Source organism: Cannabis sativa, chromosome 2 (genome assembly GCF_029168945.1).
Source record: "Cannabis sativa cultivar Pink pepper isolate KNU-18-1 chromosome 2, ASM2916894v1, whole genome shotgun sequence".
In the NCBI taxonomy this organism is placed as follows: Eukaryota; Viridiplantae; Streptophyta; class Magnoliopsida; order Rosales; family Cannabaceae; genus Cannabis; species Cannabis sativa.
The window spans coordinates 90,173,178-90,245,266 of NC_083602.1; the positions used below are offsets into that span (position 1 = coordinate 90,173,178).

General features: G+C 27.9%; 5 protein-coding genes across 7 annotated transcripts in view; 1 reads left to right on the top strand and 4 right to left on the bottom strand.

The window, feature by feature from the left end:
* Positions 1-2,407, bottom strand: part of LOC115721392 (UDP-xylose transporter 1) — a 4,307-nt gene extending 1,900 nt beyond the window's left edge. Inside the window, exons 1-5 of the mRNA XM_030650678.2 lie at positions 2,168-2,407; positions 1,939-2,059; positions 1,588-1,772; positions 464-531; positions 238-370 (exon numbers count right to left, since the gene is read on the bottom strand). Of these exons, the coding sequence (XP_030506538.2) occupies positions 238-370; positions 464-531; positions 1,588-1,772; positions 1,939-2,059 (507 nt within the window). The 5' untranslated portion in view covers positions 2,168-2,407. The remainder of the gene's footprint in view (positions 1-237; positions 371-463; positions 532-1,587; positions 1,773-1,938; positions 2,060-2,167) is intronic.
* A 2,756-nt stretch (positions 2,408-5,163) lies between these two features.
* On the bottom strand, positions 5,164-11,705 carry LOC115719683 (uncharacterized). Of its 2 annotated transcripts, none has more exons than XM_030648815.2 (15): positions 11,557-11,705; positions 10,838-10,983; positions 10,619-10,730; positions 10,431-10,541; positions 9,037-9,141; positions 8,339-8,422; positions 8,102-8,217; positions 7,891-7,992; positions 7,652-7,765; positions 7,467-7,523; positions 7,041-7,107; positions 6,778-6,831; positions 6,249-6,323; positions 5,670-5,705; positions 5,164-5,576 (listed from the first exon to the last, which is right to left on the bottom strand). In XM_030648815.2, the coding sequence occupies exons 2-15, from the start codon at positions 10,855-10,857 to the stop codon at positions 5,484-5,486; spliced, it is 1,146 nt and encodes a 381-aa protein (XP_030504675.1). In that variant the 5' UTR covers positions 10,858-10,983; positions 11,557-11,705; the 3' UTR covers positions 5,164-5,483. The 2 variants fall into 2 exon arrangements, with proteins under 2 accessions (XP_030504675.1, XP_030504676.1); XM_030648816.2 differs by having other exon boundaries at positions 10,838-11,006; positions 11,557-11,701.
* A 6,698-nt stretch (positions 11,706-18,403) lies between these two features.
* Positions 18,404-25,232, bottom strand: LOC115718704 (uncharacterized). Of its 2 annotated transcripts, XM_030647529.2 has the most exons (4): positions 25,139-25,232; positions 23,241-24,354; positions 20,519-21,189; positions 18,404-19,732 (listed from the first exon to the last, which is right to left on the bottom strand). In XM_030647529.2, exons 2-4 carry the CDS (start codon positions 24,335-24,337, stop codon positions 18,711-18,713), a joined length of 2,790 nt encoding a protein of 929 aa, XP_030503389.2. In that variant the 5' UTR covers positions 24,338-24,354; positions 25,139-25,232; the 3' UTR covers positions 18,404-18,710. The 2 variants fall into 2 exon arrangements, with proteins under 2 accessions (XP_030503389.2, XP_030503388.2); XM_030647528.2 differs by lacking the exon at positions 25,139-25,232 and having other exon boundaries at positions 23,241-25,062.
* Positions 25,233-30,169: 4,937 nt separating this feature from the next.
* Positions 30,170-33,386, top strand: LOC115720527 (pollen receptor-like kinase 3). Its single transcript, XM_061110995.1, has 2 exons — positions 30,170-31,508; positions 32,582-33,386. Exons 1-2 carry the CDS (start codon positions 30,209-30,211, stop codon positions 33,163-33,165), a joined length of 1,884 nt encoding a protein of 627 aa, XP_060966978.1. The 5' UTR covers positions 30,170-30,208; the 3' UTR covers positions 33,166-33,386.
* Positions 33,387-40,891: 7,505 nt separating this feature from the next.
* LOC115718567 (cytokinin riboside 5'-monophosphate phosphoribohydrolase LOG1) lies at positions 40,892-46,162 on the bottom strand. Its single transcript, XM_030647368.2, is given in 8 exon segments — positions 40,892-41,122; positions 41,125-41,179; positions 41,279-41,422; positions 41,974-42,044; positions 44,094-44,193; positions 45,417-45,447; positions 45,590-45,687; positions 45,888-46,162. Coding segments are annotated over 8 exon segments (708 nt in total). The 5' UTR covers positions 46,008-46,162; the 3' UTR covers positions 40,892-41,033.
* Positions 46,163-72,089: the final 25,927 nt, after the last annotated feature.

The window sequence follows — 72,089 nt, forward strand, 5'->3', positions numbered from 1 at the left end:
TTTCTAATGAAATTAGATATGTATCCGAATCAAGTGATATTACGTAAGTGATCAGTACCTAAAAACAATAGTTTTTTACAAATTTTTTAATCACTCACGTGATGCCACCTAGATCAGACTGTCCAATTCTATTGGGAAAAACAACTAAGATATGCTATATTAAGATGTCACTTATAATATTTTGTGCATATTTTAAATATATATATATATATGTATGAATGAATGAAAGAAGGATACAATTTGGCCAACACAGGTTGTTGCAATGGCAAGAAGAGAGATAATTGTTCCAACAAGATTGAGTTGGAGGTCTGTCACTGAGGCAATCCCAACTCCAAACAGTAAAACTAACAGAGATAGCTTTATTTGTTGGCTGCAAATTAAGTTATATACATATAAATATTATTATCAATATATATGAAATCATTTAAAACAATTATAGTAAAGTAATTAATGTAATTATTACCTAAATTGTTTATTGAGAAATAATGTCTCTAACAACACAGTGAATGGTATAATGGCAAGCTTGGTCATCTGCAGGAATTTACCAATTAATAATTAATAACAAATTATCATTATACGTATGAAATGAGTATATAATATATGGTATTATTTCATAAATACATAAAAATAACAAAAAAATTATAAAAAATATGCTTTTGCGAAATTTTAAATATTTTTACGATTATTATTATGATTTGATTTATAAAAAATATGGTATTTTGATATTAATTTTTTGTTATGTAAATGTTATTTGACTGTTATTTTTTTGTTACTTTTATTTAGCTTGTTATATTTATAGAACATCGTAAATATATATATATATATAAAAAGAAATTTTTAAACGTAAAAATATAATTTTTTTTAAAAAAAATAGCTCATTGTATAGCTATCCCCAATTCTTAGTATAAGCAGGTGAATTCTATGCATAGAGCCCACCTAGTTCAGAAATTTAAAATAAAAATACTATTTTCTTATAAAAATATATATTTTTTTATTAATTTTAAAAAATATTAAATTTTTTTCATGACACATTAAATTTCAAAGGCAATGTGTGTGTATATATTGGATCTCTTATCTTCTTAGTGATCTTGGTGTACAACTATTTTCCACTCCTGTTATTTACTGTGACAACGTTGGTGCCACTCAGCTTTGTTCTAATCCCGTGTTCCATTCCAGAATGAAACATGTTGCTATTGACTTCCATTTCATTCGCGATCAAGTTCAACATGGCATCTTACGTGTGGCTCATGTCTCATCGCAAGATCAACTTGCCGATGCTCTCACCAAGCCACTTCCTCGTGCTCGTTTTCTTTTACTCAAATCCAAGATTGGACTCTTCTCTCGAGCTCCATCTTGAGGGGGCATGTTAAAAGAATATAGCCACGTGTATATTTTTGATTTAGTCAAGTACTCATATCATTCAAAATTTGATTTAGTCATTCAAAGTTAGATATCCTAAAGTTTAGGAGTTAGGTTCGCTTTTACGGTAGTGTATAACAGCTACCCTTTTATTTACAATGTTGTATATATATGATATCTAATTAATGAAGCAGAGATAGTTTTTCTCCATAAATCTATTATATATACCTGGTAGAAGCCAATAGAGTTGAAACCCAAACTCAAGTTGAGAAGACCAATAGAAACACCATTAAGAATACCAAAAAGCATAACAGTTTTCATGTCAATGGACTTATTCTCAAACAGTTTGAATCTTTGAGCAGCATGTAGTGTGCAATATGTCACCATCAGATGCCAACTAGTCAATGTTGTAGCTACAAATCACAAACCAACTCTATTTTTGTCATTTCCTTTACGGAACAATAATCAGTCTTCTCATAACATCTTTAGATTGAATTAATTCTGAGTAAGTAACTTTTGTAAAATAGAGATCGAAAATGATATTTATATACATATGTGATATAATAATATTAGTATTACCAAATGGGAAGCCAAGATTGCTCATCAAAGCTTTGTTGCAAATGACAATAGAAACAGAAGAAGCCACAGAAAGGAATAGGGCTCCAATAACACCCAATTGAAAGCTTTTCATCTCTCCCATCTTTATACAAATTAATCAAATTCATTATTAAAAATACAAACAAACAAATACATTGTTATTAATTCATTCAAACATTTTTGTAACAATTAATACATATTCAATAAGTACCTTAGTGATAAATAATGTAGAAGCTACCTAGCTAGGGAGATCTTAAAATGGCTCTCGCCGAAAAATTGACCGGCCCGATTCCGGCAACGGTGGTTGATGGAGGAAAGAACTCTCTCTAGTGATTGAGGTGTTTGGGAATTGAGAGAGAATTAAGGTTTTATTTTTAATTTTTTGGGTTTATTGGCTTGTATGAGAATTGTGTGCCATTTTATTTTTGAAGGTTTTAGGTTGTGGTTGGTGCCTAACACCAAACCCAACGGCCGTTACATTTATATATTTAATAAAAGAGAATATTAGTTACAATGGACTAAACGGCTAACGTAAGCAAAAACAATGCCCATAACATCACCGTTAGAGATTCTAGTTTCAAATGACCAAAACACCCCTTGTGTCATTTTTTTCTTTTTGGATTATTTCATAAATATACAAAAATGATAAAAATTTTACATTTTTACGAATCTATTGTTTTTTTTATATATATTTATAGTTTTCTTTATATAAAATTACGGAGTGTTTTTTTTTTATTGTTTTTGAAAGAATATTATTCGTTACTGCTACAGGAAAGTAACGTGATTTATTTTTACAATAGTTCAGAGTGTTTTTACTGTTATTTTAGAATAATGTTATTTTGAGGTTATCGTTACGAGAAAGTTACGTGAAAGTAATATTTTTCTTTGAGAAAAAAAATAAGTGAAAATTTATAAAAAAAAATAATAAAATGTAAAAAAATCTGTAAAATATAAAAGAATTATGTTTTTAAGTGTATCGTGTAAAATTTCCATTTTTTTTTTATAGATTTAAACACATTTCATTGTATTTTGTTTTAGTGTGTTTTTTCTCCTCTTATTTTTATAGTAAAACTCCACACAAATTTACACTTTTTCTAAACAAGTTCAAATTAAAACACACATAAGGTTATATTTGTAAATTATTAATTAAATATAGAAAGGTGCATGAGGGGAAAAAATAGAAAAGGTATGGTAATAGAAGCATTATTTTATTTTTCTCATGTTTTTTGAAGTCTAAGCAAAATCACCTTTCCAATCAATTACAAAGTCACATTCTAATTCTTTTGGGTCAATAATCAACAATAAAACTCAAGACAAAGAAAATGAGAGGAATTAGGAGAAGAAAGAATAACCTATTCCCAACCCCCTCCACAAAATATATATAAATATAATTAAATATAATTATAACGGTTTAATCTAACATTTTAACTTGAATTGAGTTTAATCTAGGTAATTAACTAATAATTAAATATAATTATAACGGTTTATTTTTATGTCCTTGTGAAAAGGAGCAATATAAGGGTGTTTTAGTCCATATATGAGTAAAAGAGTATAATATTTGTAGTTATATGATTTATTTTATGTGTAATATTAATAATATGATTGTTATATTTGTATTTTATTACATCTATTATAATAAATAAATCTTATGAGGCAAGGCAAGGAAGGTGAGATAAGGGTTTTCTATCTTCAATGTGAGAGAGATATCTACCAAATCAAGCAAAAAAAAGTTTGCCACCCTCAAACTCAATTAGAGTTTGGTGATGAAGAAAACTTCAATCTCACTCTAAAAAATGATTTTTTTTTTTGTTGTAATTATTATCATTAAAAAATATACTCATCATGTTGAGGCATATAGGTGATTTTCTTTGGTCTAACTTAATCATAACTAGTAGTAGTAGTAGCTGGTGAAAGTGGGGACATCATATGTCTTAAGAAGTACACATTTTTTTAATTTTTTTTTTTTTGACACATATTGGTTGAAAGGATCAAATATGATACAAAATAAATAAGCTTGTGAAAAGCTTTTCACTTATGGAAATGGGAAAGGAAAAAAAAAGGGGGTCTCCAAGTAGATGATAAAAAATGCTTGTGATGTAGAAATAAAGGGAAGTATGATTACTTAAAAAAGCTTTCAAGTTTTGGAAGATCCAAAGATAATATATGGAGAGTTAAATACATGATACAAATTGAGTTAAAAAAAAAATGATACAAATTAGATAGACAAGTGTACTACATTTGGAATAAGAAACCAAAGTGAAAAAAGCATACACTTGTTCCATTTACAAGTTCGTTCAATGAAGATAACATTTATAGTTGACAAAAGTACACAAATAATCTTAAAATGTTAAAATGTTACTTTTTATTTCATGTTTCATCCATATAAGATTTGATACATTTTTTTCCTTCAATAAATACTTCAATAGTTAACAACTCTAAAAGTTACCCACTATAATTCCACATCACATTAAATTAATATATATTTTTTTTAAATTCTCAACCAAAAAAATAAATAAATAAAGAAAGAAAATAACATATAATCATGGTTCATATTGAACAACACTTTATATAAAATTAATCTAAAAAATTAGACTATATTACATACGTGTCAACACCACTTCAATAGACAAACCCCTAATTGGAGATGCTCTTATTGGCTTTTTTGGTCTATATATTATTGAGCACAATAATCTAAATTTGTAATGGATTCACCATTGATATTTTTGATTTACTTTTTCTTTAATATAAAAAGTGCTAGCTAAACCTATGTGGATCTTATAAAATTAAATTAGAGTGGGTATGCATACTATTATATATATAACATTTGTAAATGTAAACCACTTGAGGCTAGCTCAAGTGGCTATAAGAGGGTGCGTGTGTGTTGGAAGTCCTGGGTTCGAGTCCCAAGTTATATATTGTGTAATATATAAACGCTGCTTGAATCAAAAAAAAAAAAAAACATTTGCAAATGTAGGCAAGTAATAAAGATTCCCCATTTAATCAATCTCATTAAATATATTCTCTCTCTAGCAAACAATGAAGTTTTACTTGTATTTTATATTTTAATGGAAGAACTTCATTGAAAATCAATGCAGTATGTCAGTAATTACATAACTTCATAATTCTCCTCACTTGGCGTTCTTGGTTCTTTTTATTACGTAATTTATTACTATTCTATGTTCAATATTGTTCATATTCATACTCAAATAATGAAAAAACACCACTTATTTCTGTCTGGTATTATAAGCCATCACCATACCAACACTTCATTGATTATTTGCCTTTATGCAAACTGGTTATGGGTGGTAAATGTAAGACTTTCTTCTACATGTAATAAATACAATAATGTCTGTAAAATACACCTATGTGAAAATCAAGCTTAAAACCTCGAGGCGAGGAAGAGCTAAAGAAAGAAATGAATAAATAAAGAAATGAATTGAATTGAATTGGGATCATAAAACACCCCTTGAGGTCAAAAGAAACCTGTACACAGGGGATAATAATTAGAGAGATGGAACTTCAAATTTTTACCCTTTCCCAACATGGGCAAAGTATTCTTCGTCAGCCTTGTTGAGACGAGATTGAAACTCGGTCCACTCGTTTCTGCACCTTGCTCTAACCTGCATACAAAGCAGCAAATAGCTGAATCAGAAGAAGAAAAGAAAAGTATTTTTCATTGCCATTTTGTTAGGAGAGATGTAAACTGTACATACCCCTTCCCATGGAGCTTTACCATCCTCAGAGTTACCCTGAAAATGACAGATGAAGAGGAAAAAAATTAAGTGATGAGTTGACGTGAAATGAAGCAAGGAAAATGAATCATCAATCAATGGCATTGACAAGATCTCAACCATGGTTATTATAAGAATAATGTGTCAACACCCCTACCTAACTTCTAGAAACCAAATTATTGTTTCTAAAAGATAATAGCTAAATATAATATGAAACATTTCCATCACTTCTATAAACAATTTTGTTGATTGTCTTTGTCATTCCAAGGGATTCAACCACTTGAAATATTTTTTCCTATGTTTTAACGGAAGATAACGCTGTGTTCGTCATTCATGTCAAGTCATTGGGGAATGTGCACGAGAGTTCTACTATGGCTGATAATTTTTCACTCAAGAAAACTATAACTGTACTATGTGAAATCTTCTGCTTACTCAACAAGTAAAAATAATCTCGGTATAAGGATGCAGCCAGAACGACTCACTAAGTTCTTTTTGTATGCACATGTGCATGCAGACATGTCATGAAAATAACAAAAGTAGCAAATATTGATGATGACTTGCCTGGTTCCCAAGAGAAGGTATTGTTTGATGAACAATCCACTGTGAATCAACCACGCCAATTTTTTCGTATGCAGGCTGGCAATGAAGAAAAAAGGAAAATCAGAATAGGGAAGAACCTTAATATAGTTTTGCTTCAACTTCAAGGATAAACCAAAGCATTCACATCAACAGTTGGTAGTCCAAGAGCTGATTAGTCAAAACAAACAAACAAATTTAGCCAGTAACAAGCTTATTTGCCCTCTTTCTTTTTGTCAAAAGCTTTTAAAACATTGTATAAATATTGTGATTCTTGAACTTTTGTGAAGAAAATAAACATTGTATATATTCTTTTGAAAGAAAATTACTGGGAGTGCAAAAGTTGGTGACAGTTGTGAACCTGAATGATCTGGGTAAGCTAAAGCTATTACAAAAGACCAACCTCTTGCTAAAATTTCAAGAGCATCTGAAGTCGTCAGTTGCCCTCATGACAAGCCACCGAGAACATTAATTAAAGTAAAATTGAAAGGAGAAGACGAAGAAAACTTCTAACCTCTACACATCTTCTGAGAGCAAAATCCAATCCCCATCCATGCACCAAATCATTCTGCAATCAAATTTAACGTGTGACAACGATAGGAAAGGTTTGTAAACACTCAAATGAATATTGTGTATCAAGAAAATCCAATCATAGTAATAAGAGAAGGGCACTCGTTTTTTTTGCCCTTCCTCTTTCCAATTTAAATTTCACAAGAACTCGAAGATTTCTTGTTGCATGGATTTTTAAGTTTGTTAGCCATAAAAAATACACCATACCTGAATCATGTGCCATACACACCGCCAAGCTTTCCGAGAAAAGACAGGAGCCATAATTTCCACAAACCTGAAGAATGTTCACAAGGTACTGTTAAACTTTACATCATACAAATCCATAAAACAGAAACATTTTCATACGAGCTTTAATTCATTTCACAAGTGAAAATCAAATATTAAAAATAATGTACAGACCAATATCTCATCTGACACGATTATAAATTTCCTCTGACTCTGTTAAAAAGCTGATAAACATTAATCCCTTTATCAGTTCAGAAAATCTCATGATTTTACTTAACTGATATTCCTCACAATTTCATTGCTAGTGCTGTGAGAAATCACAACAAATGAATAGTATTGAAATCATGTACACATGTGCAAGCCTAAACTGCGAAAGATAAAGGAGAAGAAAAGAGGAAGGAAAATTACGCTGCACAAGGAGGCTGACGAGGATTATCACACCAGCCTGGTCTCTCTACTGCATCCCTGACATGTAGAAAAATCAAGAATCACTTTTAAATACAAGGCACTGAAGAGAAGTACCAGATGATATGTAAAATTTTGAGTGTGACTTCATGAAAACTGATGTGGGAGGAAAGGGGAAGACTACTCACTTGTGAACTTCTTGTTCTCCTCTCCTCTTTGTCATCTCCCATGTCAATCCATTGTTGGGCTCAAGACCAGGTTGAGAAATCTCTAAACCATGTTTCTTAACCAGCTCAATGTACCTTGGAATTTATGAAGAATTATTTAATAAAGGGAACCAATGAAGAAAAATGAATGGTCAAACAGAAACTTATTATTTAATAAAGGGAACCAATGAAGAAAATTGAATGGTCAAACAGAAACTTACTTGTCTCCGTTAAAGTTCTCTACTCCCAGATCTTCATCCCATATAAAAATATATTCATAAGCTGCTACAATATCAGGATGCAAAAACCTTTTCGCATACCACCTGCAACACGTGTAGAAAGTGTCACATTTAAAAGGGAAAAATAACAGCAGACTGTAAGAACTAATTCAGGTGAGAAAATGAAGAGGAGAAAATAACAATATAATCTTACCATTTTGTTTGTTTTCTGACACTAACATGAATTGCATCCTTTGACCATTCAAATTCATCCCATTCAGTAACCCGGTCATCATAGTGAAAAAGCATAATCTGAAAATCCTCAGAGAGCTATGACAAGAATAAGAAGCAATATCAATATGTTGGTCTCAACGCATCATTAAAATTAGAGAAGCCCAGTTTTAGCTGGATAATATAAATAATACAAGGACTGGATGACCCAAGTTAAAACCTTTTTAGCTGCCGCATCAATATTGTTTTTCTGGTCAAGGCCGACCGTGAACGTCATCAAATACTTTGGCTTTTTCTTAAGATCCTGCATATTTCAATTTGCTCCCGTCAGGCTCACATTATAGTACAGAGAGCTAACTATAATGCATATTCTATAAATGCCTCAATTGTGGAGTGTCTTCCTATTTGTTACATTATCTATTCCGGGAATTTTTTTTAAGAGAGGTACTCTATTCTCATCACTCTGGATTTGCTCCTTCAACTTTCAAATTGACCTGATATATGAGCTCAGATGGGTTTGTTGCAGGAAAATTAAGTAAAGACCAATTTGATATAATACTATTTAGATAATCACTGCGTCTTGTATGAGACGAACTAGATAAAGTTGCTTCTAAACTTGTCAATCAAGCTGGATTTTTCCCCAAGCAAATAATTTCAAGTCAACACCACCAAAAAACAAATTTTATAGTTTATACAAGTATTTAACATATTAGAGTCATTCAGCTGTCTTTAGCCAAAAAGTTACCCGAGTTCAGACTAATAAGTTACTGACAAAGTAAAAAAGGGAAGCTTTGAGCAATTCAATGAATGAACTTTCGTTTCGGAATAAGGATAGAAAGGCTTCAGGCCAACCTAATTGACAGATCAGTAATAAAAAGAAATACCCCTACTACTTGCTACAAATAGCTTACACCGTACCTCACTAGGTTCGCCCCACAGTCTTCGAAGATAAAAATCTGATTCTGAGACAATAATCCCTGGAGGAAGTAATTCAGCACCACGAGGATTCGTTGGAACATATATCTGGGAGCAAACAAACAATATCACATACTGAGAAGCATAGAGCAAACAGCATGATCCAATCGTCATCTTACTGCTAGCAACTAATAATCATTATTAAAATGAAGAGTACGGTAGGTCCCACTACTGATTCCATTGCTCGTCACTGTCATTATTCATGCCGATACTTAGTAAAAAACCAAGTTAGTGTTACATAAAAAATTTTCCGTACTGTAACAAACCACAATTTAATTTACTGAGTGGGAATGCAGTTACAGAAACATTATCAAATAAGAAAACCCATAAATTATAAAGATATAGAGAACAAATTAATTCCATCAGTGCAGAAAACTACACTTTCTCACGAAAGTAAAATATACAATTTGAACTGGCCAATCATTCAATTTGAATTCATTTCTTAAACCATTGGGAAGCAATAATGATTACACACACATACATAAAGAAAATGACAACATCAAAATAGTGAACTTTTCTTTATCCCTTCTCCAAGTTTCCCACTCATTCTACTAGCTGAGGACATTAGGCCCAAAAGTCACTATACAAATGAACTTGCTTCTTTAAAAAATTTCATGTTCACACTAAGACTTTATAGTGACAGAATTTTTGACCAAGCAACTGGAGTTCTGTCCAGTAATAATTTTTGACCAAACAACCGATTAGTTACTACTCCCATCGCATTGTAAAATTGAAAGAGAATTTTCTTGAAATAAGACTACATTTATAGAAGGCTAAGGTATTCTCTATAAAAACAGACAAAAGACTAACAAAAAACCTAAAATGTGTTAATAAATCATCATTATCAACGCATTCATGCAACAAACAAAAACTCTGGAATATTGTTGTGTTTTAAATTCATAAATGGATTGTTGTTCAATACAAAAAAAATGACATCAGAGAAGAGAAACCTCGTCAAAATTCTGCCAGAAGGATATTTGTGAACAGAATAAAGGACCAGCCTAGTTCATTGCTAAGGTGAAAACAATAACAAACAGGGGATAGGATACAGCAAAAAACTCAAATAACAAACAAACAAGAATTCTAATGAAGTTTCTCGATTCCTGGTCATTACATTGCAAGCTAGATGGATCATAAATTTATACACAGCTATTAGATATGAAGAGCATGATGGAACAAACTATCACCTCCAATACCAATCAAATATACTATTACGGGTAAAAGATGTTGTGGGTAGTGGGTACTAGTCCGGCAGTCCTTATGGTTTCACATCTTTTGCAATATTAATAAGAAACGTCGCTAAAGCTTTTATATTTTAGAGATAGCATGATAATTACCCTAGGAACATTGCTTGGTCCATTGTCTTCAAAACTTCTGCTTATGCTGGATCCATGTATATCAGTGATGGCTACATCAAGAGATGATATAAGGCTCGAAGGTAAGTTAATCTGCGAAGTTTAAGACAAATCAAATAGATATAGTTTTTCGGTTTAATGTAAATGCAAATTGATGGAAGATGAATTACCTTATTTAGAGAAACAGATGGAAAGGACATGCCAATAAAAAATCCAAAGATAACTCCCATGATAGTACCAATAACAACTCTTGCACCATCACTTGATCTTTTAATCAATCCACTGATACAAAAGAGAGGAAAAATACAACAAAATATATATTAGCATACTATAATGGTGTCTGCTTATGACAGAACAAACCCAATAACTCGAATAAAACTGACTCATACCTGCGGTGCGAATTCGCCATATTTGTCTGGTCCTAGAGAATCAATCCAATAGATGAGACTAAAATATATTCTTTGAGAAAATTATTAAGTTAATATTGCATTCTTCATCTCCCTTTGTCCCTCAACTGAAAATTGGAATGAAAAACCTGAAACAAAACAACAAAAAAGCCTATTTCACTCTCAATCAATGTCCAATGTAGAAATCACAAATTATATACATTAAAATTCACACTACTAATCCACTCAATAAGCACAAAAAATGTGTTTTGGTTAGAACAGTCTGATCAATCACAGCCATCCAGACTCCATACCAAAAAAAAAACTCTAAATGTCATCATGCGAACAATATCCCCTGTTTATACATACGAATTTCTCATACCAGTCATACATATATGCTAAATTTTAGGACAACATTACAAGACAAATTAATCACATAACTGAACAAACAAACAAACAAACAATCAAAACCGTTATTGTGATCTGAAAAAGCGCAGGCAGTGACAAAAATAAGCTGAGACTAAAGATTCAAAAAAAATAATAATAATTAAGCATTACAAATTACAACATTACATTAATATAACAAATGATGATAATAAAAGAATCAACTGAAATCAGAAATGGAAAGAATTCCAAACAAAAGAATTAGAGATTTAAATTGCAAAAAAAAAAAAAAAAGAAAAAGAAAACGAATGAGAGAGAAGAAAGATAAGCATTCTTACAGAGATTGTTCAGGTAGGGTTTCGTACTCGGAAGAGTTTCCGAGCCCTTTTCTCCGATCAAATGTACGGAATGAAATGAATTCTCAGAGTTTTAAGAGAGAGAAAGGAGTGTTTGTTTGTGTTGTTAGAGAGAGAAAGAGAATGTTGGGTTTTTAACATGAAATCTTTCCTTTTTGTAAAAGACGAAAATGCCCCCTGTTTCTTGGTTTAGAAATTTGGCCACGTAATCAATTCTGCCACGTGTCAACAAGAGAGGTGCGCTTTCTCTTTTTTAACTTTTGTTTTCATTGTTGATGACGTGGCATCACGTGGTTGCCACGTGAGAAATGAAATCGACCATTTAACTCTATTTTTTTCGGTTATATAATATAAATTAAAAAGGTTATGTTCTAACTGTTTTGTAACTAAAAGGAAAAACGAAAAGTTATGTTCTAACTGTATGTCCAATCAGCTGATGCCACGTAGTTATCTAATGATGGAATGTTTACTCTTATTTAAAATTAAGAGCATTGCTATTGAGCACAGTGGTGTCTAGCACCTTCTCAACATGTCGCATTACGATTGGCTGGCGATATTCTCTAAAAGCTATTATATTAAATTATAAGGGACCTGATACTTAGTTCGATCAATAGCGATATTGACACATAGAAAAGTGCTAGGCATCACTAGTACTCTTTAGCATTTCTCTAAAATTAAATAGGAGTGTGTGGTGTAGTGTAGGGACAAAATCAATGTGAGGGGGTTAAAGTGTAAAAAAATAATTAATGGGGGCTATTTAATAAATTTTTTAAAAATTACAAAATATAATATAAAAGATTAAAAAAATATTTAGCGGGGTGGTGGTAGGGTGACATTTTACGAATAATTAATAATTATTTTAGACTTATTATTAGATTAAACTATGTGAGACACAATAATTAATTATATTATTAATGCATTTAGTAGACATAGTTGGCAAAGTGATGTTACAATTAAATTTGTGCCTAAAATAAATAGCGTCACGAATTTAAAAATTGTCACTCTACACATACAAATTTTAAAAATAAGTTTAAGGGTAAGTTTGGTTGGGATTTGAAAGAAATGGAAAGATAAAAATAAGAATGTGTAAGAAAAGTCAAAAAAAAAATTATTTGATTTTTTTTATCTTGTAGTAGAAAGAATAGTTACCATTCCACTAAAATGATAAAAAAAAATCATTTGATTAATCAAAATAATTTATAATACTTTAAAATGTAATTAAATAAATTGATTCTTTTGTATATTTTCAATTGAGCAACCACTGCTTATGATACTAATTTTGTTATTTTTAATTTTTATTTTTACTCTTTAAATTTTTTATTTACAAAAATATATTTTTAGTAAAATAATTAATAAATTATTTTTTTAGTTGTTTTACACTTTATGGATAGTTATATTATAGCTGATGTTATTTTTCTAATTATTTTTTATTATTTTATAGTTGATTTATAGTTATCTCGATGTTAATTTTTCATTGTTTTAAATTTTTTGTTGAACGAAGTATATTTTTATAATTTAAAAATTTTTTAAATGTATTTTTATAATTAAAAAATTTAGACTGTAAAATTACAAATAAAATATATAAAAAAAATTTAAAAAATTTCTTGGGGTAAGTTGAGAAATACCACTTTTATTAATCAATTAATCAAATTTACATCTAATTTTATATTTAATTGAAACATACCTCTTTTATATGCATTATACCTAACATATCCTGACATAAAAGAATCACATAGAGAGTATCTTGAAGTGATAAGAGCAAAATTAGTACAATGTTTAAAAAAAGAGGTAAAAATGATATACTTTAAAAAACAGGATAAAAATAAAAGAGAACAATATAAAAAGAGTATAGAGTATAATTTCCTCAAATTTTTTTTCTACAAATATAGAAATTTAAGATATCTACAAGATTTATTAGTGACAACAAATTAGGTATGTTTATCCAACTAAACTTTATGAACCCAACTTTATTAAAAATCATGGAGTCCATAATTGTTATTAAAAGGAGCAAATATCATTACTATTACATCTTTATGAAACATACTTTTAAAAGGTTTTTGTTGTGATCGAATCATTAGCAGCTCGAGAAGAATACAATAAAACATAGATTAAACTAGAGAAAATATGTGTAGAAATCAAAAAACAATAATACCAAGATTTTTTTATTTCTACAACAAAAATCTAAATCACCCAATAAATATATAGAGTCATTTACAAACTATTCTAAACCGTTTAATTAGTATAAATAAATTAATTTATATATTTTTTAATAAATTATATTTATTTGTTAAACTATTTTATATTTGAAATTTAGATTTTATTGTGTTTAACTTAAAATTTAGACTTTATAGTTAATAATTTTTATTATATTTATTAAAATTTAAAATCTACACTGTATTATTAATTTTTTTATTATTATTTTTTGATGAATATTTGTTTAATTATTTTATATTTACTTCATTATATTTATCTTATGTTAATCTTTTTAAGAACACTAATTTAAGCTATAATATTTTTTAACTTAAAACATAAATAATATATTTTTATTTTTTAAAAAATCTAATATTTGAATACTAAAAACTAACCGTAATGATTATATAAAAAAAAGTGAAGATTAGTTAAAACAAGTTAATCCAACCAAATTGACGAAATTATTGTCTAATTTTTAATTGGACAGGTTACAATTGAATATTTGTAACTCGATATTTATATTAAGCAGGTAAAAATATGCTATAACGACAAAATTGACCGACTTACACACCTAATCCCCTTCATTAATCAAACTAAGTTTCAAGGATTACAAAATCTTGAATGAACCAAGAACACAAGTGAGTTACGCGAAAACTTTCCTCGTATGAACACTCTCTAACTTACTCTCTCTCTCTATATATATATATCCGAATTGGATTACAATGAATTATGTTACATAATACACATAATAGAATGGTATTTATAGCTAAGCAAAGATCCAAGCCTCTAACAGAAATAACTAACCCCGACCCAAGCTAACTTATAGCTAACAACCACATTTCAAGTTAGTGTTAACTAACTTTGGCAGGTAACTTGTAACCATATCTTACAGTTTTAATTTTTGTGATGAGGTTCACTTTAAGCTTGAGGTTTGGAACTTAGGGTGTTAGGTATAAGTGTTTAGAGTTAAGATATTAGGTTAGTGTTTAGGGTAGGCTAGAGTTTAGAGACATGGTAGGTTGGCCTTAAGGTTTAGGATGAGTGTTAGGATTCTAGATGCGAAATTTGAAATAATACGCATTAAGGGGGGCCTAAATAAAAACAACAGAACACATATTTTTTGTGTTGTGTGCTCCAGTAGTCCAGCTTATATGTTTTCATTTTGTGTTAAGCTCAAGCCATATTTTTTCGTATCTGTTCGAGTCTCTTGGGTTTGTGTCGGTTTCATGTCGTGTCAAAAATGTCGAACAAGCCGAACTTGAATATTATACATGTAACGTCCCCGCTTCAAGCCTCCATTGGGCCCTTACACCCACGGAATGAATGGCTCTTATACACGAGTACGCCACTCTGGCTGCTTCCTGGATCGATGACTGGCCCTACAAACCAACACGAGTGTTTCCAGCGTGCTTTGTCCTCACTCGCACACTTCCTGGGAAAACTTCCCAGGAGGTCACCCATCCTTAAATTACTCCAGGCCAAGCACGCTTAACTGTGGAGTTCTTTCGTGATAGGCTACCGAAAAACAAGATGCACCTTGTTGACATAGGTAGTACCAATCAATCCATTTAAGCCCTCTTCAACTGTGTAGTCCCATACCTACACAGTCTCAGAATCATCCCACTTGACCTTCCCCAGGAGGTGTGGGATTGCACAGCTTACCCGGTATTTCCCCTTACGGATCACGGGACTACTGACTGTCACAATCACCCCCCCTTACGGGGTCCGACGTCCTCGTCGACCACACTTCCGGCTGGGTCAAGGCTCTGATACCATTTGTAACGTCCCCGCTTCAAGCCTCCATTGGGCCCTTACACCCACGGAATGAATGGCTCTTATACACGAGTACGCCACTCTGGCTGCTTCCTGGATCGATGACTGGCCCTACAAACCAACACGAGTGTTTCCAGCGTGCTTTGTCCTCACTCGCACACTTCCTGGGAAAACTTCCCAGGAGGTCACCCATCCTTAAATTACTCCAGGCCAAGCACGCTTAACTGTGGAGTTCTTTCGTGATAGGCTACCGAAAAACAAGATGCACCTTGTTGACATAGGTAGTACCAATCAATCCATTTAAGCCCTCTTCAACTGTGTAGTCCCATACCTACACAGTCTCAGAATCATCCCACTTGACCTTCCCCAGGCGGTGTGGGATTGCACAGCTTACCCGGTATTTCCCCTTACGGATCACGGGACTACTGACTGTCACAATACAACTATAGTAGTGTTAGGAATTCCTCCAAATATCCTAAAGGATTATATTTCAGTCCAATTCTTAGCTATACTAAAAACCTTTGTTGAATCTAATTTTCCATTAGTTGATATTCTACTTTATGGGATTAGGGAATGGGAACAAAATGGATTTGATTAACTTGTTTATTTTTCTAATTTTTTTAAGCAATGAGAATAAAATATATGGGTCCTGTAGCAATTTCGGATTGAAAAATAGGTGTGGTAATTTCACCAAACTCATAGGATTGCCACTCCCATTCTTTTTAAATTATGAATTGTCATATTTACTCTTATTTTTTTTATAAAAGTTCTATATTATAATATAAAAATTTATTAGGGTATTTTTGTAATTTAAAATAATATATTCTGATTCCAAAATAATGTAAACACATTAATGAGAATACGGTTTATTCTAATTTTTAATTTATGCAAATACTGCTTATTCAGACTATTTTGTATTTGGAATGTTAATTTAATGAAGTTGCAATTTCATATAAAAAATAATAATATTTTTTTTTATTCTAATTCATCAATCTGAGTAAGGGTGAATCCGAAGGATGGTTAATCTAGTTCTTAGTCATTCTGATTACGTGTAAGTAAATACATTAATGACATATTTACTAAACTATAACTGGAATCAGAATAATCAATGAAAGAAATAAATCGATTTAAAATAGAAAATAATATTGTATATGTTGTTTACTAAACTATCCCGAAAGAAAAATAAAATCATATTTTTTTTTTTACATATAACTAGGAAAAGTAATCATAATACTTTAATTTGATAAAATTGTCAGTGTTAGAACATGTAATTATTTTTTGTTTATAGATGTTTGAAGGGTATATTTATCTTTTTATTTTTAATTAAAATTAAAATAAAACAAGTTAGGAAATAAAAATGTATTTTTTATAAAAATAGAGGAAAATCTTTTCTTTTATTTTATCCCTAGTTTGTGCAGATCCTACTACTTTCTCTCTTTTATTTGGAATCAATACCATACCATTAATTTCCATTCCCTTTAAGTAAACATGCTCTAAAATCTTTTCTAGTACTAATCATTAAGATTACGTCCTGATACAAACTCAATTTCAGGCTTATGTGTATTCTAATCCAAGTTCATAGCTCATGGAAATCAAATAAAGAGAACCATTTCTAGGTCTTCCATAGAAGCTGAATACAGAATCACGACTAACACTACATGTAAACTTCTACGGTTATTTGCTTTATTAAAAGATTTTAGTATTTTTCGTTCCAAATCTACAATCTTATATTGTGACAACAATACAACTATACATATTTTAGAAAACTCGATCTTTCTTGTGAACGAAGAAACACATTGACATCAATTGTCACATAGCTCGAGAAAAACGAGTCCAAAGCGGCAACCTCAAGCTCATTCATGTTGCTTCTAGAGACAATTTAGGCAACATTATAACCAAAAGACTTGTTTTCTTCTCATTTTCATGAGTTATTGTCAAAGACGAGTCTTATACAAACATGTACACTTCTATTATAAATAAGTTAGTTAAGTAGAAACTATTTCTATTAGGAATACTTAATTAGCTTGGTTAATAATATGTCAGTCTACCTAACCTTATAACTCTTTTTAATATCAATAAAGAGAAAGCTTTATTGTCCTAATAATTAACAATAAAGGCTGGCCCTAACAATTATTGGGCCCTAAATGCCCTTTCAATGGCAATTTTTTTTTTTTTTAAAAAAAAATCATTTTTATGGTTTTTAAAATATAAGTTTACAAAAATATGATTTTTTTTTTCTCAAAAAAGTTATTTATGGAAATTTTTTAGAAATAAATACAAAAAAAATATATATGAAAAAAACAACATAAAGTCCCTGGTTACTCCCTTATTATGGTAACTGGTTACTTACTCCTCTAGTTACCATAAGGATATATGATTACCCTTACTTTATTTTATCATATTTTTTAATTTTCTGATAAAATAACTTTTTTAAAAGAAAAACTATATTTTCGCACAAAAAATATAAAAACTCACAAAATTCGTAATTGGTCGGAACTTTAGCAGCCCCGCGAACTGGCCCAAAGCCAAGCCTTTTAACAATTGGCTAAGTTGAAAAATGCCTCTTTTATTCATCAATTAATCAAATTTACCTCTAATTTTATATTTATTTGAAACATACCTCTTTTTATATGTATTGTACCCAAAATACCCTTACATAAGAGAATCACATGGAGAGTATCTTGAAGTGACAGGGGCAAAATTGGTACAATATTTTAAAAAAGAGGTAAAAATGATAGATTTTAAAAAAGAAGGTAAAAATAAAAGAATACAATATAAAAAGGGTATAGAGTGTAATTTCCTACAATCTTAATAATTCAAAATTAAACAACTTATCATCATGAGTTAAAAGAAGAGAGAGAGACAGAGCTATAAATTTCTTTTCATTAGAAAATTAAGAGAGCTTAAGCCATTTATGGCTGGCATCAAAACAATACACAACACCCTCTTGCCAATATTTATAATCCTTACATAGAAAACTAAAGAGAACAACAACAGTCAAGAACCATTATCACCAAATCTTGAACAAGATTCAACTCCAATCCTCTACCAAGAATAATCAACAAAATTAAAATAAAAATAATAAAAAAAATGTACCCTTTTTCCCCATTTTGTTTTTTTTAAAAAAGAAAAGAATTATAATCAATAACAAATCACATTATTTGATGATATAATCAGAATTTAGCACAAGTAGCTGGAAGACCAGTTTGGTGATTAACAACCACAATCTCACTCACATTGTTACATTTCAAAACATCTTGACCAAGTTTAGCACCAGCTGCCTTAAGTCCCTTAAGAGAAATTGGTTGATTAAATAAGTTCAAAGAAGGAAGTCTTGAAGCTGGAGGAAATTTCCCATTAGGCAAAAGATTTCTAAAATCTTCCTTCAACAAAGGCACCTCAAAATCGCTCTTGTCATGGCGAACAACATTGTCTTTCGCGCTAATATGAGCACCCGGCTCCATATGGTTGGTTGAAAAGCTAGCTTGATTTGGAAAATTTGGATACAAACTAACATACCCTCTTAAGTACATCATGTCAATAAGGAATTTTTTCCATGAAGCTTGCCAACCATTTGTTCTAGACTTTGGAATTTGAACCGGGTTCGATTTTGCATCCTCAGTAAACCTCATATTCATGTACACATAGAATTCTCTCCATTGTTTAGGGAAGAACACTGCACCCCAACTACATGGTAATTGGTGTAAATAAGGTGTGTTTGGATGAATTTTCTTGAAAAAATCAGTTGGATTCCATTTAGGTCTTTCCTTAACAACTTCAACAAGTTTTGGTGTGTAAAGTGAGATAGAAGAGAGTTCAGGGAAATGAATTTCAGGGTCATAATGATAAGCTAAAAGAGCATATTTAATCCATAGATAATAGTAAGGTGATACTTCAATATCATCTTCAAGTAATAGACCATAATCATCATCAGATGAAGGGTACCAACTTTCACTAACGGCTCTGATTAATCCACCTTGGATTATTCTTCTTCTTAGTGTTTTTGGACCATGTGGCCAATCAAATGTGCTCACAAGTTTTATTGTTGACTCATCTACTTGACTATCCATGTTGAAACTTATTGGTATTTCATCACCAACATAGTAAGCATTGCTTAGAGATTTTAGAAGCCTTGTTAGTGATTCAACTCTGTTTTGAGTGATTATGTTTACTGATACTCTCATGCGGTTCCAATCTGCACATGTCAATATATAAATAGATTTTAATTAATAATAAACTTATTATGTTGTTTGTGTCTTTGTATACATCTAAGGATTTGACTCACTAAAATTTGTGTGATCTACTATAAGTGTTTTATATTAGAGAATGGCTAAAGTAAAGCAATAAAAATATAAAAAAACTAAAAGGTACTAATAGTAACTAATACCTATCAATGTATTATATTTTTATCGGTAAAATTAAGTGTTGAATTTCATATAATTTAAAATAATAATTTATACGAAATATGGCTATCTAATACCTCTAAATAGTATTAAAAACTATTAATACTTTATAACAATATACGAAATATCGCTATCTAATACCTCTAAATAGTGTTAAAAACTATTAATACTTTATAACAATATACGAAATATCGCTATCTAATACCTCTAAATAGTGTTAAAAACTATTAATACTTTATAACAATATACGAAATATCGCTATCTAATACCTCTAAATAGTGTTAAAAACTATTAATACTTTATAACAATACTGTAATGCTATTGAAACTATTCAATATCAAAACTTTCCCCTCTTAGCCTAAAAGTTCTTAAAAAAATACCTAATTTAATTTTAAAAATCTAGTATATTCTAAACTTTAACTACTATATATTGCAACAAAATATATGATTTCTTTTTCTTTTAAATATCATATTTAAAATTTTTATGATTATATATTCAAATATAATTTTTTGGTCTAAAACACTCAATTGCACATATTTTAATTTAATAAATAATACGAAGAGGTAGTGTTTCTTACTTGGTAAAGCGGTTGATCGCAAATCCGCCATCCAAAGCACCTTCGAAACCGAGGCTTTAGGCAAAAGAACCAATGTTGTAGCATTGGCATTAGTCTCACTAGCCATTTTCAAAGCTTTCTTCACATGAGGATCAACATCAGCCACACTAATAACAACACTTGGGTTATGAATTTTGATCAAACCCTTAACACTAGCATAAATAGCTTGTACAACGGGCACCTCCGAATTCGATATCCCCGAAAGGGCACCCACATCCAAATCAAAAATCTTAAACCTTCTTTCTTTACAAACAGATTTAGGCCACTTGAGAGCACTTGCAGCATCTTCACAAGAGCAAAATTTGCCACCAGAAACAGCAATGTAAGCCTTTTTACCAACAGTTGACCTAAACTTTTCGAGTAAAGGTGAGAGTGCTTTGACTTCATTTAGGGAATGAGCATAGAAGAGTGCATCAATTTTTTGAGGGTGCATTGCAGCCCATTGTGTGATGTAACCAGTTGATAGAGCCTTCCACCATTGATCATCTCTAACTTGAACAATGTCCTTAAAAATAACTGTTGTTTCCGAAACATAGGCTAGTCTGTGTTCACTGTCTCCCCATGTTTCCTTGTCCTTTGGATCAACCGGTACTACAAACGATCCCGCGTTTCTGTACTTTTGAAGTTGGTAGCTGCAACGAAAGGATATGTTGTTAGTAATGATATGTGCACCTAAAATATGTACTAAAATATTACACACAACACCCCTAAGCTAAGGTAGACCGGCCTTGTGCGTAGGGCCTACCTAGCTCAGATATCTCCAATTTTTATTTTTTATTTTTGAAAAAAATATACATATTTTTCAAAATTACTATATTTCTATTAAACAAAGACTTAAAATGTTGGGAAATTTTTATTTTAGCAGTTTTTAAGGTATAAATTAGCAAAAATATAATTTTTTTTGTGAAAAAAATTATTTGATGAGAAAATTTTAGAAAGAAATAAAGAAATATAGAGAAAACAGTACTATAAGCTAATTGGTTACCTTCTTAGTTCTTAAGGTAACTGGTTACTCTTACTTGGTTTTTTTATATTTTTCAATTTTTTATTGAATTTTTCTAATATTTTTTTTTTGAATTTTTACAAAAAATAGTATAAAATCCTATATAAAAAAAAAAAAGCATGTCACTATCTAATGTTTTGGTGCATTTTTAGTGCAAATAGAACAAATTTTTTGTTTTGTTGAGTGGAGTTGGTAATGTGAAAGCAGCCAGGTTTGGATATGGTCAGCAACCTAAATCAATTTGACCTTCAAATTCTTATTTAACAAAATTAAATCTATAATAACAATATTCATCAATATGAGCACATTGTGTGATTCAAAAAAAAGGGCACTAAATTAAATTTCCAAGAAGATGTTATTTTAGCCAAAAATAAATAAAAATAAAAATCACATAATTAACAATAGTGGAATGCAGAGTAAGAATAGTGGAAACATGAAGAATATATAGTACTCCCTTTTGAATATATTATGAATCAATTTGCTATAAAATAACTAATCAAAATGTTTAGTTAATTACTAATCATAATGAATAAATGGGACCAATGCATTAATCTAAGTGTTAATGCTCCTTGACTCATATTTATATAATATATATTTCTACAAGATCTTGTTTGGATATAAGAGCCTAAATCTGCCATGATTTTTGTGAACACATTCAATGATTTTAAGTTAATTAATTATTAATCCCCATACATATTGTAAGCTAAATTAATAACTAAATAATTATATTATTAATGAGGTGACCAATTTAAATGCCTGAATATCAGCACTAGATTTCATTCATTTATAACATTGGAAACTGTAAAATAATAAACTATAAATTGAGTTTATTTAAGTATTAATGAAGAAATCTAACACTAAGTTGACTCTAACTAATTACATGTATTAATTAGTTTAAACCCCAAATTACACAGTCAAAGTAAAAATACTATAACTCATCATAAATTTGTCAAGATTTGGTCCCAAAAGAAATAGTAAAAATAATATATGTTAATTTCGTTTAAATATTCTTAAACAATTAGATAACAAAAAAAATATTTGGACCCTCTATCGTAAAAAGAACTATAATTCTAATTTATTATTATTTTTTTAATTTTATAGTGTCAAAAAAATATCATTTAAATACTTTAGTATTGTACCTAACTTTTTTAAGTGATTTTTATAAAAATATTGAATTTTGGACAAAAAATTTATAATTTTATTGTTACACGAAATTTTTTATAAAAATACTGTTATTTTATAAAACAGTCTAAAATAACAAAACAGAACAATTAAAAATAATAGTAGAACAACTAAAAAACAATCATATAACAATAGCGAAAATTTAATACAATATACACAGTATTTTTGCAAAAAAATTATACCCCTCGATAAAAATAAAAAAAAAATTAAAAATTTCAATATATAATGTAAAAACCCATTTTAAACTTATTTTCAACACACTAATTAAATTACAACAATATAAATAATTTGCACCATATGTGTATATAGTTAAATTTAATTTTTGCTTGCAATTAAATATTCTTTAGGTTATTAAATTTTTATTTTTTATTTAAAAATTAATTTAAATATACAAATAAAAAATGAGACACATAATAATTTGACATTTAACCTAAAAAAAAATTAAGTGTTCACGTAAATTACTTAAAAAATGGTAAAAAAGACAATGATTTAATTTACCTGAGATGAAGATCTTCACCAGTGGAAAAAGTGAAAGGAGTCTCAATAAAAAGAGTTCTAACGAGCTCAGCTGATAAAAACCAAGAACTAGAAAGAAAATCCACCTGTACAATCTTATCCACCGTAATATCATAAGCCGGGTCGGGTAAATACAACCCGGCTTCTTTTGACCGAAACTTTCTATAACTCGGGAAAGTAAAGTCCTTTTGCCTAAACGGCAATATTCTCCCTATACTTCCCAAAACGACATTCTTATACTTGTCGCTTCCTGCCACGTGCGACATTATCTCAAGCATTTTCTTCCCTGGAATCATGTCGTCATCTAAGATATAAACCAGATCCGAATCCGTTTGTAGAGCCATCTGGAATCTTCCGTAGTATTTGAAATCGTAGCTTGAGCTAATGAAGCTGATTCTACTGTCGTTGTAGCTTTCCACTATTCTCCTCAACGACAATTCGTTTGGACTCCCAAACGACAATACCCAAACGTTGTGAAACGGCACCGTTTGGTGGAGTAACGACTCTAGTTGGGCGCAGAGCGTTTTGCGTTTGAAATGGTTTAGTAAAACCGTTATTTTGGGTCGGGTATTATTCGGGCCCCATTTTGATTTCATTGCCATGAGTTGGGTTAAAGTTTCCGACCCGATATTTTTAGTCTGGTAATCCATAACCTCTTCGTAAAGCTCTCTTTTAAGTTTTATCATAACGGCGTCGTTTGACTTCTTCTGAGTGAAATCGATCTTCTCGCTCTCGCAAACCTCTCCGGGTTTAAACACGGGTTCTATTTCGGATCGGGTTTGGATCGAGGAAGATGATTCTTGGTACCGACCCAAAACGTGAGGTGGAATAACGAATTGTTTCCGCCAGTTATGAGCGAGCCGGGTCGCCCATGTGAAATCGGGTCGGGTTCTCAAGTCGATGGATGGGCTCATGTAGTAAAGGAGAAAAGTGGCGTAAACGGCGAAAGAGAATTGGAGAAAAGTGAGAAGCGTGACGAGCCGAGCCGAGCCGCTTTTTTGTGGCTTTAATTTGGCTTTGCCGCCATTAACATAATCACCAAGCATTCCTTCTATGCATTCTCCACTTGATGATCTCATATTTCCTGGGTGCCGTACTACACCCATAAGAAGAACAAAAACCCAATTATATATATATATACACTACTATATATGTATTTATGTATATGGAAGGTTTGAGCTCAAATGAGCTAAAAACTAGAGAGAAAAGGAAGAAGTTGTTATAGAAAGAAAAATAGTTTTGTGTATAGTAGTAATACTAATGGAGATCTCTTCTTATATATATATATAAATATTTATATATGAATATGGAGTTGAAAAAGGTAGCTTAAAAAAGTGATGATGAGGAATTATAAAAGAAGAGCCATGAGAAATATTGCATAGGAAATGGGGGGTGTCACATGGCCCAAACGCTTATTATTATCATTAGATTAATTAAATTAATAATCTTTTATATTAATAATTAATATATATTTATGTATGTGTAAATATAAAGATTTAAAAAATAAAAATAAAAAAATAGTAGAAGTAGAAGTAGAACGCGTTACCTTCATGACATAGATTTAAACATATACCAAATTATATAAAAAGCCGTTTTTGATGGCGCATATATGGGCTTACCCAGCGTTTTTGGCACCCTAGCTATAATTATTTTTACAATAACCCCCAAATTAATTTCCAATAATTAATGTATATTTTTATTTTAAAAAGCAAAAACCCAAAATATATCCTTGTGAATTGTATACATTACGAAAGTGTTTTTTTTAAAGTTATAGGTCTAAACTAGCTAAATAACAATAATAAAACAAGAGTATAATTATCATATGTACTTATGCATCAAAATATTAATTTGTAGAGAGATTAGGCCATAATTGATCATACCTTGGTGAGAAATTAAAGGAAGAGTAGTGGACCTAGTGGTCAATTCAAGCAAATTGAAATTATATATATAATAAACAGAGCCTTATATATATTATATGTATGTATATATATTAAAATCTCAGCCCCAAAGCTAGATTCGATTGATGGAGTAAAAAGAGTTGCAGAGAATAATGGAAGCATTAAATATATGTATATATATATTTGTATATGAATAGTACATGTGTGAAAGGAAATTAAATAAAGAAATTTAGAGTGTACGTAACAGAGATATAACTGAAAAATATGTATATATATATATACGAAAAAAATATTAAAGATGTATATAGATACGTATATTGATAAGGGGTTTGACTTTTTTGCATGAATTATAAGATATAAAGTTGATTTTATATACATCAAAGTGTGTTGTGGCCGAACTTGGTACATAATAAGTTGAATAAATATAATAACGTCAGATAATAAATTATCTTATATATATTGGGTTTGGTGAAAAATAAGATATAGAAAATAATTAAATAAATAAAATAGATAATTTACTAATACTATAGACTATAGTCTAAGTTGTCTGTATTTTGTGGGTGAGTTGCCATTAATATTAGAGATTTATATGAGAATTCAATGAGAAAGAGAAATGTATTTTGAGTTGTGTTATTATTAGCTTAGCTAGCTCTTGAAAAAGATATATATATATATATATATATATAAACTAGGTGAATATACGTGCTCGGCACGTATTGCTAGTTTCATTTAAGATTTTGAATATATTTTATTTTTAAAGATTACAAATTTTTTGTTTGAAAAAATTAAATATTTATATTTAAAATATTATTTAATAATGTATTAAAAATAATATTAGTGTAATTATAAAATTATAAATAAATTTATTATTGGAGTAGTAGATTATTCTATTTAGTTCTTTTTTAAACATAGCATTGTAATGTAAGTTTATATCTATAAATATTCTGTAAATAAGCGTGAGGTCTAGAAAGTTAGTTACGATTTAAATTTAACGATTTAAGCCAATAATATTCTGTAAATATTATTGGTGCTTATATCTAGATATAAAGTAATCGTAATTGTAATGTAAGTTATGTGTGGTTTTTATAAATTAATTGCATATAAAAATTATTAATATTCTCTATGATAGGCTTGTTAGAGAGATATGTGGCTAAAATGATTTTTTTAATTTAAAAAGAGATTATTAATATTTAAAAGATTGTTTAATTTTTTGGGTTTAATTATTAGATTTATTTGTTAATGGGAGATCAAGCTAATCGTTAAATTTAACAGAATATTCTTTTATTTTTAAGTATATTCTGTTAAACCAAGAAATGCAGTTAGATAGACACTTTTAAGATATACTAGATGAGAGTTACGTGGCTCGCCACGTAAATATTAGTTTTATATAAGTTTTAGTGGTTTTTGTTTAAGAATCCAGTAACTGAGCAACATCTCTTTGGGGAGTAGGTAAATCTATTTAAGTTTTTCATATTTGTAAAGATTATAAATCTAAACTTTTAATTTTCTTGATTTGAGATTTTGAATTGTTCTGATTTATTTGTTTATGAATTTATTGAAATACTTGAATATTTATTGGTTTTGATTTTGAATTGTTCTGATGTATTCATATTTGAATATTTATATTAATGAAATTAGTCTGTAGCTTTATGGATTTAGAAAAAAAAGATATTTTTTAATATAGAGTTTAAATTTTATGTTGATGATTATTAATGAAATTAGTCTGTAACTTTATGTTTCTAGAAAAAAAAAATATATTATTTTATATGGTTTGTTAGAGAGATATGTGGCTAAGATGATTTTTTTTTAATTTAAAAAAAGATTGTTTAATTTTTTGATTTTTTTTTTTAATTTATGTAACGTCCCCGCTTCAAGCCTCCATTGGGTCCTTACACCCACGGAATGAATGGCTCTTATACACGAGTACGTCACTTTGGCTGCTTCATGGACTGATGACTGACCCTACAGACCAACACGAGTGTTTCCAGCGTGCTTTGTCCTCACTCACACGCTTCCTGGGCAAACTTCCCAAGAGGTCACCCATCCTTGAAATTGCTCCAGGCCAAGCACGCTTAACTGTGGAGTTCTTTCGAGATGGGCTACCGAAAAACAAGATGCACCTTGTTGATATAGGTAGTACCAATCAATCCATTTAAGCTCTATTCAACTGTGTAGTCCCATACCTACACAGTCTTAGAATCATCCCACTTGACCTTCCCCAGGCGGTGTGAGATTGTACAGCTTACCCGGTATTTCCCCTTACGGATCACGGGACTACTGACTGTCACAATTTAAAAAAAGATTGTTTAATTTTTTGGTTTAATCATGATTTTTTTTTTAATTTAAAAAAAGATTGTTTAATTTTTTGATTTTTTTTAATTTAAAAAAAGATTGTTTAATTTTTTGGTTTAATTATTGGGTTTATTTGTTAACGGGACATCAAACCTATTAACATCGTTAAATTTAACAGAATATTTTTAAGGTATATTCTGTTAAACCAAGAAATACCGTTAAATAGACACTTTTAATATATAAAGATATCTTTATATATTAAAAGTGTCTATCTAACGGCATTTCTTGGTTTAACAGAATATACTTAAAAATAAAAGAATATTCTGTTAAATTTAACGATTAGGTTTGATCTCCCGTTAACAAATAAACCCAATAATTAAATCCAAAAAATTAAACAATCTTTTAAATATTAATAATCTCTTTTTAAATTAAAAAAATCATCTTAGCCACATATCTCTCTAACAAACCTATCTTGGGAGAATATTAATAATTTTTTTTATTTATTTTTTAAAAAAGAAAAATCTTTATATATTAAAGTTAACCTCACTTATCTAATATTTTCTCTAGATAAGCATAGGAAGCAGAAATACCACTTCTATCTTTGTGTGATTGCAGATATACCACTTCTGTCATTGACCCACTTTTTAGCTTTATAAATGGAGATGTTCATATAATATTAACACTTTACAGAATATTTATAGATATAAACTTACATTACAATACTATGTTAAAAAAAGAACTAAATAGAATAATCTACTACTCCAATAATAAATTTATTTATAATTTTATAATTACACTAATATTATTTTTAATACATTATTAAATAATATTTTAAATATAAATATTAAATTTTTTCAAACAAAAAATTTGTAATCTTTAAAAATAAAATACATTCAAAATAGAATATTAACACTTTACAGAATATTTATAGATATAAACTTACATTACAATGCTATGTTAAAAAAAGAACTAAATAGAATAATCTACTACTCCAATAATAAATTTATTTACAATTTTATAATTACACTAATATTATTTTTAATACATTATTAAATAATATTTTAAATATAAATATTTAATTTTTTCAAACAAAAAATTTGTAATATTTAAAAATAAAATACATTCAAAATCTTAAAAAGACCAAAATCTTAAATGAAACTAACAATACGTGGCTCGGCACGTACATTCACCTAGTATATATAAATGTATATAAAAATGGTTCAATTTAGAGTTCTTGGAATATATTGATCAGTTATAATCATCACTCACAAAATTCAATATCCAATATTTTTTATTTTTTATAATATGCAGGCATAAAAAATTAGATAACTTAGTTTTGAAAGATAATAACTTCAAATACATATAATTAAATGTAAGCTTATGCATATATCTCAAAAAGATTTTATTTAGTAATGAGTGAAATCGGACAAAATCATTATATGGTTAAATTGTTAGCAGACTAAAGAAAGAAGCAAATTATACCGTTTACAATAATAGAAAAAAAAAAAAAAACTCTAACATGCACATTAACACATTCTACTAAAGACTAAATAAGCATATTCTAGCTAGATATGAAGAATAAAAAAGTGCCAAAAATACTAAATTTCCAATCCAAACAAATATATAATAATTATATCTATGGATAACTATCACTACAAGAATATCAATTTTTGCCGGCGAGTTGGCAAAACAATGAGGATCTCGCCAGCACAGCTTTGCCGGTGACTTTTCTCATCAGCAAAGGATACCTGCAATGGCTCGTTGGCGTAGCAGTTTTTGCCAGCACCTTGTAAGTGCGCCAACAAAAGACTTTATTCCGGCGAATTGATTTGCAGGCATAAGTGCAACGCCAGTAGTAGGACTGTCGGCTGAGGTCCCAATGATAAGAATTTTTTGGCGAGTTAACACGCCGGCACAAATTGGCACCTACTCTTTGTCGGAGCATGAACTCCATCAAATAATAAATTTTTAAAATAATAATAATAAATATAATATCAAATATATTATAAAACTGAAATTTATATTATAATTATAAAATTATATTACACTTCACAAATTAAATAAAAATATTTTTAGTTCATAAACAATAATATTATGTACACTGCAGACTAAAGAAAACTACAAATCGACAACAACATCGTCATCGTCGTCATCACCGGGATGAGCAGTCTGTGAGGAGGACCGAACAACATGACAAGGGGGCTGAAATGGTAGAATCAGAGGCATCTCAGGCATGGTAAATCCTGGAACAATGTTGGCCAATTGGATCATTTGTTGTTGGAACTATTGTTTTGGTTTGTATTTAGTGTTTGTGTTCTAAAACTAATAACTATTTTTTTGGGCAAGCTTTCACTTCATAGTAGATGGCATGTTGAATCATATAGAAGACAACCCTTTTCTTCTATGATTGTAAATACTAAATACTGAAGCATCTAAGACAATGCCTTGAGTCTTGGCTTGACCCTTTTCTTCAAGTCTTGCATATTTATTTTTTCATTGGTTCTTTTTAAGGATCTTAATTATAGTTTGGACACCAAAAGAAGAAGCTTTGATGAAATGAGTTGTGGAAATGAAGGAGATTGAAACACATCGTTAATAAGAGGAAAGGTTTGTAATGAGGCTGAATTGGTCAACAAGAGTTGTCAACCCAAGAATCTAATATCTTTCTCTTTCCAAAACTATTATTAGAATAGTGCATGAAATTGAGGGTCCCTTCTCTCAAAGCCAAAACTCCTCAATCCCATTCCTCTTTCACAAAAAATGACACACATTCCAATTACCCAACAAAAACAATCTAACCAAAAATCACCAAAACATACTCATCTCCTCTTCCTCATTCCTCTTCTCTATTTCATTCCTTTCTCTCATTCACTTTCCGAAACAGATTCCCTTCTCAAACTCAAAAACTCATTTACACAAACCAATGCTCTCGCTTCATGGCTTCCTAACTCTTCCCCCTGCTCGTCTCGGTGGGCAGGGGTAATGTGTTTCGACGGAATCATTACCGGTCTCCATCTCACCAACATGGGTTTATCTGGGAAGATTGATATTGATGCTTTGAATCAAATTTCGGGTCTTAGAACAATTAGTTTCATGAATAATAACTTCTCCGGTTCAATACCGGAGTTTAACAAGCTTGGAGTTTTGAAATCTTTGTTACTTAGTGGGAATGCTTTTTCCGGTGATATTCCTTCTGATTTCTTCTCCCATTTGAATTCTCTTAAGAAAGTTTGGCTTAATGAGAATCAATTCACCGGAAATGTGCCGGAATCTCTTGGCCAATTAACTCATCTCATAGAACTTCATTTGGAGAACAATCAATTCACAGGCTCAATTCCTGTCTTTAAACAGAGTATTAATTCACTTGACTTATCTAATAACAAGCTCGAGGGTGAAATTCCGGTCATCTTTTCCTCTTACAATGCTAGTGCTTTCGCCGGAAATGATGGTCTTTGCGGTAAGCCATTGGACAGAGTTTGCTCCACTGTACAAACCCAATCGCCGGCTCTGCCAGCTGCCACCGAAAATTACACAAATGACAACAGATTAGTCGTCGGCGGAGTCGTGGCTGCCATGATCATTGTCTTAATATATGCTCTGCTTAGCTCAAAGAACAATATTGAAGACGATTTTAGTCAGTTGGGGAGGGAAACCACAGACGGCGTGGTTGAAGTTCACGTGCCTAGCTCTAACCGGAGGAATTTGGATTCATCCACCCAGAAGGGCAGCGATGGTGGTGGTGGAGATTTGATAATGGTGAACGATGAAAAGGGTAGTTTTGGGTTGTCTGACTTGATGAAAGCGGCGGCGGAGGTTCTTGGTAATGGCGGGTTAGGTTCGGCCTATAAGGCTGTGATGTCGTTTGGGTTGTCTGTGGCGGTGAAGCGGATGAGGGAGATGAATAGATTAGGAAGAGATGGGTTTGATGCCGAGATGAGGCGGTTCGGTAGACTCCGCCACCGGAATATATTGACTCCGTTGGCTTACCATTACCGGAGAGAGGAGAAATTGTTAGTCTCTGAGTATATTCCTAAAGGCAGCCTCTTATACGTTATGCATGGTAAGAGATAATATCTTCACATATTCATTACTCCAAATATTTTCAAGCAATGAAATATATAATAAGGCTAATTAGGATATTTGCCCCTGAACTTTGACATGTACCAAATCATGTCCCTTGAATTTTTAAAGTCATTGAAAATGCCCCGTACTATTGAGATTGTTGGATTAAAGGACTTTTTTCTAATTTTAGTAAAAAAGTTTAACATGGATGAAAGTTCAGGGAACATAATTTAGTACATGTCAAAGTTCGAATGACATGATTTGGTAGATATCAAAGTCTGGGGAACATGGTTTAGTACTTAAACAATCATTGAAATAGTAAAATTGAATAAAATTAGACAAAAGTCCTTAAATCCAAATCTCAATAGTTCAGGAAGTATTTTCAATGGCCTTAAAAGTTCAGGGGGCATAATTTGGTACATGTCAAAGTTCAGAGGGTAAAAATCCTAATTAGCCATACAATAATGTCCAACAACATCATTGTTAATTAATGTTGCAAGTTTTTATTTTTGAACAATAAAAATCTTTGTTAATTAAGTTATTTCAATAATAAGGACGATAAATTAGCAGGAATAGAAATCCCACTAAAAGTACAATCAGTTTTAGAATAAGAGTCCCTTGTAAAGAAATAAGCCATATTATACGCAGATTATTAATTTAACAAAAATAATAAAAATATTAATAAGAGCAGAAAGCAGTGTTATGGAGTCGTTAATAATGCTTCCATATGGAGAGAACATATGGACTTTGCTGTTGATTGCATGAACGACATTAAGACAATCCGATTCCACTTGTACATTTTGCTAATTATTTGCTTTTATCCAACTCAGCGCCTCTTTTATTAATGTTGCAAGTTTGTTATTCAAATTTCAAAAACATTCCCTTAGAAAAAAGAGACACTAGAGATTCAATTTCATTATTATTAAACTAAAATATATAAATTTGATGTTGAAATAACTAGTAATAATATCGAAATTAGATTAAAACATAGGCAATATCAAAGTGGTATTGGTGTGTTGTGTGAAAGTTAATTAGAGTAATCATAATTCACTAACAATTTATAAAATTTAGGAGACCGGGGAACCAGCCATGCAGAGCTCAACTGGCCAACTCGTCTAAAGATAATCCAAGGAATCGCGAGAGGATTAGGATTCCTATATACAGAGTTCTCAAACTACGACCTTCCCCATGGAAATCTCAAGTCCAGCAATGTCCTTTTGAACCACGACCACGAACCAGTCCTAAGCGACTATGCATTTCACCCCTTGATGAGTCCCACCAACGCAGCTCAATCCATGTTCGCCTACAAAACCCCAGACTACGTCAAGTACCAGAGAGTCTCACAAAAGACCGATGTATACTGTCTCGGCATTCTCATTCTCGAAATCCTTACTGGGAAATTCCCTTCTCAGTATCTCAACAAAGGCAAAGGTGGAATCGACATTGTTCAGTGGGTTTCTTCGGCAGACAAGATTGTGGAGAGGGAGACAGAGTTGCTTGACCCAGAAATTGCTTCTGGGAATGCTGCTAATTCCAATGCGATTAACCAAATGATTGAACTCCTTCGTGTTGGAGCTGATTGTGTAGAGAGTAATCCACAAGAACGGATTGATATGAAAGAAGCCATTAGAAGGATAGAAGAAGTGCAAGTTTGATCTTCAATGATTTTCGATTGGAGATGTATAGTTAATTTCTGTGGGTTGGGATTTTGTGCACCTTTCTTCAAAATTGTAAAGTTTGGATTTTTATTCTCTTTTTGAAATTAATTTTACACTAGAGAATTAAACCGCGCATCGCGCGGACTTTGTAAATTAGTTTGTAAATATTGCGAAACTTTTATAATTTTTTTTTCAGATAATATAATATTATCCGTATATAATTAACCAAGTTTAAATAAATAAATTAGAATTCATTAATTAAAATCATACTAGTTTTTTTCAATAAATAATTCTTAATTAAGTAAAAACATTTGTACTCATTAAAAATAATTATTATTTGCATAACTTTAAAAAATTTCTAAATTATAAACTTGATACAAATTAGGACTGAATATTTGTGTGAATTAAATTAGCTGCTACACACCATTTTTCAAGGATCGACATTCACCCTTGTGGATCACAAATCAGGTTCGATTTTTCGATATTCCCGTAACTCGCTACTCTAACACAAAAAATAACTCAAATTTCTTTCTCTCCCTCCCTTGACTCAAATTTCGATATTCCTGTCTGTGAAACAACAACATTAGCTTCGTCCACTATCGCAGCCAGAACCAAGAGGAGCAAGCTAGGGTGCTTCCCTTTTCCATCTGGTTCGTAATTCTTTTATTATTATTATTATTATTATTATTATTATGCATTTTGAATTAATTTGGAAATGAGATCTTGTATATGTAAAGTCAAAATTGGGGTGAATTTTTAATACAAGCTAATAAAATCACATGTTTAATTAATGTTTTTTTTTTTTTTTTTTGACAAATTTAAACAAGAGTAATGTGTTTACATTCATAAAATTACGCATTCAATAAGCTTAGTTGCAAAATGTTTGAATATTTAGGTAAGTATATTGTATGTTATCAATGATGACTCAAATGTATTTCTTTGAATCAATTGTTGAATATACTTCACATTTGTACACACTGAAAAAATATATTCCAAACTTAGTTATCTTTTGTCGGAATGTAATAATTAGAATATTAGAAGCAATTATTGTTTAATTAGGAAAAACTTACATTGATGATGAGCTTAATTATAAGCTAATAATTATTAAAGTAATTATATTTATTATATATTTTGACATTTCTTCTTAACAAAAAAATTTATTGGATAATTCCACCCCTAAAAGGGAACTACCATGATGTACTCCCAAACTGTTTCGGCATTTAAAAAAAAAAATTAATCTAATTTTTTTATAATCGTTTACGTTGTAATTATTTAAGACATTCTACAAAATTTTGAGAGATTAAAAAAAATTCAACACGCCGAATATAAGGTTCAAACAATCTGTTGCATGCAAGACTCTTTTATTTTACACGCGTGTAAAATAAACTATTTGAACTCTATTTTCGACGTATTAAATTTTTCTGAATTTCTTAAAATTTTATAAGATTTTCTAAATAATTACAACGTAGGCAACCATTCAAAAAATTAGACTAAAACACTCTATCAAATATATATTGTCGTGCCCGTTAGGGTTGAAGGGAGTAAAGTACTTAAAGATTGTTTAAATTAAAGGGCGTTTGGTACGAGAAGTTTAAAAAAGAGAAAATTATACTATATACCTCTTTTAAATTGATCTTTTTAATTCTTACCTCCTCTTTCAAAATCTATTAATTTTGCCTCTTTTTTTTAATCATTCTACCAATTTTACTCCTATAACTTCATGATAGTCTCCAATCTTCTCTAATTAAAATTTTATCCTAATTAACTTTTCTATACAGACCTACACATCCACCTCCAAAGAACACAAATCTATTATATTTAAAATTATTTCTTAGTTATGTGAGAGTGTGAGAATAATTTGGTAATAATACTTATAAAAAAAAATGTATATTTAAATTAAATTTTATTTGAAGATAAATTTGGTTAATGTATAAAAAAAGGGTATTCTTCAACTTCTCCCTTTAAAAAAAAGGGATTTTTTACAAAAAAATTGAATTTTGAGTAATTTTACTGTCACACGAATTTTTTTACAAAAATACTATTTTTAATAAAACAACCGTAAAACAACAAAACAAAACAATTAAAATAACAGTGGAACAATTAAAAAACAACGTCCGTAGAATAATAGTGAAAACTCAACACAGTTTACAGTATAAAACTTACACAGTATTTTTGAAAAAAAATTCCGCTCATAGTAAAAGAGTAAAAAAATTAGAAATTTCAGTATGTACGTAAAAATCCCTTTAAAAAATTTGATTAACTGGAAGTTATAAGCGGAGCGAAGGGCCGTCTTAAATTAATATTTTTGAGGCCCTATTTTAATTATAAAAATTAGGCCCTTACAAAAAAGAAAAGTGCAATTTATATATAAATAATATTTTTAAATATTTTATCTTATGGTTATATATCTTACAAAATACCGAAAAATTCAAACTATTTTATTAAATTATTATTGATTTTAATACAACCTAAAAAGAAAATGAAAGAAAAAAAGAAAATGAAAGGTTTGAAAAAAAAGTAATAATAAATAGCAGTAATAGATATATTTTTTATTTTTTGCATGGGAGTTACTAACGACAAGTTGTTAACCCTTTAGAAAGTTGGGTTCATACAAAAAAAACCTAAAAAGCATTAAAGAAAAAATATATTAGACCCTTTATTTTTAGGACCTGTGCAGTAACCCATCTTGTACACTTATAGAGCCGGCCCTATAAGTAGATAATATGATTATTTTATCTAGAAACTTATATTGATTGTGCATAAGAATATTTAGGCTTAAAACAAAAAATATTACTATAATTCCCACGAAGATCGACATTTCACCGTACCAAACAACCCTAAAAGAAAAAGAAACTCAAGTGTTAAGAATTTATACGATTAGCTATCAAATAAAACTAAAAAGTGGAACCTACACTTGAAAACAAAATGTTAGGTTATATTTTATTAAGTGATCATCAAATCGAGTTTCTCATGTTATGGCAAAGAGACATTCTTAATTTTTTCGAGCATAGTATTTTTGAGCATGATATTTAGACTAATTCTTTCGTACTCTTAATGCTAATATTTTAATAAAGTTTGCTAATTTATTTATTTGTTTTTTTTTAAAAAAAAAATCCAAAGCTATTAAAATTTAATTTACAAAATACGGGTTATATTTAACATTCGCATTCCCACTAAATCTAACCCCATGTCAAAATTTAAGATTTATCAAAGAATGGCTAAAGTTCAAATCTATGACTTTTTTTTTCTCTTTTTTCATAAGTATAGGCCAATTAAAATATTGAATACATCTATAAATTAGAAGATAATTTGACATTCATTCCAATTGCTTTGCTATGTTTGGGAAAAGGAAAAGATTTTTATATATTGACATAACAAGTACCAAAAATAAAAATACTTATATAGTTAGATACGTATGATGGAAGGATAGGGCTTTGACTTTGTATAGATGATTACTAAAGATACAAATACAACCATACAAAAATAAATAAATAAAAAAGATACAAAAATATAATTAATAAAGCAATCTTTCTTAATTAATAACCAATAAAGTTACAACTCGTTGGCTATAAATTAATTAAACTTTGGAAACATTGAAGAATTAGAAGTCAACTAATTTTGGCTTAAAAATACAAACAACAAATATATAATAATTGGGTATATTTTTATATATGTATATATAAAGAGAAACTAATTAATTAATGCATATATATATATGGCTAAAACTAATAATGATATGAATTATTAACTCTTTACTTATAGATGTTATACATATACAACAAAAAATCATAACTTTTAATTATTAGATTCTTATATATATATACAACAAAAACTATATAAAAACGTATATTCATGTGGTTCATTTCACGTGCCTTAAGCATGCATGCATTTCTTGCATGTACTTACGTACTACGTACGTGATGCATGCGCACTTCCACATTCTCATCATGATATATAAATCATGTTATATATACATATATTTATATATATATATAGTCGAATCTATGTATATATGCTCAGATTTAAATGGTTATATATATCATACCAGCCATGTTATGCTAGTAATTAGTAAACAATATTATTAATTTAGGTTTCAAACATAATTAAATTCATAAGAGATCTATTAATAATTATATATTAAAATTATATCTAGCTAGCTATATATTGTTATTAAAAATTTAGATTATAATTTCTGGATCGACATGTACAAAAGTAGAGATATTTTTACCGGTGATGAGACCAAAAAGTATGTTTGTATATATACCAAACATATTTTTTCAAAAATCATATTATATATATATATATTAATTATATATAGGTCGGATTATTATAATGGAGAAACACTTTTATAAATGAGACGCAGCTAGATGAGTTTGACTAATTTGATATCTAATAAGCCATATGTATATGTATATATTTATATATATATATATATATATGGGAATTTGGCTGGCAAAAGTTGCAGCATTTGACCCATTTTCATGAGCAAAAAAGAAAGTAGATCTATTGGAAACCAAGTCAGCAAATACATAATCATGCATTAATTTCTTTTTTATAAAAAAAAAAAATAGAAAATTAAACAAGAAAAAGAGAAGGAAAAACTTTAAAAGAGGTCATGTGAGGGTCTCCATGTGAGGTTATATTAATTAAACTTTAAAAGAGAAGGAAAATTAACCTAGGTTATTAGAACCCTGATCAGGGTCTCCATGTGAGGTTATATTAGCTCTTTAATTTATTAATTATATAGTTTTAAATTAATATATATAAGAAAGTCAACATGGAGATATGTATTAAAGTTTTTGGTCATATTAATAGTGTGTTTATTATTATTTTTTTCAATCAATATATACAGTATTTATAATTTAGTAGTGGAGTGAAACTGATTTTTATTGATGGAGGCATTTCACATGGATTTAAAGACACTTATTTTAAAATTAAACTAAATTATTTTTTAATATATTAAAATTGAAAATATTTTAAGTCAAACTATATTTATAAAGTATGCTAAATTTATATATATGAATGAGTACTAATTATTGATATATATATATATATATATATATATAGTAGATATCTTTCTATAATCATGATTTAATGTTAAATATTAATTTTAACTTACTATTATTTTTAAATATTTTAAATGATTTGAACCAATCAAAAGGTACCATGCAATCAATTAGTTGGCATATTTAATGAGAAATTAATGTGAGATACCTCATTTGCAATAAAATTATAAAATTGAATATTCATTAAAATGCACCTCATCGTGATCAAACCGAGTCTAGACTTAACTAAAGATTTAAGCGGTGTTTGGTTAGGAGAAATAAAAATAAGAATGGTAAATAAAAATAGAAATAGAATAGAACAAAATTTAAATTGCATAAAAAATTGATAAAAAAAATTATTAAATTTTTTATCATGTTACGTTAGAATGGACTTTCCTTCCATTTTAAAATAGAATAGTCATTCTACTAGAATGCTAGAAAGAACATTCTATTGGAATGACTGACATTCTAATACTTTCAAACGTAGCCAAATAAAAATGAATGGAATGAAAATTATTTTCTTTCTATTCTATTTTATTTTATTACCTCCAACCAAACGCGCTATCTTAATTTCAAGCTATTAAAAAACTCTCTCAACCGACTATAATAAAATGTTATAATAAATACCTCAGATCAAGCTCATCAAGTATTCATATCAAAGCTAGTGAGAGAAGCTCCAATTATAAATAAGAGAGAGAGAAGAAAACAAAGAGAGTTATTATAGTGAATCACCTGTCAAAGATTATGACAAGGAATCTCCACCATTGTTGTACTGATCGAGATTTCAACATAGTGAAGAAGAGCCAAGCTTCCTAAGGCTATATTCACAAGGATGTAGTCAGGGTATGCCCTAAACTTTAGTGAGTTTTAGAAAACAAATTCTTTTTTTTGGCTCTTATTTAAAAATTATGTTTATTTTTAAGAAGAAAAATATTTTTTAGCTCCTTCAACTAAGTGGACTCTAAGCGCAAGCCTAACCCGTCTTAATTTAGAGCCGGCCCTAGATGTAGCCCAAAAATTAAGGTAAACCTTGCCAAAATTAATATGTTTGATTGATCTCTTTACGTCAAGAATAATTCTTTAATTGAATTCAAACTTAGCGATTCGAATGTGATTCCTGATTAAATTTATAATTTAAAATTAAATTAGCAAGATAATAATTAAAGTGACAAGTGTGTCTGCAAGTTTAAAGATGGAAATCTAACAAAAATATTGATGAAATGTATTTTTACTATCAAAAAATTTACTTAGGTATTTGTGGAGGTTGATCCTCTAAACCATGAACTAACTCACCTACATCAACTAACTTAATTAACTTTCTGTTATGTTAGTTAGTTGGTATCGGTTTTACACCTATTCCCTAATGTGAGTTATACCTATATATAGACTACTCTTTTCACTTTTGTAAGATAGAGCAAGAGAGAGATTGCTTAGTGTTCTAAGCCGTAAAACAATGTTCTTGAAGGGATCAAGAACAGAGGGTGTACTCGGGTAGGATTAGAGAAACTATGACTGTTTCTCAGGGGCGTTTCTCGAGTGGTGCAAAGCTGTGATTGATCTTGGATTAATTGGTGCTTGTATTGTTATTACTCTCTTATTCTACATAAGAATGAAGGACTGGTGATGTTTTCTCAACTGGAGTATGGCAAGGGATCGAATTGATTTCTAAGACCGAAACCAGGATAAATCGTGTTGTTATTCTTCTTGTTTAATTTCTGGTTTGATTCATTGTGTTGCTAATTGTTTTGTGTGTGTTATTGTTGTTCAAGTTGTGAGATTAATGCAGATTTAAGATTGAATTCTTAGTGTTTTGTTGCTGAAATTACAACAATATTAATTTATAACTAAGAGATAAACTTATATTTATGCTACAAATAAATCAAAGGTGTCATATTACATATATGATCACTAGTTCTCCTTTAACACTACCCCTAAATAATCTTTTTGTGTTGGTCAACCCCCAAAATTGATGCAAATGGTTATTTTTAAAATTTTACGTCTGTTCTAAAATACTTTTAATTACTTTTTAGTTACCAATTGGCTCCCACTTGAAATGTGACATTAGATTCATTTTTGTTTCTTTTAGGTCATGGAAAACTCTAATGTGACTTGCTGTAATGCTGTGTTAGTTACTTCTTGGTAACATATTATTTTAGTTACTTTTTTGTAACGTATTCTTTTGTTAACTATATTAACTTATGAAAATAAGATTACTAGTATGAAAAATATTAACATATTTTTTTTTTTTATCAATTTAGTTTTGGTAACTTATTATTATTATTATTAGTCCATAATTCTTAAAGACACTTAAGCCTAAAAATACAAATCTCACTACACAATCTATACATTATGAACAATTTAGCAAAATTCTATCAAATTGTAAGAAACTCATACGATCTTAAGTTTAAGGAGTAACTACTAAACCACATAGAATTATAACATTTTCATTAGTTATTTATTTATTTTGTGGCTATATTGCACTTTGTATATTGCTACATTAATATTAAATAAGTAACTTGATGGACAAATTGATAATAGAACAAAATATCAAAATTAATCTACAAAAATGGTAACATTAATCAAAAAGAAAAAATGCTTGTTTTTTTCTAATTAACTTCTTAGAAAATTACCAAAAATAGAACATTAACCAACTATATATGCAAAAAAAAAAAAAAAGGTGGAATCAAAGCTACATAGTTACTTTAAGGGGTCAATTAAGCTTTTAAAGTTTACACTAAATTAAAGAAGTGAACAACATAATAATAAGAAGAAGAAAAAGAAACAAATTGCCACTTGAACAATGTGTGTACTCATCTAAAATTAGTCCATTTCCATCATCATCATCATCATCATCATATATTTTGTTCTCTTATTCATCTTGAGATATCCAATTTTGGAGAGTATCCTAATTGTTCCATTTCCCAGCTTAGCTTAGAAGCAACAATTTCGTGGCGCGGAAAATACTCCTAAAAAAAATTAAAAAAAAAAATTAGAAAAAATAATTTGAAGCAAAATGAATTAGGGAATTTGTTAATTTTGGATTAATTAATTAATTAATTAATTACCTCCATTTTCTTGACTAATTCTTTGGCTGAAGGAGAAGAGACAATTATATGGCGTGCAGTTGGGCTAATGAAGCCTTCTTCAACAGCTTTATCAATGAATGACAACAATGAGTTGTAGTATCCATCCACATTCAACAATCCCACCTAATTACAACACCATCACATCCTTAGTTTTACTTATTTACTATCGAACTAGGGCCGACTCTGAAATTTCGTGGGCCATAGAAAAAAAAAATTTTGAACGTTTAAAAAAAATTATGGTATTTTTGAAAACTACTAAAAAATATGTGTATTTTTCAAAAGAGTTTTTTAAGCCCTTTGGCTGGCCCAAGGTAGGCCCTATATCAAACTAATTGCAAAAATAAGAAATTTGTAAACATTTTTGTGACATGTTTACAACAAATATTTACAAAAATAATTATTTTTACAATCTAATCGCTCTTTTGATTTTGATAGAGAGTCCCTTGATGAGTCTTACCTTTCTTTCCGAGGTATATATTTTTTTTATTATAATACTTTACTTGGACTGTATTGTACTATGTATCATTTGATAACCCAATAAATCCTCTACTTTATTTTCAGGGCAAATTGAATTTTAAATGGCAGAATTTTAAGGATATTTAGAACTAAATAGATCTTAAACAAAAATATTTGTAAATGTAATTATTTTTCCCATAAGTGGAGAGTTTTATTACCGGTTTGTCATGGATTCCAAGTTGAGCCCAAGTTATCACTTCTAGAAGCTCTTCAAGAGTTCCATAGCCACCTTCATAAAAATAAATAAATAAATAAAATAAAATGCACATAAAGTAAATATTTTATAATTTTACATTATGTCTTTTTTTACATAATTATGGTAATTTATAAGATACAAGAAAATAACAAAAAAAACAACGTAAAAGATAATATACAAATAAAAAAATTAACAACAAAATAATAAGAATACAATATAATAATACCGTATTTTATATAAATAAAATCTTAAAAATTATAAAAATGTGTAAATTCCGTATTTTTATAATTTTTTTTTGTTGCCTTTGTATTTTTTGAAATAATCCCTATTTACATTCTACAAATCATAGTCCAACAGCCTAACTTTATTTCAGAAAAATGGGCCATTGCGACCCAATTCTGATCGCTTTTGGGCTATGTTCAGTTTATCTTAGCCCAATAACTAAACAATATACTGGGCCCAATTCTAATACTTTTTGGGCCTTTTTTTTGGAGGAAATAAATAAATGAGTGAAACTTAAGACAATCTTTGTGTGCTTTTCAATAATACAAACAGACAAGAGATATATAATAAATAAATTTTTATTTTATTTTTTCTTATTAAAACAAAAAATAAAAGGATTGGGAGGGTACAGTGAGACCACAAGGCTCAGAGAATAAAATAATTAATGACAGAAAAGAGAAAAATAATAATAACCACAGAAGAGGGTGAGCCAGGGCAGGGCAGGGCAGGGCACCCCATGATCCTAATTGTCAATGTCAGAAACTTGAGCTATATGGGCTTTTTTTTGGCCTCATATGGGGCCCATTTTTCAGACCACTTAATCAGAAAAAAAAACATGTTCTTTCTTGTCACTCACAAGTTCAAATTCTAAATGTAAACTTAATAGTTATATCACATGTCACTTATTTACAAATGTCAATATTATTAGGAGGACCGGTCTTAAAATTTAGTGGGTCATAAGAAAAAAAAATATTTTTACGACCTTATTTAGAAAATTTATAGTAATTTTTAAAATTAGTGAAAAAATGTGTATTTTTAAAAAGAGTAAAAAAATTGGGGTAAGTTGAGAAATACCTTTTCTATTAATCAATTAATCAAATTTACCTCTAATTTTAAATTTAATTGAAACATACCTCTTTTTATATGTATTGTACCTAAAATACCCTAACATAAGAGAGTCATATGGAGAGTATTTTGAAGTGATAGGGGCAAAATTGGTACAATATTTAAAAAAAGAGGTAAAAATGATAGACTTTTAAAAAAAGGTAAAAATAAAAGAAGATAATATAAAAAGGGTATAGAGTATAATTTTCTCAAAAAATTGAGCCTCTAGACTTGGTGGGCCTTAGGCATAAGTCGCTAATTCTAGGCTCAGACCTAAGCTTTTAAAAACTACTTTTAGGCTTTGGATTTTGAACTTTTAAAGATACAAAAACATTTCTGATGATGGTTTGGATGGGTAACTAGTAAATTTTAGCTTTTATTTTTGAAAAATTATTTTAATACAAGCTAATTTTAATAGTTTTCTCATAGACAAAAAGATTCTTTACTTAGTTCTTTTATTCTACTTTTAAGCACCAAATTCATACTTAGACCAATTTGTTTGGAATTTAAAGAATTTGCTTTATGAAAAGGTTAGACAAAGAAAGTAAAATAGACATTTAGATAAAAAAGGGGGTTAGGGCAAAGGGGAACAACTTTCACATGGATCTTGACATTTAACAGAATATTCTCTATTTTTTTAAAAAAAAAAATTATTTTTAAGTGCAGAACATAGAACATGACATATCAACATAGTTGACTTTTGAAAACAAGTACATGTTTAAACCTTAAACTTGTTAGTTGTTACTCCTAAAGAAAGAAAGAAAAGAATAATAAAAAAGAAGAATGAAAGGAATATTTATTGAGAGGTGTAAAAGAAATCTTTAATGGATAAAGAGAATTAAGCAACCTATACACCATACAAGTAAATGAGTAGTTTTTTTTTATAATAATTATTAAATTAAAATATGTGAAACTCGATATTTTCAAATATCTTTTAATATAATTTGTGAGAAGAAAGTGTTAAGCTTTACTAACCAGGTAAAGCAATGAAAGCATCGGATTGTTTAGCCATCTCTGCTTTTCTTTGGTGCATATCTGCTACTGCCTTTACTTCTCCAACTGTTTCTCCTGTTATCTAAATATTCATCAAAACCCTAAGTTAATAATCCAAACAACAAATTCTAAATGTGCTTATTTTTGTCTAATTAGATGTATTAGAAATAAATTTTATCTTTTTTTATACATAAATGAAAGAAAAAATGAAATGCATTCTCTTATGTACTATAAGTTTTGTTTTATGTATTTTGATTAAAATAGAATACACTTTAAACTCTTTGATTGATTGAGACTACAAAATGTATACTTTCATAGAATAAAATTGAATCCCTATATATGTATATTAAGAAATTTAAAAAAAATTGTACGATGCACTCTTATCTATTTCGATATCCACTATAATCTTTTAGTCTATTTTTTTTTTATAATTTTATATGTTATAGTTATTTAAAATATTCTGTTAAATTTTGAATTTAATACGTTAAAAATAATATTCAAACAATCTATTGCATGCGTAACTATTTTATTTTATATGTATAACTATATTTTAAATTATTTTAAAATTTTATAGAATATTTTAAATAACTATAACGTACACGTTTATAAAAAAAATCAAAATAAAAAAATTTCTTGAATACCGAAACAAATAAGAGATATATCGTGTATCTGTTTTAGAAGGTTCATGGTAGAAACACCAATATATATATATGAAAGAGAAAGTGAGTGAGAAGGAAGGATGAATGAGAGAGAAAATAAATGGTGAGTGGCAAAAGAAGTGGTGGGCTCAATTAGAAAATGTCAAATAAATCGGCCAATATTGTTTTGTAGAGCAAAAAACACTTAAGAGAGCATAAAGAACAGGGGAGAAAAGGAACACTTAATGGGATTGTCTAAGAAGAACAAACTCAAGGGATTACATTATACATTAAAAAAAAAAGGTGATATTTTTAGTTTGTTTCAAAATTTAAGATATCCAATTCAAACAAGTGGGGTGTATAAACTTAAAGAAGGACAAAATGGTCAAAACCCCATATACACAATTGGGTTAAAGAAAAAAAAAATAGAAAATTTCAGAACCAACCAAATAGAGTTATAAAAAAGTGAGAAGAAAAAGAAGAATTATGAAGAAATAAAAACCATGAGTTTTAAAGATAACAAAAGGTGAGGTATACACAATTTCATGTTTATATATAATAGTAGATGAAGATTTTTTTATTATTATTATAAGTTGTTTAGTCATTTTCAAATTATAATAAAAATATTAAAGAAGAAGTAATATAACAGTAGTAGTGAGAAGCTTACCTCTCTAGGCATGAGTGTCTTGGGAATTACTCTATAGACAATAACATGACAAAAATTAGTTTAAAGAAGAAAAAAAGCCCAAATTGTATATATCAAAAAAGAAAAGTTACTAACTTGAAAATTTTCCAGAAAAATTAAGTAAAGAGAAAGAAAAAAGGTGAAAACTTTCTCACCCAAGAACATGACGACCACCATCATAAACAGCTTGTGAAATTAAACCCATTAAACCAACACTTCCTCCTCCATAAACTAAATCAATGTTCCTTGCAACCTTTAGAAATATCACAAGAAAAAAGGGGTTTTTTTCTTTAGAGAAAATATAGAAAAAAGCATAAAAATAGAATCTTTTGTTGGAAAAACTAAGAGAGAAGAGAAACCCAGAAATTATAACACAATAAAAATAGTAAAAATCCCATTTTTAGTGTAATAAGAAAAACAGAGTGATTTTTAGAGAAGAGACATTATTATTACCAATTCTTCAGCAAGTTCAATAGCAGCCTCTTTATAACTAGTCTTTTTTCCAGGACTACTTCCACAAAAAACACATATTTTTTTGAATTTTGATAGCCTTATTTCATTCTCAATATCCATGACTATTTCAATGGAAAAAGCTCAAGAAAAAGATGATGAAGAAGAAGAAGAAGAAGAGAAATATGAAATATTTGCTATGTGGGGTTGGTTAGTTTTCCCACAATTTTGATAAAGTTTAGAGCTTTTTGTGTTATGGGGTTTGTTTGTGGTGTGGTGTATACTAGTAGTTGTATATATAAAGGTCACTACCAGGCGTACGTTAGCACTGGCAGTACCAAAAATAGTCCATGCCCCTTTTCACGGGTCATAAATGCAAAAATTTGATTTTTACTAAAATATCAATCACCCCCCTTAACTAAAGTTTCTACCTTTGCAATTAATATGATTATGCTTTTTTTTTTTTTTAGAAAAAAAAAATAAACTTTTATTAACAATTATTATGCTTTAAAGTGACCAATGAGAATCAAATGTAACCACCAACAACAAGTGGTCTAATGGTAAAGTGACATGTGTTAGACTTAGAGGTCAAGAATTCAAATCGTAAATTACTTTTTCGGGAGTGTCTAGCTCCCTTTTGCCCTAGTTGGATTAGGCTCAGGTGATACACCACCCCATCGTAAGTGGCGGCGACTTGTCGAGTAGGATCGTAGCGAACATTTCTTAGGCAAGATTAGAGGTCTTACGGAGACATTTAGAAAAGGAAATTAACCGTACAATTAGCCTCCCCAAAGAGTTAAGAATAGAGTAATGTTAGATTGTAACGTCCCCGCTTCAAGCCTCCATTGGGTCCTTACACCCACGGAATGAATGGCTCTTATACACGAGTACGTCACTCTGGCTGCTTCATGGACTGATGACTGGCCCTACAGACCAACACGAGTGTTTCCAGCGTGCTTTGTCCTCACTCGCACGCTTCCTGAGAAAACTTCCCAGGAGGTCACCCATCCTGAAATTGCTCCCAAGTCAAGCACGCTTAACTGTGGAGTTCTTTCGTGATGGGCTACCGAAAAACAAGATGCACCTTGTTGACATAGGTAGTACCAATCAATCCATTTAAGCCCTCTTCAACTGTGTAGTCCCATACCTACACAGTCTCGGAATCATCCCACTCGACCTTCCCAGGGCGGTGTGGGATTGCACAGCCTTACCCGCATTTCCTTACGGATCACGGGACTACTGACTGTCACAATCACCCCCCCTTACGGGATCCGACGTCCTCGTCGACCACACTTCCGGCTGGGTCAAGGCTCTGATACCATTTGTAACGTCCCCGCTTCAAGCCTCCATTGGGTCCTTACACCCACGGAATGAATGGCCCTTATACACGAGTACGTCACTCTGGCTGCTTCATGGACTGATGACTGGCCCTACAGACCAACACGAGTGTTTCCAGCGTGCTTTGTCCTCACTCGCACGCTTCCTGAGAAAACTTCCCAGGAGGTCACCCATCCTGAAATTGCTCCCAAGTCAAGCACGCTTAACTGTGGAGTTCTTTCGTGATGGGCTACCGAAAAACAAGATGCACCTTGTTGACATAGGTAGTACCAATCAATCCATTTAAGCCCTCTTCAACTGTGTAGTCCCATACCTACACAGTCTCAGAATCATCCCACTTGACCTTCCCCAGGCGGTGTGGGATTGCACAGCTTACCCGGTATTTCCCCTTACGGATCACGGGACTACTGACTGTCACATAGATACACACTCGAATTAATAATTAATAATTTAAGTAGGAAACACATCACTTTTAATTGTGTAATTGAAGTTAATTATACCTCATTATGTATAAAAAAATTAATGTATAATTTAAGTGTGTTCGAACCTTTATTTTTAAGTATAAAACTTGGACAGACTACTATTCTTCCTCTTTTATTCTTATCTTAAAAAAAGAGTATTGTTATTAATAATTAAGCACCGATCAGCCTACTCTACCTAATGTTAAAATAAATTTTATTAAACGATCAGCTAATCGAGTTGCTCATGCTATTGCTAGGCATTCTCGATTTTCCTCTGGTTGTAGCATTTTCGAACAAACTGTTTGGGCCGATCTACAGGCTCTTTTGTATTCAGAATACTTTTAATTCAATGAAGTTGATATTTCATTTTAAAAAAAAAAAGCACCGATCAGTAGTATCTAACACCAGAATAGTTAGTAATTTTACATATTAATAATTAAATTAGATCAATAATATAGTGACATATAACACTTTAATTGGTAGCTATAGGAATGTATATTAAAAGGAAAGGTCAAAGTAAAAATATATTAAAAAATAAATTATAGGTAAATTAGTTAAGTTTGTTTATTACTAAACTCAAAAGTAATTATATGTTAAAGACTTACATACATATTTACCCTGTTACCTAAAATATTTACCTACCACTTAATGATATGACTAAGTTAATAATGAGGGTGGGAAATGCAAATCACACATATATATAACAAATTAAAAAAATAATTATATAATCGAAGATTGAATAATTATAGAAGAAACTAAAGAAATAAAAGAGTTAAAACTTCTATTTTCAATAGAAACAGATTGATATTTTCCATGTATATATAAATTATATGACATATTAATTATCTTAAAGAATTAGGGGGGCCTCCCAATATGATCGATCAGTAAGTCAGTAAGGTTCAATGGATATATATAGAAAACTACTTGTTTCAATATATATACTGCTCATCTTGAAATTAATTAATTCATATATAATTTCATTAATTTATTACATGCTAATTTATAAGAAAAATATTGTTTATATTTATATAGTGATTTTGCAGTTTCACCAAGTAATTAATTATAAGTTAATAATCACCACTACAACTATGTAATTAGTTTTACTTTAATTTGTTTTTTGATAGAGCTATATATAGCTTATTATTAATTACTTTAATGATATATATATAATATATATAATTAAAAGAAAAAAAATATTAGTGATTGTAATAATTTCTTAAGTATGTAAGTGGGCATGTGTATATGGCAACTTATTATTTTTGGTGGGTGATATATAATTACATGTTTAATTTTCATAAGCTTCTCCTTAATTAATTCCATTATTACACATAAATATATATAGTACAATATAGTTAACTATATTATATATGGTGTGATATCAATGATATCTTAATCATTGAAATGGGATTCAATATGGACAATTAAATTTCTTTTCTTATTAAATATATATTTATTAGTAAAATATTTTTTTTTTTAATTTTTACAAAAGTACATAAAAAAAAAGACTCATATAGAAACTAACGGAATAACCTAAATCGTAACTAAAATTTATACAGTAATGGAGTTTCAGATGGAATCACATACACTTTAACTATACACACTACAAAAAATATTTTTAGTCACAACAAAACTTGTGATTAAAAGTAAAAAGGTTGTGACTAATTGTAAATTATCATTTTTATATATATTGTGATTAAAAAGTCCGCTGTTAAAGGTATTAGTCACAAAAATTACAATTTGTTGTGACTAAATATATTTTTATTCATAATACTTGTTGTGATTAAAACTAAATTAGCGACAACTTGTATCTAAATACTATAGTTTAGTTACAAGAAATATTTTGTAGTGACTAAAAGTCACATTTAGTCACAAAAAAAATTATGTTGTCACTAAATATAGCAGTTTTTTGTAGTGACACCTCCACATTTTATTTTATAAATAATTTTGTATATTTAACACATTAGTTTGTACATGTGGTATAATGAGTATATTATGTAATATACTTATTATAGTATTTATTGCAGAATTTTCAAAAAAAAAATAATAATTATTGTAGATTTTTTATAATAACTATTATTATTATTAGTTATTATTATTATTATTATTATTATTATTATAAAAATTGTCAATTCAAATTAAATGAATTCAAATAAGTGTTACTGGTTAGATCGAAATTAGTTATTACTTATGCCATTGCCCTATAAAGCTATAACAACAAAACAATATTTAGGTGATTTGGACTATATATATATATAATAATCCAATTAACACATTAATAATACCAACTTAATTCAAATTTAGTCACGGGTTATGCCCTTAACTTGAGGGCATCATAAAATCATATAATGGATGCCCATACATTTAAATACAATCATATATATATAGGGATATGATTTTGTTCCGTTATTGTACTTTCACAGATTGTAATTCGTGATGTTCGACAGAAGGAGTTATTTGATCTGACGGCTGAGATTGATCTAGAGGTAATTAGGGTTAAAAGGTAGAAACATACCCTGACACTCCTTTAATGTACACTGAGACCCATCTAATGTACCACAGAATACATTCCGTGAAAATACATCACGGGACAAAATCATCTCCCTAATTTCTTGATATAGCTATATATAATATACTAGTTGGTTAACACGTGCTTTGCACGTGTGTTAAACCTTTTATAATTTTATTAAGTTTGTAATGTACAATTAAAATTAAAAGAGAATTAAAATTAAAGGAGAAATTAAAGAAGAATTAATTTGATTAACATAAAAATTTATTTGGAAATTAAAATTAAGATTAAAGGAGATTAATTTAGTTCAAATTCTTATTTTGCGAAATTTGAATGAAGTCTAATCGTGAAAAAAATTTCAAAAATTGGTGATATACGATTTGTTAGAGAGATAAGTGGGTAAGATGATTTTTTTTAATTTTAAAAAAGATTGTTTAATTTTTTGGGTTTAATTATTGGGTTTATTTATTTGTTAACGTTTAACGTTAACAGTCTGTTAAGTTAATCGTGTAAGGCTAAATAAAAAAAGAATCGTTAAAAAAATCGTTAAACCAACAATTGTCGTTAGATAGGCACTTTTTATATATAAAGATATATATTGTCAAGACCGGCTTTTATATCAAGTTGAGTTAAATAATGTAGATAGGGCTTAAAAAAATAAAAGGTCTAAATGTCTTTCAGTGTTTTTTTAATGAATCCAATTTTTTTAAGAGACTAACTACTTGTCATTAGTCACTTCCATCTGTATTCTTAAAACCCATTTTTAAGTCTATTTAAAAACAAATTAAAAAAATCTAATACTGTTATTAATTATTTTTTTCAAACTTTTCATATTCATTTTTTTTGTTGTATAGAAATTAATAAAAATTTTAATAAAATAATTAGAATTTTTTTAATATTTTGTAAAATATATATAATTCTATAATAATATTTAAAAAATATTATTTATAAATTGTACATATTTTTTTTTTAGGGAGCTAATATTAAAAATTAAAATAGAGCTTCTAAAATATTTAAGACGTCTGTGTTGTGTATAGACATAAGTAAATAATTGTAGTGCGTTGTGTATAAAGCATTATTTGATCACAAGCTCTGTAGACCACCACCATATAGATATATATGATCTACCCATGGACTACACTATTATTAATTATTTTAATTAATTACTCTCTCATTTTATTTCTTATATGTCCATATAGAATATATATTTATATATATATGTGCATACTGGCCACTCTATATTTTTATAATTTGATTATAATTATTATTATTATTATTATTTGCAAAATTTCTTACCTTCTTCTTTAAGTAAAATTTTAAATATAAGGTTATAATAATAAGAAAGTAAAGTAGCAAATGTTATACACAATTAGATCGATTTATATATATGCACTATAAATATATTAATTTGTTTCGAACCTATATTCCAATATTATATCAATTTATATATGTGCAATAATAATTTACATATAATATAAACATTATTAATTATAATAAGAATGATAATTAAAAAATACTAATTGATTAAATATTATGATAATGAGTAATTAATACTACTATTTGACTCTTAAATATTTATTTGTTTAAGGGACATTTGATAATATTTTTGTTTTTTTAATTTTTTAATCATAAAAATGAAAGTAAATTTGTATTTTTAAAATATTATTTTAAAAAATAAAAATGTACTTATAACCACTAGTTTTTCTTTAAAAAAAAATAGAAAAGAAAAATATATTCTATGACTTTCATTTTCATTTTCATTTTTTGATTTTATTTAAGTCGGGGCTGTAGTTTGAGTCCGGGAGTACTAGTGCCAGAGTGCGGGTCCTAAGATCCAAGTTGAGTACCTCTCGAAGTCTAAAATATTGATTAAGAAAAAAAAGACGGTTAGAAAAAAATTATATTTTTGTTTTCAAAATTTTTAAAATTTTAATTCTCAATTAAAAAATTAAAAAGTTAAAACAGCTTTATATATAAAACAAAGCTTTGGAAAATATTTTTATTTTTCTAATTAAAAAAATATAGAATTAATTGTAAAAATATTACCAAACGCAACCTTAAATTTCTAAGGTGGCGTTTGGTAATATTTTTTTAATCATTTTTCTGTTTTTAAAAGTGGAAAAGTGAAAATATTTTTTAAAAACATGTTCTATAAAACTGTTTTTACTTTTCAATTTTATAATTAGAAATCAAAATTTTAAAAACAAAAAAAAAAATCACTTTCAATATTTTTTTAAACAGTTTTTTTTTAATTAATCTTTTGGATTACAACTACACCCGGACCCAAATTCCCTCCTCACGGCCTTGGCGCTGAACTCGGCTTTTGACCCGAACCCGAATCCAACCCCAGATCTTGACCCAACTTAAATAAAATCAAAAAATGAAAATGAAAATGAACTTTACAGATAGCACTTTTGTTTTCTGTTTTTAAAATTGAAAAACAAAAGTGGTTAGAGAACGCATTTTTGTTTTTTAAAAATAAATTTTTTAAAAATAAAAATTTTACTTTCATTTTGTGATTAAAAAATTAAAAAACAAAAGTGTTACCAAACGGCACCTAAATTAATGATTTATATGTTTATAATATGGGTTTGGAGAGGAAAGGAGAGCATATAATATATATTATAAGATGTATAATAATCGATCTATTTAATTAATTTCACATCTATTATATTATAAGATGTTAAATGATTAATATATAATATAATTAATGGGTAGTGTGTATCAAAAGCAAGTCTTAAAATATTTGCACTAAATAATACGTCTATGCATGCATGCAAAGCTACGTACGTACATAATACATGCATATACATATAATAATAGATTTTTTCATGACATGGGATTGATGTACTTAATTAATTAATCATGATTAATGTTGTAGGGTAGTATTAATTGCATTGTTTCCTATAAAATATTATGAGATTTTTTTATGAAAAAAAAATGAAAATTGAGATATACATATAATAAATGGATAATATTATACATATAATTATTCAGTACTATTTATATATATGAATGAGACCATGTTAATTTGCAACCTCAACCACACCTTGTGTGAGTAGACAAACTTTGTTGTGTGCAAAGGAAACATTCAATAATTTAATCATAAAACAAAGGGAACAATACAACACATCTCTTCATATTTCCATACACAATTGCTCCTCCATGTACTCTACTTATATATACTGCTGTTTATAGTGACGGACCTAAAAATTTTACTGTGCGGGAACTAATGAAGTCTTACAAAAATATTTATAATTAATTTAAACAAAATTTGTAATCAGTTTTAGAAAATTTATATAGGTTTATTATTATTATTATTATTAAATAAAAATAAAATATTTTAATATTTTAATGTAATTATTTTATTTATTATTATTATTTTGGATAAGGGGATGCAACCCCATACCCATATAATACTATATAAATTAATAGTTGTGGACCTCATCAAAAATTTTGTTAGCAGTTTGGGGTAAAGTTAAAATAAAAATATTAAATATATAAAAGATTTGCATTAAAAAAATTGATAAATACAAAAAATTATACTAGGAGCACAAATGCAAAAATTACACAAATATGCAAGTGATAATATAATATATGTGTAGTGATTAAAAAACCATATATATATTATTTATATGCATGTATTGTACATATCAAGTTATCCATATGCATATCCCTGTCAGTAGACCGATCTAACCATAAAAACTGTTCCAATATATAATAATCTTAATTATAATACAGATAACATTTTTTTATTATTTATATAAATCTATATCTTTATATATATATATATATATAACAATACATATTTGCTTCAAACTTGCATTGCGCCATCCCCACAGATTTATGATTATATTATATATGAGTATCTCATTCTAGCAACTTTCTAGTAAGTCCGGTTCTAAAATATATGAGCCTAAGGCGAAATAAAATTTCAGGATTCCAATAAATTATTATTTAATATATTTTTTTTTTTTTTGAAAAATATCGTTTATAGGAAAATAAAGAAGTTAGATAGCTCACCATCGTTATATCTCGATTATACCAGTAACATTTTTAGCGAAAGCCCACCTGGCTAAATTATGTGCCGCAAAGTAACAAAGTCTAAAAATAAACCAAAAATTGCAGCTAAATAAAAAATTAGAGAGCTTTTACATTGTTGGATATAATTACAAATACCTCAATTAGAACAATTTCTTTTCAGGGTATTGATAACCGTCTCTGAGTCACTCTCAATCATAACAAAAATATGTTCTGTCGTCTCCAAAGCTAACCGACATACCGCAACTTCTCCAAAAAGCGGGTCAAAGAAATTAAGCATGTTAGTAGTCATCTACAAAACAATCCCCGTGTGATCCCTAGCTAAAGCCACCACACGCACATGGAACAACTGCTCACTCTAACATCACAATTATAATTTTGACCCAATCATTTGAAGGAGGGGACCAAACGAGAGACACAACAGCCGATGTCGAAGCAAATAAACACAATCTGTGTAACAATTAGAGATAAAATCAATGCAGTGTATATGTTATCCAGAGAATTATTATCTAATATATTTTAAAAATTTTAAAAGTTTCAAGGTTCAATTTTCCATAAGCACATATTTTTTTAAAAAAAAACAAATAGAAGTCGGGAATTAATCTCTTCACCTCTAAAATAACATTCTCCACCGCTATGCTAAATAATAATTTTTTTCTTCATGATTTCAAAGCCCCGAGCTTTCGAGGGCTTAAGGCATACGCCTTGCTATCACCTCAGGGCCAGCCATATTTTTTGGTGTGACAGTCAGTAGTCCCGTGATCCGTAAGGGGAAATACCAGGTAAGCTGTGCAATCCCACACCGCTTGGGGAAGGTCAAGTGGGATGATTCTAAGGCTGTGTAGGTATGGGACTACACAGTTGAAGAGAGCTTAAATGGATTGATTGGTACTACCTATATCAACAAGGTGCATCTTGTTTTTCGGTAGCCCATCACGAAAGAACTCCACAGTTAAGCGTGCTTGACCTGGGGTAATTTCAGGATGGGTGACCTCCTGGGAAGTTTTCCCAGGGAGTGTGTAAGTGAGGACAAAGCACACTGAAAACACTTGTGTTGGTCTGTAGGGCCAGTTGTCAGTCCATGAGGCAGCTAGAGTGACATACTCGTGTATAAGAGCCAGTCATTCCGTGGGTGTAAGGACCCAATGGAGGCTTGAAGCGGGGACGTTACATTTGGACTAACGATTAGTCCTACAAATTAATACGAGTGTTTTCAAAGTATTTGTCCTCATTCGCACACTTTTTGCAAAAACTTTCAAGGAAATCAACCATCCTGAAATTACTCCAAGTCAAACACGTTTAATTGTAGAATTTTTTCGTGATAGGCTATAAGAAAACAAGATGTACCTTGTTGATATAGGTAGTACTATGACTATCAATCCCTTTAAGCACTCTTTAACTGTATAGTCTCATACATATACAATCATCACACTAGACCTTCTTCAAATAGTATGAAATTATACAATTTACTCAATATTTCTTTTTATGAATTACGAAACTACTAACTGTTACAATATATATGTTTCAAAAATATAGTCTTACCATGTATATTTATAAATATATAACATATATGCATATATACAACAAATGACAGTCCCTATAGCATGCTGTGCTGCCACCAATATTTATGCCAAATTAATGGTCAAATGCATACATTATAAATAAATTTATATCACATGGTCTGTGATGATCAGATAAAATTAACCCTAGCCTCATATATATATAATAATATTTATATATATATAAATATCATGTATATTTATTAATTCTTAACATGTACACAGAATTGATCAGTGCATGCATATAGATTGCATGTTCATGTGTCTGTCTGCAAATTTCTTAATATAATTGTTTCTATCGATTGGAATTTTTAATTTCTAAATATATAAAAACAAGTTAATTATTTTAGCAGTAGTTTTTTTTTTCTTTTCTTTACTTTTATTAATTTAAATAATTATAAATATCTTGAATAAGATTTAGAACTTCTCTCAACAATTTGTGTAGCCATAGAACTTATTTGATCTTTTCATTGAAATTTGTTAACTTTGTATACTATTCCATTGTAAATAATGAATGATCTTAGGATAAATCTATTGTGATCTTTAAAACAAATAAATTGATTGCAAAATAAGAAAAATCGGGCAAATTACTTTCTGGGAAAGTCCGTTTGATACTCAAAAATTGCTCAGCAACAATCGAATAAGTAGGGAACGTTAGGGTAAATCTCATATATGATATGTTTCTTACTTGTTTACTTATTTTTTTACTATATTATTTCTCTTTAATATTATTGTGTGTATTTCTTCAAAATCTATACATTACATCTAATAATCTTTGTTTATGTAATAATTCTTAATGTATTTTTATCAATTATATTTATATCTGATTATTTATTTTTCTTATAATAGATAATTATATAATACTTTTGTGTAATTCATTATCATTCTTAAATTGAAGATATTAAATTTTAAGTGTGAAAATTTAAATATATATTTTGTTAAGGAAATTCAAACATATTTAAGTACTCTCACATGTTCTATTAGTAAAATAAAATTTAAATTTTGTTATAAAATTAATAGCTAACAATTATATATATATATAATAATTCAAATATAATTATTGTAAATATAGCTTCTTTCTAACAAATTAAAAAGTTTAATTTATTTTCTTAAAATTAATTACTATAAATTAAAGAAATATATTTACTGATTTAAAAAATATATATTATTATTATTATTATTATTATTATTATTATACTACGATGGTACTACGTATCGATTACTAGTATATATATATATTATTTTTATTATGCAAATTTTCGAATGCCGCAATATATTTTATCATGAATGACATATTATAATAATTATCTTATTATTTTATATTTATTTTTTTTTTAAGTATTTTAAATATAAGTTATGCTACACCATTCAAATTTATGATAATATTTGGAGATTTGTAGCATTGCTCAATATAACTATTTTCACTAAATTTTCATATCATTCTTGCCATGAAATTAAGCTGTAATTACTACTCAATAATTTACGGGCTCGTTTAGAATGTCGTATTAAATCGTATTGTATTGTATTGTACTATATTAAATTAGATTATATATCATATTTATATATAGTACTATGTTAAATTTTAATTTATACTAAAATATTATATATTTAGGTGTCTATAAAAATTAATACCACATATAGTTTTAAATAAAAATATTATATAAAATACAATTTAATATAATACTATACAATACAATATGGTGTAATACGGCATACCAAACGAACCCTACTTGATCATCACAAGTTCACAACTCATAAAAGTTTCGAAAAGAAAATCAAGAATACAAATACATCATCTAATGATTCTCTTTTAACAATATTTTTATTGGTATCAAACTGCATATATCTATTCTATATAAAGTGTGTCTATATAACTAAATTTCTTGTTTTATGAGAAATTCATGGGTGACTTTTTATTTTTATTTAATAAAATAATAAAATATTATTTATATATAATAAAATAATAATAAAACAAATCCTATTAATATTTGAACTAATATTAAATATTCGCTTATACCATTCTATATAACTGATATTTTTATTTACTTTTCTTTATTTATTTATGAGTTTTTGTTTCACTAGGTAGCGAGGACACCAATAATACGTAATCCTAACCAATTGAATGTTACCATTTGAATTTTAGCAGAACCTTTAGGAGCAAAAAATATCTACTAAAGTAAAAAATCTATTCAACTATATGTATACATTTAGCTACCTTCACTCCTTCATTTTTTTTTTTTTTGATAATTAGATAAAATATTGTGTTTTTATTTTGATTTATTATATATAAAAAATAATGATAACTATTTGTATACAATTGAATAAACAAAAATTAATCAATGAACAATATGGTGAAAACATTTCTTCAAATAAATTTAAACTTTTAATATACCTAAAGGAAAATGAACAAAAATATAAGTGAAAACTTTAATTTGAACTTTGCAACAATATTTCAAATATTTTTCTCACAGTTTACACAAAATTACATACAATCATACATACACTAATATATTACACTCATCTAAAATTAAATAGAAATAATATATTTTTTTAAAAGGGCAAATGAACTCGGCAGCTCAGACTCGGATATATCTATTTTCTATATAAAGTGTGCCTATATAACCGAAATTCTTGGTTTATGAGAAATTCATGGGTGACTTCTTATTTTTATTTAATAAAATAATAAAATATTAATTATATATAATAGAATAATAATAAAACAAATCCTATTAACATTTGAACTGATATTAAATATTGCTTATACCATCAAAATTTGCACTGTCCACTTCACCTTCTCTGCCGTTTGATCGATATCAAACCTCAAATCGACGTTTGATGGTGGAGTGACATTGATGAGAGCAGGCCCAACCAAAAGAATAACAATATCTTACTATTATTAACACAATTTGATTTGGATGTAGAAAAAATATTTTTGGATTGAGGCGGCAATAAAAATAACTGATACTCTCTAGAATTTTTATTACATGTCATGTGACGCATGTCATAAAAAAATAGATTTATACAATCGTGATGAAAAAATCATATGTGACAAGCCAACATGCGGCCAAGAAGGATTTCCTACACCACGGTATATTACAAAAAATATATGATGTTATTGAAATTAAGTTAAAATAAAAAAATATACTAACAATCTTATTATGCATTTTACAGTGCTATAGCATATGTTGAACTTGATGACAATACAAAGAGCCTATCTGCTGTCATGTTCGCAGATATTGTGGAAAAAATATTTTCGTGTAATGCTGTCCAACTAATGAAATATACTGCAGAGGTGCAGTTTTTAAAAAATTAAATAGGTTTACATGCCTTTCATAAGTTGATTTTTTTAATTAAATAAATTATGCACACCATGTCTAATCATCTTAAATGAAAATACATCACTGTTTGCAGGAACACCGCCGCTTTGTCGACATTACCATATTTAATTTATCAAAGAAAAAATAGATAATCCATATAAACGGACCCGGCTAAAATAAAAAGTGCAAAATACAAAAATTACACTATTGTCTCTATCAAAGAAAATGAAGATTGAAATTCACCAATGACTATCATTAGTTTTTTTATCTACAATTTTTAGACTAATGCTATCTTCAATTATCAACAATTTAGAGATTGATTTTTAATTTTCTTTTTATCTTACTCCCATTTAAGTAATGTTTCTAAGTATTGGAACATTAATTTTTAGTTTATTTTTGGATTAACTTAAGAACATATTTAAATCATTAAGCTTTCTTAAACACTAATATATTGCATTCAGTATTCAATAATAATCTCACTTTCAAATAACATAGAAAAAACCTAACATAAAATTTAGTATACGTGCCTCGCACGTAATTTTTTGCTAGTATATATATATATATATATTAGTATAATTGCTAGCATATTGTTATATTAATTATTACCAATTATTTAAGTGCTAACTTTCAATAATGTTGTAATTAAATAGTAAAATTTTGCATATGGAAATAGTATATAGAGAAATAAATAATTTGATAAAATCAAAAATAATAAATTTTAAAAATTTGTGATTATAACACTAATATATTAGCATTAAATTTTTTAGTATAATTACATAAATTTAATAGTTCGTTTTTTTAAAAAAATTTAATGATAAATTTAAGGGGTTTTTTTTATACTTGAAAAGTTTTTTTTTTTTTTTTTACGAAAATCTACATAAAAATTCACATAACAACTAACGAAATAATCAAAATTACAATCAAAATTCACATAACAACCCACATAAAAACTATCAGAACAATCATGGGAACAACAAAAACTTTAAATTTTTTTTTAAAAAAAGTTAAAAGATGATAAATAAAGTAATTCTCCTATATTTAATCACTATAAACTTTGTTGTAATTAACTTTTGTGGTATAAAGTTATTACATTAGCTAATTAATTATGTATATGTCCACATAATTCTCCCTTTTGGTTGGTTTATATCGTATTCTTAACTCATAATTTGTCCTTTCAAAAAAAAAATAATAAATTTGTCATTTTATTTTTATTTATTTATTTGGCAAGTTTAGCTATCATCATCACCATGAGAGGTGATTTTAGGTGATCATGAGATGATATTATTTATATCTTTTGCAAAGTGATATGATCACCCACCTTTTCTTTTAATAAAAAAATAATAAATTTAATATATATATATATATAAGACTAATTAATAGTACTCACAAAAATATCTAATGAAGTAGAATATATAAAAATAACATATATAATGGGTCTTTATTCTTTAACATCAATTTTTAATTGAGAATTTAAGTAATCATAAATCTAAATATTAACATATGATTGAAAAAGAAAAAAAGAAAAAATTAAAAAACATATAAAGACAAGTTCATACACCATCCAATAATACCACAAAATCAATCTAAACTTAAAAATTAATAAAAATGAAATTAACCATTTTAATTTGAAAATTTATATATATATAAATATATAAATGATTGAAATTTGTTAGGTTTAGCTTCTTAATTTCAATTCAAGTGATGTTAAGTTGAATGGACTGCAAAAAATAAATTAATATATATAAGAGTAAGGATTGGGCTTTGGTTAAAAAAATATTTTTCTTTTAAAAAATATGTATTTGTTTATGGTCTACTCAATCTCAAAATCGGTCTTGATAGGAGTAAATAAATTTATTGTATTGTAACCCTAAATAAATTAATAAATAAAAATCAGGCTAGGGAGGCATATTAAATATTATTATTAAAGACATAATATAGATTTTTTTTTTAAAAAAAAAAGATTATTAATTAGTCAAATATGGATAGCTAATTATTGAATGATTCTGTTTGGTGGGCAGGAGAAGTACTAATTAATCTCACTTTTCCAACTCTTCTCTATGAAATTATAACTTGAATTACCTTGTTTGTTGGAGTAGTACAATACTCTCATCATGATTAATTAATTAATTATTATACATTATTAATTGTTTTGGCATTTATATATATATATATGTACACTAATTATTAATTATATATAATATAAAAGTGTTCCACTTTATATAGTGGTGGGATTCCTAGTCAGAGATAACTAATTAATATGATCCATTAATTTCTTGATTACCACTACTTCCATGTTTATAAGTGTTACAAATAATTATATAAATATTATATGTGATATAATATATATATACATTTTTGATATGATATATATGATCATGGCCATTTTCAAGCACCACTAAGAAGACATATGTTAAGTTTAAAGTCACGTTTTGTCTCTATAATTACAAACATATATTTATATGTAATATATATTATATAATTAATTTGTAGTAAATTAATTCATTACACTTTTGTTTATAACACGATCCATGCATCTTTTATTATTCACGTGAAAATTCATTAATTAATATGTTTTTTTTTATAACTACCAAACTCTCCCCACAAAAAAATGGCAAACTCCTTTTAATTAAAAAATAAATAAATAATAATTAACAAACTATATATATATATATTAGGTGATTGTTACGTGCCAAGCCACGTAATGTTAGTTTTATTTAATATTTTAGTTTTTTTATTTTAATTAATAATTAAAATAGTATAATTATTTGAATGATTTGTTTTATAAAAATAAAATATGTGTCAGTATATTTAGTAAGTAAAACATAGTTGTGTTATAATAATGTAAGTTATTAATAGTAAAATGTACATTAATCTTCTAACTGAAAAAAGTTCTATTATTTCATTTTATATCTAATAATAGCTACACAACTATATACAGGCCCGGCCCTGGGCATAGGCGGGCTAGGCCTGTGCCTAGGGCCCACCTATCCCAGGGGCCCAAAAAAAATATTTACCTTTTAAAATTATACCATTTTTTTACTGATTTTAAAAAATACCATATTTTTTTCTAATGAAGGGCCCAAAATAATTTTTTTTTTCTATGGCCCACTAAAAGTCAGGGCCGGCCCTGACTATATATTTATAGATTTTCACATTCTTTGCAAATTACAAATAAGCACCAATAATATTTTCATATTCTAATATTTTTCAACCTTCTCCTCTTGGTGGTAAAATTAAAAATAAAACTAAAAATAAGCACAAACATATAAGGTAAATACTAATTACAGCCAATTTCATCTTCTTTTTATTTTTTTAAGCTATTTTATCTTTTCTAGACATTTTATCTATATTTTTCTTTTTTAAAAAATAAATAAAAAAATTATTAATATTTTTTTTTAAGATAAGTTTGTTAGAGAGATATGTGGCTAAGATGATTTTTTTAATTTAAAAAGAGAATATTAATATTTAAAAGATTGTTTAATTTTTTGGTTTAATTATTGGGTTTATTTGTTAACGGGAGATGAAACCTAATCGTTAAATTTAACAGAATATTCTTTTATTTTTAAGTATATTCTGTTAAACCAAAAAATGTCGTTAGATAGGCACTTTTAATATATAAAGATATATAATACCATGACTATATCTCTGTGCACATAGATATTTGTTATATGATTGAAGATAATAAATTATTTGACTCATCAAAATCATATGATCATTGGTATTTGTATGTTTTAAATTGTCTAATTACTATGATTAATTGCCGAGTTTCACTTTAATTCGATTATCAATTCATTTAATTAATTCAAGAATTAATTGATAAACTTTAAATATTGTTGAGTTAGCTTGCAATGTTTCTTTATTTTTTGTTAATCGGTCTGCAAATTAAACTGCACATTATGTTGATAGAAAATTTTGATGGTTTGCTGATCGTATATTTTACAGGAGATTCAATACCGTTTAATTTATTGTCTATTTTTATTGAGTGATTGCTCTACTTAATAAAAATATTTGTTAAAAAAAACCACTATATTTCAATTGAAGATTTTTTTTGTTTTTCTTTTTATAGATATTACATTTTATTCGTTTTTATTACTATATTATTCTTCCTCCTATTTTCATTCAATCAACAAAATAGAACATAATCAAACAAATAATATTGCTATAAGTTTATAACACTAGTAATCCCCAACATTATCTAGAAGTGATTATTACAATTAGTTAGCAAAATTTTATAAAAATTATTATATTAATTTATATGAGACCTGATAATTAATTACACTAATAATAATATAATATCATTAAAGATATTAGGTATCACTGTACCTTTTAACATTTCTCTTAAAGAAAGTATCCAAAAATTAATTTCTTAGATGATATTCTAAAAGCGGCAGTTTTTAAAGTATTGTTTGGTACATAATAAATAAATACGTAAAGGTACAAATGCTGCCTACTGTCCTCTAAAATATAAGAGTATTGATACTAGGTATCCGTAGTACTGCTCAACACTTTTTATAGGTGGTACTTTACGATTAGTTTACAATATTTTCTAAAAATTATTTTCTTAAATTATATGAGACTCTATACTTAATTACACTAATATTGAGTCTCACATAAATTTATTATAATAACTTTTATGAAATGTCACTAATCAATTCTAAATACTACCTCTAAATGCTCAATATATTATAATTGATAAAAGAAAAAGAAAGACATAAAAAAGAATAATTAGAGAATATGAAACAAACTAATTGATAGTGGGGTTAACCATGATTCACTACAAGAAATGTCACTTTTGCCAGTACATTTTTGTGCTAGCAAAAGTTAATATTGCGCTGGTAAAATAGAATTTACTTGTGATGTGTTGGCAAAAAGGAATTGGCAAATTAATGTTGGTATTAGAACTTTTGCTAGCATAAAATGAAAAGCGTTGGCAAAGTTAGGTTTTAGCCACTGCAAATGTACGCTGGTAAAACTTTGACCTCTTTGCCAGCGTAGTTTGTAAAATGCGCTGGTAAAAGTTATTTTTACCAGCGCAGTAGCGAATTGTACTGGTAAAAATGACATTTCTTGTAGTGATCCAAGTCCAAACATATCATTCATAAAGCACATTAATATACATAGCATGCACTATTCGACTTATTAATGAGAGCTTTTTAATTAAACCTTTAATTAATTAATTAATTATGTTGTAAATTTATAATAATCAAACCTAAATAAAGCTAGTTTGAAAGCCCTTCAAAAAGGTACAAAAAGTGATTTTGAAGGCATAATATATATAAATAAATTATGTCATTGTATATATTGACAACCTCCTTTATGCCATTATATATTATATTCTAAAACAACCAACAAAACCAGAGTTAATTTCATGATGATCTATCTTTTGGTTAATCAATTTAATTAATTAAACATTTTAATTACAAAAAGTGGTCTAGATCATAGAGAGTACATTTATTTCAAAGATGAAATTAATTATAAATAAATATATATATATAATATTATGGAGGTTGGTCTTATAAATACATTTGAAATGTTATTATTAATTATATGTATAATATAAAGACAGTTGAAGGAATATGTGCAGCCTTATAATCCCAATAGAATTTGGAATTTTCAAATATTCACTAATTGTTCTTCCCCTCCACATTGACTATTCTAAAAAAAAGCTTGACATTTAATTCCTATAATTAATCATTAAGATCTTGATTATATGCCATTGTTATTTTAGATATATGATCTCATATAATTAGTCGTTATTAATATTACTTGTTAATTATAGTTTAGGACTTAGAATATATATTATACAGGTAAATATAAGTACCCAAAGTTTTATGTTTTTAAGCGGTATAAATTTAATGTTTATTTTTAACGGCATAAGTACTCAATGTTTGTAAAACTGTAATTTTTCTCTAATTTTAAAATTACAGACTCTATTATTGTCTTAAACATGACACATATAAGGTCTAAATTCTTGATCATTAGGTCTAGATAGTAATATGTACTTAGTATCAGTTACTTCCAAATATTCTTTTAATAAATTCAAAACAGAGTCTGTACTGGCAAAACTGGAAGAAAATTACAGTTTTACAAACATTAGGTAGTTATGCCGCTAAAAATAAACATTGAGTTTATGACACTTACAAACATAAAATTTTGGGTACTTATGCCGCTATTTACCCTATTATATATAATATGATAGACAATAAAAAAAAATTATAATTTTTTCACTTGCCAAAAATAAAAAGGGGACAAAAACTAACATCCAATTCCCATATAATAATAAGAATTAATAATAATAATAGTACTCTTAATCTATGCAAATACATACTAATAATGTGTAATACTATATAATTAAATATGGTGTGATTAATTACTTTAGTATTGTTTTTACTTTTTAATTTTTAATTAAGAATCTAAATTTTAAAAATAAAAAAAATTACTTTCAAAATTTCTTTAAACAATTTTTATTTTAATTATATTTTAGACTTCAACCCTAACTTAGACCTTAAAAATCAAACCCAGAATCGACCCCAGATTTGAACCTAGTCCCAACCTCAGACCCAGCTTCAAACCTGACTTAAATAATATAACTAAATAAAAATAAAATTTACAGAACATACCTTAAAAGTAATTATAGAACACATTTTTATTTTTATAATTAAAAAAATTTAAAATAAAAATATTACAAAAACAATTTTTTTTTTTTTGAAATAATTACAAAAACAATTTATTCTATATATCTTAATTCTTTTATATATATATTATAACTTTGCAAACTCCAAGAGTTTCGGTTATAATGTCAAAATCATGTCGGTCGTTCATCATTAGCTAAATATATAAATATGTAACCCTAATAATTAACCCACTTTTAAAAATTAATAATCTACCTATATATATTTATAGTTTCAAACACATTATTTATTTAATATTTAAATTCAAATTAATTAATGTAAAGATATATATGTCGATTATCGACATGACTATATATATTTTTGATTCTAAAATCATTTAATCAACTGAAGATATCTTACTCAGCTACCATGCTCAATTTTAATAATTATATACATATTCATTCCATCATATATTATATATTATTATTATTTATATGTAGAGATGTTGTATAGATTTAACAATATATAGTATAATCAATACACAATAAATATGTTTAATTATTTAATATATTTATATGCATCATAATTTTATGTTTTCTATACAGTAACTATATACCATATAATTATAACCTAATAAATATGTTTGTTGTTGAGCAATTTACGACAATATAGGGAATCTTATCCTAAATTTTAGAGAAATAAAAAAATCAAACAAAACTTCTAACAACTATCTAATCTAAATAAATAAATAAGTCTATCCAAGATAGCAAAAAGAAAAGAAAAAAACACCACTAAATCTAAAAATTAGTATCAAAACTCAAAAGTCAAAAGAGCTATATCAAAAAGAGCCACTAAAAATTTAAAAATCGTTCCAAAATTAAAACAGAGCCAAAAAAATCACTTGTGATACAAAAATAATGAACCAAAAAAGAGTTGTTTGTGATCGAGTTGTCTAAAATAGTGAACGAAAAAATAACTACGTACCATCTTGACGATATTAGAAAGTCACATATTACTAATGTATAATGAAAAAATAATAAAATATATATTATTTTGAGATTGAATCTTATCTTAATATATAAATTCTAACAATATTTGTCACAATATAATATATTGAAAATATGTACATTTTGATAAAGAAGACTAGTGAGGAAGAAAGTGAGAAATTAACAGAAAAAATAGTCACTAGACATAAAGATAGGGCAAGAATGTGTGTTGTGGCTGTCAACTTTTCTGACTAACTAATAAATTGTTCCAATGTGGACCAAAAATGACCACCGATTTCCATACACAATGTTATATATATATATATATATATATATATTTATATATCTTTATATATTAAAAGTGTCTATCTAACGGCATTTCTTGGTTTAACATTCTTGGTTTAACAGAATATACTTAAAAATAAAAGAATATTCTGTTAAATTTAACGATTAGATTTGATCTCCCGTTAAAAAATAAACCCAATAATTAAACCAAAAAATTAAACAATCTTTGAAATAAACAATCTTTTAAATATTAATAATCTCTTTTTAAATTAAAAAAATCATCTTAACCACATATCTCTCTAACAAACCTATCTTAGGAGAATATTAATAATTTTTTTATTTATTTTTTAAGAAAGAAAAATATAGATAAAATATCTAGAAAAAATAATATAAAAGAAGATTGATTGTGTTGGCTTAGAGATTTTTGGGCTTGAGCTTAAAAAAATAATAAAAAAAAAAAGATGAAATGGGCTGTAATTAGCATTTACCTTATATGTTTGTGCTTATTTTTAGTTTTATTTTTAATTTTACCACCAAGAGGAGAAGGTTGAAAAATATTAGAATATGAAAATATTATTGGTGCTTATTAGTAATTTGCAAAGAATGTGAAAGTCTATAAATATATAGTTGTGTAGCTATTATTAGATATGAAATGAGATAATAGAACTTTTTTCAATTAGAAGATTAATGTACATTTTACTATTAATAACATACATTATTATAACACAACTATGTTTTACTTACTAAATATACTGACACATATTTTATTTTTATAAAACAAATCGTTCAAATAATTATACTATTTTAATTATTAATTAAAATAAAAAACTAAAATATTAAATAAAACTAACACTACGTGGCTTGGCACGTAACAATCAACTAGTATATATTATATAAATGCAATGTTTCAATGTATGTGTCCTTAATTATTTATTCGGCCTTAATGCATGTCAATGTCTTCCTCTTTTTTCTCTTCATCAAATTAAGATTCAAAACAATGCATTTATGTATTTATGTATGTATCTTTCATTTGAGTATGACCTTATTGAATTCAACATTTCGAGTTTTGTGATCGGACGAGGTTGGTTAGGACTGTCTTTGTTATAAGCCTCCAACATAATTTCGTGCAATCACATAACTCGAAATACATGTTAGGGTTCTATCAGAACCATAACTTTTTATTTTATTAATTTATATTTTTCTATTCAAAAATTGACTCGATCAAATGTTCGATAATGATATATTGCATAGAGAATGCATTTGCTAAAAATGCTACATATAAGCTAGCTAAAGATAACCGAAATAATGTAAACGGCTCAAAATTTTCTAAAAATTCACAAGTAGCTAATTTTAAAAAAATACAATATACGTAATCATAAAAAAGAAATTAAATTAAAATAATTTCTTAAATATTGAAATAAATAAAAAAATTTATCAAATTGATTTTTTAAAAGGTTTACTACAAAAATTTATTAATTTATATATATCTTTATATATTAAAAGTGTCTATTCTTGGTTTAACATTCTTGGTTTAACAGAATATACTTAAAAATAAAAGAATATTCTGTTAAATTTAACGATTAGGTTTGATCCCCTGTTAAAAAATAAACCCAATAATTAAACTCAAAAAATTAAACAATCTTTTAAATAAACAATCTTTTAAATATTAATAATCTCTTTTTAAATTAAAAAAATCATCTTAGCCACATATCTCTCTAACAAACCTATCTTGGGAGAATATTAATAATTTTTTTATTTATTTTTTAAAAAAGAAAAATATAGATAAAATATTTAGAAAAGATAATATAAAAGAAGATTGATTGTGTTGGCTTAGAGATTTTTGGGCTTGGGCTTAAAAAAATAATAAAAAAAAAAAAGATAAAATGGGCTGTAATTAGTATTTACCTTATATGTTTGTGCTTATTTTTAGTTTTATTTTTAATTTTACCACCAAGAGGAGAAGGTTGAAAAATATTAGAATATGAAAATATTATTGGTGCTTATTAGTAATTTGCAAAGAATGTGAAAGTCTATAAATATATAGTAGTGTAGCTATTATTAGATATGAAATGAGATAATAGAACTTTTTTCAATTAGAAGATTAATGTACATTTTACTATTAATAACATACATTATTATAACACAACTATATTTTACTTACTAAATATACTGACACATATTTTATTTTTATAAAACAAATCGTTCAAATAATTATACTATTTTAATTATTAATTCAAATAAAATACTAAATATTAAATAAAACTAACACTACGTGACTTGGCACGTAACAATCACCTAGTGTATATAAGTATATATACATGTATATATAGGGGAAGCAAATGTGTAGACGTAACTTATGAAAGATAATGACAAGTCATTGATATATAAATTAATGCATAGACATATATAAACCTACATGTGTGAGTGAGATGTATACACATATGATTTTAAAATCTCTAACTTAATTAAACTCTTAAGATATATAGAATATATATATATATAGATACATCAATATATAGATATATATATGTATGATGAATATTATAAATCAATCTCTTTCTCCACATGACATTCATTCCTTTATTGGTCTGTATTTTTCCTAGCTTTCGGTGCTGCCGTGTTGCCTATCCTAAAACGATGGATCCAATTAATTAATTAAAGAATTTACAGATATTCTTATTCAAATTCTTTTCATTTTCTTACTATATATTAAAATAAGAATTATTTCATAATTACATAAAAATAACCAACAAAAAAAATTACAAAAATACAAATAGTATAAAATTTTAAATATTTTTTGTAATTTATATAATTTTATTACAAAAAAATATAATATTTTAATAACATATGGTATTTTATAAAAATAATCTAAAATGTAAAAAAAAAAAAATCTTTAAATATAAAAATATAAATTTTTTACTTTATATAATTATATATATATTAATTAATTATTCCATATGTGTTGTAATATTCATGACATTGTATATTCATTTTTGTATATGTATACATGCATAGGTATATATTCTATCAAATATTAGTTGAACTAAAAGTACTACATACTACTTTTCTATATAGTTATGATTTTTTGGTTATATATAAAGATGCCAAAAGCTTTGTGAATGTATAGAGATAATAATTAAGATGCATTTTTGACTTGTCGGCACAGCTTAAATATTATCTTTAGATTTAGATTCATGTCGGTTCAATTCAAGCAATATTAATTAATAATATTAACATTTGCTACTTATTATAATGTAAAAGGAACCCTTTTTTAAAGGAATAGTATATGTTAGCCTTTGAAAGAAAAAATTAGGACTTTTTTGTTTGGTCCCATATTGATCCAATTTGCTGGGTCGTAAGCTTATACCTTATCTCTATATTAGTTATAGGAAGACTATAAAAAATAATTACTTTAAGTTATAATATAATTTTTTGTGATTAAATGTGATTTTTAGTCACAATGAAAATTTACTTGTGACTAAAATAAAGTATTTAGATACAAGTTATTACTAATTTAAAGTGCGTTTGATATTACTTTTTCAATTAGATTTTTGTTTTCAAAATTAGAAAAATAAAAATATTTTCTAAAATTATGTTCTATATAAAATTGTTTTTACTTTTCAACTTTTATTAGAGAATCAAAAAATTTCAGAAATAAAAAAAAAGTCACTTTCAAAATGTTTTTAAATAATTTTTTTTCCTTATTAATAAATATTGTGGACTCCGACTCCAACTTAGACCTTGGAACGCGCAGCCTGACCTCGTACCCAAACCCTGACCTGGATTCAAATCACGAACTTGGACCCCAACCCAAACCCGAACCTCGAACGTCAGACTTAGAACCTGGACCTAGATCCCAACCCTAAACCCGGACCTAAACCTGGACCCGGACCCTGAATCCACTCCAAGACGCAGACCCTGACCCAAACCCAAAACTTGGCCCCGAACCAGACTGTAACGTCCCCGCTTCAAGCCTCCATTGGGTGCTTACACTCACGGAATGAATGGCTCTTATACACAAGTACGCCACTCTGGCTGCTTCATGGACTGATGACTGACCCTACAAACCAACACGAGTGTTTCTAGTGTGCTTTGTCCTCACTTGCACACTTCCTGGGAAGTTTTCCCAGGAGGTCACCCATCCTGAAATTGCTTCAGGCCAAGCACGCTTAACTGTGGAGTTCTTTCGAGATGGGCTACCGAAAAACAAGATGCACCTTGTTGATATAGGTAGTACCAATCAATCCATTTAAGCTCTCTTCAACTATGTAGTCTCATACCTACACAGTCTCAGAATCATCACACTTGACCTTCCGTAAGGAGAAATACTGGGTAAGCTCTGCAATCCCACATCGCCTGGAGAAAGTCAAGTGTGATGATTTTGAAATTTGTTGAGTGTCTACATTTTAAAACAAAAAAAAATTATAATAACTCATACTAGATTTATTTAATTTTGTGAGTTTTTTTAATTGATTTTTTTTTCAAGTTAATCACTTTTCTCAAACTAAAACTCACTAAATAAAACTCTTAAACCAAACATGTCAAGTAGTGCCATTACTCTTTTATCTTTGCTTCTTAATTACTCCTCCAAGTGATAACATTATATTAATGCACATAAGTAGTGTTATATTATTCAAGTAGAAAAAAGTGTATATAGTGTCATATTATTTGATATATATATTTTCTTTTTGCTGAAATTTATTTATCTATAAATTCAAGTGTAATAAAGCAGTCAAAATGCAGGCCTTACCAAATTATTACTTTTAATAGAGTTGGCAAATGGGGAACAATCATGCATCATTATATTTTTTTGGTAAACAACAAAAATGAGAAAGCCCCCTTTTTGTGGCTTCATCCTTTTGATTAGTCAAAAATTAATTATTGACATTAAGAAATTATATATATTTATATAATTAGTGAGATATATATAGATTCAAAAAACTACAACTTTTTTTTTTTTGAAAATAACCCTAGCTAGAGCCCTATCTTACAATCATGAATTAATAACATGCATATATAAATGTACATGTAAGTGAATTCTATATAGATATGCACATATATGTATATTAATAATTAATTACCATATAATAAGTATATATCT

Bases quoted from the DNA above. Each gene is read 5' to 3' on its own strand.
- LOC115719683 (XM_030648815.2), bottom strand. From the start codon at position 10,857: ATGGCGAATTCGCACCGCAG. The intron at 10,542-10,618 runs GTAATTCATCTT...TAAACTTCGCAG, and splicing joins CATCTGTTTCTCTAAATAAG to ATTAACTTACCTTCGAGCCT. The intron at 7,766-7,890 runs GTAAGTTTCTGT...ATAAATTCCAAG, and splicing joins GAGAACTTTAACGGAGACAA to GTACATTGAGCTGGTTAAGA.
- LOC115718704 (XM_030647528.2), bottom strand. From the start codon at position 24,364: ATGGGTGTAGTACGGCACCCAGGAAATATGAGATCATCAAGTGGAGAA. The intron at 21,190-23,240 runs GTAAATTAAATC...CTTTCGTTGCAG, and splicing joins GGTGAAGATCTTCATCTCAG to CTACCAACTTCAAAAGTACA. The intron at 19,733-20,518 runs GTAAGAAACACT...TGACATGTGCAG, and splicing joins GCGATCAACCGCTTTACCAA to ATTGGAACCGCATGAGAGTA.
- LOC115720527 (XM_061110995.1), top strand. From the start codon at position 30,209: ATGACACACATTCCAATTACCCAACAAAAACAATCTAACCAAAAATCA. The intron at 31,509-32,581 runs GTAAGAGATAAT...TATAAAATTTAG, and splicing joins CCTCTTATACGTTATGCATG to GAGACCGGGGAACCAGCCAT.